The following is a 57,458-nucleotide window of genomic DNA, read 5'->3' as shown; positions in this document are numbered from 1 at the left end:
TTCAGCCCTTGCTTTTGTTACGTTTTGTGCACTGTAAATGAACTCATTCACATCACCGCCGCTGTCTGCTACTTGGATCCTCCTTCCCATCTCCACATGACTGCTGCCCCAGCCGTGACAGTAACATTTTTGCAAATAGGCTTTATATTCTCAGCTAAGAAAATATTAAAAATGGTCACTAGCTAGTAGGAGTGCCAATATGAAGAATTACATATGACATGAAATTATTAATTAAATGTGTCATTAATTAATTAAACTTGGAAATTATCAAATATATAAATAATTTATTGTGTTTTAAATGAAATGAACTGAAAGAAGAAACCAGCGGATGTTGCGCTAAACAACAGCAACACGTTTAAGCTTGATCCGCTGTTGTTAGAATTTATTTAATATTAATTTCTAGTATCAGCTGATGCTTGCTGGAGCCACAGCTGTAAAATCTGCTGGTCATGATATCGATTTGGATATGTTTTGAGAGGGAAACCTGAAGATGAAACCAGGAGATGTCCTTACTGAATCATCAGAGCTGAGCAGGTGATGGAGAAACAGATTTACCTTTTAGGTGACATGAATGAGTTGAAGGGAAGTTATGAACTGTTTCTGAGAGACAAATAACAGCAATATCATTTTCTAAGCAGCTGACAGCTGGTAACTGTGCAGGGGCGGGTCTAGCAAAGTTTTGACAGGGGGCCAGGTAGGGCATTAACAGGGAAAGGGGGGCACAAAGAAATACTTTTCTTTCTTATTGTCATTTAAAATGTCTCGCTTTTAATAAATAATTATCTGAATCTCACAACCAAAGTTTTTATCTGACATAAAATGTATAGAAATCATACATATAACAACAAGACAGTGTACATCACTGTCACAACAACGTTTGTTTTCATTAGAAGGTTTTATGGCTTTTCCTATAATACCTGGCGGGCCGGCCTCTAGTCAAAATGGCCGGGCTGATTTTTTTGCCCCATTCCAGACACGCAGTGAATTAATCTGAGAAAGTGCATTAAAAAATAAATGGCCAGCTACCAGATTCAACTTGTAATTGGCTAAAAATAACTTAACCTACTGGCGAGAGGGACGTTGCAAGCTGGTAGTTTTTTCAAGCGATGCTGAAATTTCCACATTCCAACACTTCAAATGCCTCAGAGAGCTGTCTGTTCAGCGCAGCATCAGCACCACGGAAATACACGGATACATCCGTAGACTCGAGACAGAATTCACAATGCATTTTTGGGACTTTCAGACGTATGGACCAATTTTTTATTTTCTGATCAAACCAGAAAGCTTTAATGAGCAGCTGGATTTGTCTCGCATTAACTGGATAACATTGAAATGCAGCTGATTGAACTGAAAAGCTCGACTCTGTGGGGGTTTAAGTTTTTAGAACTGCGAACGCAGCTGGAATCCACAGCTGTGCGTGTTCATGGAGCTTGCATTTTCACCTGCTGGACATCACTACTTGAGAAGTTTAACTGTCTTCAGAACATTGCAGAGGCCTTATTGACAGTATTGGATATTCAAGTATTGGAGGAGCTGTCAGCTGAATATGGTGACCTGCTACTACATACGGAAATCCGATGGCTCAGCAGGGGACGGATTTTGCTTCGTTTTTTGTCACTTTTGGGTGAAATCAAGGAGTTCATGCAATCCAAAGGGGAAGACACATCTCTGCTGGAGGACACTGAGTGGACACTTGACCTTGCGTTTTTAACAGACATTACTGGGAAACTGAACCATTTGAACTGTGAGCTGCAAGGCAAAAGTAAGACTGTTGCTGACATGATAAGTGCTTTAAATGGATTTAAAGCCCAGATGAACATTTTCTCTGTGCATTTACAGAGAAAAAAGGTGCTGCACTTTCCCTCTGTGCAGATGGTGCTGAAAGACAATGCTTCTGCATCTGAGACTTTTGACAAAGTTGCAGAAAAGTACACTCAAGTCATAAACCGACTTGGTCAAGAGTTTGAGAACAGGTTTTGTGACCTTGATCAGCTTGAGCCATGTGTCTCATTTGTTTCCAATCCTTTCATGAATGTGGACACAACATGCATTGTGACATGCTGAGCAACTAAGTTCAATGTTCAGCTTGGATGCTGGACAGGTGGAAATCGAAATTGTAACATTGCAAAATGACGTCCACCTCAAAGCCTATCTGGGTGCACCAAACTTTTGGTGCCTTGTTGACACAGAAAAGTACAGTGGTGTGTGCACAGCAGCTATGAAGGTTGCCAGCCTGTTTGGTTCAACCTATCTTTGTGAATCAGCCTTTTCTGACATGAACTTCATCAAGAACAAACACAGAACACGCCTCTCCGATGCACATCTGCAAGACTCACTCAGAGTTGCAGTGTCAAGTTATACCCCAGATTACAACACACTGGTGAACAGCATGCAATGCCAGGTTTCCCACTAACAGACAAAGAAAGCCATATTAGATGTTCTCAGTGGCAACATTACAGTGTCATGTCAAAGTTTAATTTAATTATTGAAAAACAAATGTGTTTGTTAAGTGTAACATGTGACAATTTGCTTTAAAATGCTGCCAATTTGGTGAAAAGTTCTGTAAAATTTGAAAGTTGATTTTTTGTATGTTACATACATACAAAAATAATGTATGTAACAGTGCATGATTTGTTAAAATTTGTTAGTGGTAAGTGAAAATGTTGTAGAAGTGATCACTTCAAAATGTAAATACTTGCAGAGATATATAGAAATAAAGCGTTGCATATTGATATTTATGTTTCCTACCTTGTTTCCTACTTGCATTCTTTATAATTATGGTGAAAAATAATTAACATAATTAGTGTCCGTACATAGATGAATATCATTAATTATTAATGATAACACATAATTAAGTTAAACTGAGGAAATTTGTTATTTGAGAAGTGTGTGTCAAACTGGTAGCCCTTCACATTAATCGGTACCCAAGAAGTAGCTCTCACTTTCAAAAAGGTTGGTGACCCCTGCTATAGGACATCATTCATTGTCTCATTAAAAGCATGCCCTGACATACAGTTATGCGTACGAGCCGATGGGGGCCATAAAAACAATTTGTAATGCTGCAATGAATGGACTATGTGTCAAAAACCTGCCAATTTTTTTGTTTTGCTTTTAATTTCTGAGTTTCATTTCCATGAAATGGTGTGGCAACATTTTATTCCTAACACATTTCCCAATCCACGACAGTATAGATATTCAGCATTTTTCTTCCTGTTGAGCTCTGGTGTGTGTATGTTCCAGTAAAGAACTACATTTCAGGAAATGAAAGAATTATGACTGGAGAAGAAAATGCTACTTTGGCAGGTTGTGGTTTGCAGCTCAGCTGCAGGACAGAGTGGAGCAGTGGGTTCCGGGTTTGGTGTCAGGGGAGGCTGACCCTGATCTGATGACTTAACTGTGTATGGCATGTAGCAGAGGCAGGCAGCTGAAAAGCTGCTGCAACTGTCAATAAAATATCAATAAAAAAAACAAACACTCAACATGCAGTGCTGTACTTTATTGTATACCAGGAACCTCAGCCCCATCAATAGCTATAACCAGTCAGTGCTCTGAGTCACAAACTAACATCTGGTGCTGTGGTTACAAATGGGGAAGCATAACCTGATCCTTACAGTTCATTGCAATGCAATGCAGTCCCACTTGACTTAATTCTTGAAATTTTATAGTCCAACTTCCACATCTGGGTGTATATTGTCTATTGCTAAATTTTACTAGAAAAACTTAAGCTAAGGGGGTTTAAAGTTGGGGATAATCTCTACGAAACAAAATTCAATGTAATGTCCTTTGAAGTGAATTAAAACACAAAAACATGGTGCATATTGACTTTCAGCTTACCTTTGGATTTCTCTGACCTCCTCTTCTTGCAGAGCCACCAGTAAGATGAATAAGATGGTGATCCTATCAACTGGAATCAGAACCAAATGAGGAGGCATCCCAGCTGGTGCTTAACAGAACAAATTTAAGTCCTCTATCCTAAAAGTTAACTCATATAACAGTAAAGTTGCACACAAATAATGCAATGTGCATGTGATGACTGAAAAATAAAAAATGCAATTAAATACAAAATGGTAATCACAAGTTAAAATCATTTAAATCATGTTAAAGTACTAGAATATAATCAGGGGTGCACATAAGTGGTCTGCAGGTGCGCATCCGCTGTCAAAATAAAAGACGCGCACCAGATAAGAAGTTGCAATGCGCGTTTGCGTACATAAGATTTTCTGGAGGAGGACAGACATTTGTTTAGAACTCTTAAAGATGTCGAAGAAGCAAGCTCCTTTAAGCAATTACTTTGGTGTTCCTCCACCATAAAATAAGTGGCTATTCCCGGAAAAGTGGTTGCTGTAGGTGAGCTGGCTTCAAACAAATGATGAACGCACAGAGATGTGGTGCAGTGCCGTGAAAATCCCACTCTAGTGGACAAAAACAGTGCCTTTTGTATGTACGCAAACACGCGTTGCAATTTCTTATCTGGTGCGCATCTTTTATTTTGACAGCGGATGCGCACCTGCGGACCACTTATTTGCACCCCTGAATATAATGTATGTTTTTCTGATAGGTCCCTGATAATTCAGTACTTCTATCTATTACTTACTATACTTTGACCTATTATGGATTTTACTTAAAAAAAAATATTCACATATGTAGTTCTAGACCCTTTCCCCCCTATTGTTCTCTAAAAAATAAAAATCCTTCTTCTTTTTTTTTTCTTTTTTTTTGCCTGTCCCATTTGGTTCTTTAGCCGTCAGAATTGTTGTCTGAAGACCAACAAGGATACCCAATGGATTTACTTTGCCAAATGGATCATCACGGCCTTGCCATATTGGTCCATTTGATCAACCTTTGTTGCTATTATTTATTTTATTTTCAGTTGTTACAGACGTGACTGAGGGATAGGAAAGGGAGAAAGAAAGATGAAGGAAAAGAAAAATAGAAGGGAAGAGAGACAGTGAGAAAGGGCACTTAAAAAGAGAAAGAAGAGGAAAAAAATCTCCTGGATCACCTGTTGAGAGAAAAAGAAGAGAAAACAAGCAAAAAAACAGAGCAACATACTAAACACAACACCATCCCGTTAATCTAGCTAAGTGTAAACAGCAATAAATACTAAATATTGAATGCTGTTGTGTAGCAAGCAGGACTGACAGCACAAAATGTGTTTGGAAATAGTAGCCAATAAAGGTGTAGTTTATGTCTATGAACAGTGAACACCTGTGTGCACACCTGTGTGGATCAGCGTGCTTGTATTCAAAAGGTTTCCCCATGTAATGGTCTGCTAGAGGATGTAGAGAGCCATAGCCCCGTCCCCCAGGGCATGAAGCAGGAATGGAGGAGATCCAGGCTCCAGACATCCAGAGGCCCCAGAGTGCGAGAGCCCAAGGAGGACCACCGGAGGGGCAACCGTGCCACCCTCCTGGATAGAGCTGAGGAAAGCCCCAGATGAGGGGTCACACAGTAGCCACGGAGCAGAAGCCAGAGGGGGCTGCAGTGGCGTGCCCGCCGGCTCTGCCGGCAGCCAGCTGTGCTAGAGTGAACCGAGCCGCAGGCCCAGGGGCCGGAGGCCCGAGGGCCCCCTTTGCCCCGGAGGAGGCCTGACCGAGCAACAAGCGCCAGGCCCTGCCAAGTAGTCACCAGGAGTGAGCTGGTACATAGCAGCAGGGAGGCCCCACATTCCAGACCCCAATTGGACGGCCAACTTCTCCTCCCAGCCCCCCTGCTCCAACAGGCTGCAGTGAACGGGGGTGTGAGAAGACTCCAAACCTCCCTCCGCCCGCTCATATGTAGTGTTGATGCATATGTCAGGGTTATTTCAGACAGGTGTATGTCTGCATGGGATTAATGAAGACTCAGTTTTTTTTAGAAAGTCCCACCATGCTGTCAGAGAAGAGCTGATGTTGATGCTTTTAAAGCATTCATGTCTTTTGATGTTTGAGCTGATAAATGGTAGGTCTGAAATCCTTAAATTATTGCATAGTGCCTGTTCAACATCTAGCCAGGGCTCATCTAAGAAGGTACGTTTTAATCATCCTGAGATGTACTGAAGCCTGTTGGCTAAGAAATATTGTTGAAAATTAGGCCAATCTAATCCTCCTTTATCCTTGGTTCTTTGAAGCGTTTCTAAGCTGATACGCGGGGGTTTATCTTTCCAAAGGAATTTAGAAATATACGAATCCAGAGATCTGAACCAATGTTGTGATGGTTTGTTCGGGATCATTAAAAATAAGTAATTTATTTTTGGCAAGGTCATCATTTTTATAGTGGCGACCCTTCCCATGAGTGATAGGTAGAGATTGCCATCTAGTCAGATCGCCTTCTACTTTCTTTAGAAGTGGGATGTGGTTTAACTTAGTTAAGTCTGAAAGCTTAGGAGAGACATTAATACCTAAATATTTAATATTTCCAGATTGTAGTGGCAGAAGAAGAATTATGGAAGGAGCAGTTAAGTGACTCATTTCCAACTGTGTTTAACCACAGAAACCCAGAACATATAAAAGACTGATAAAGAATAAGGAAACAATGAAACAGTTTATTAGTACAACTGCTCAACAAAAAACTCAAACTTAGTGATCAACTAGAAATAAAAAAGAAACCAAAAAAAACCCAATACTAAGAACAAGAAAAAAAAAGTGAGAATTTATTCACCAAGGAAGATGAAGGACACCAAAGCATGGCAGACTTTCATACCTATGGTTAATCTGACAGTTTAATGGTCTTCAGTTTTAACTTTCAAATCAGAAATTTGTCACTTCTCTTTTAAGATGAGGTCCTTTCTTCAAAGAAAGGAACCTCCCCCCCAACACACACATACAATTGTACACTTTTTGGAGTTCATTAATCACAATTGTTATTCATTTATTGCCTTTTGTGACAGTGTACATTACCACCTTCTCTAACTGTAATAACACCTAAACACTTATTTCCATTTCTACTGTCTAGAAAACTTGTTCTAACGCTAAGGACAATAAAATGATTGATGATGTTAAATGATGATCATCAATAAATGATGATAAAATGATTCTCTGAAGACAACCTTTATTTTGCTAAAAAGCAATAAAACAACATCCAGGTAATGTTGAAAATGTTTCTCTCTCTCCGATGTTGTCATAACTTTCATTTCATCTTTTTTTTTAATGTCACTCCCCTTTGGAGCAGGCGGGTGGGGCTGTGAGCCTTGGGTCTCCCTGACACACCCACACAAACCACTAACTGACTCTATTGGACTCCACATATCACTGCCTTTGTAAATACAGATGCTGCTCTATGGACAATCCTACTCTCAGGAATCCTACTCATGATGGTTACTCTATTTAACACTGTAATCTGTAAAGCTGCTACATGGGTAATTTAAACCACTTCAAAGTCACTTTAAATCTCAATTTTTAAATTGTAAATTTTACTGTTATTAACCCTTTTTACCTCAAAGTGTATATATATTTATTCTTACTTATTTGTTGTTGTTCTTTTGCACTGAATCGAACTGGAGCCTCATTGTCTCGTCTCTCTATACACTGTACTGTATATAGCAGAGATGACAATAAAGTTTACTTTGACTTTGACTTCACACACGTGGAGCATCAGGCAGCTATTTAAGGAGCAGCATTGCAGACGTCCGGTGTTGGAGTATTTTCTCAGCCAAAAGTCGTAACGAGTCAGTCGTTCTTTGTGTGTAAATTCTACAACAAAGTATTTATAGGATTCAATGCCAACTTGCTTCACAGTCAATCCAGCCGTCCACAGCCTAAAGACCTCTTCCATGCTCGCCATCTTCCCTTACCGTACTTCCTTCCTTGTCATTGACCCACACCACCCCAGCCTCAGCCACTAGCTCCACCCGTCCGAGTCCTCAGTAAATGTGTGACAAGTAAGCTGTCCAATTTTATTCTTTATAGGTCTTCCTCTCATCGTTGCCCATTTATTATAACCTCTTCTCACTCTCCCTGCCCATAGAATGATCCAGTGTCTCTGTCAGCAGGCTCCCGCATCCCCGTACTGAATTTGTATTATTTCTCACTGTAAAAAAATATATTTTACTACTACCAAGTAGTGAAATTTTGATCATTTGTACTCACATAAGCTGAACACTAAGACCTTTTACCGTTTTTTTAGCTACGATGTAGAGGCGGCGGGGGGGCAGCAATCTCTTCCTCAATCTTCCCTAGGTCACAAAACAATGTACTGAGTTTTGCTTCTTCCACAATAAATGCAGCGTATTTACAAAAGTATTCACTCATCCATCCAGATGATTGAATTCAGGTGTATAAAATCAAGCATCTAGGCTTTCACACTGTTTCTACAATCCTTTGTAAAAGAATATGAGAGAAATTTGCTCAACACTAAATATTCCAGTCAACTGTATAAAGTTATAAAGTAACACATTACTGTAATCACATTACATTTTTCAGTTACACAGTAATGTAATACATTACTATTGTAAAAACAGTTTTAATTACTTTACAGTTATAACTATTTTATTACTTTCATTTAAATATAATTTTCCATTATCAGACCAGGCAGATAGAAAGGAAAAAAACATCAAACAATTTGTTTTGTTTTCTTCTTGCACACTTATGAAGCAATCAGCTGATTTAAGTCCATGTTCTGAGAGATGGGAAATGGTGAAGCAGTTTACAATTTTCCAGGAGCAGAAATATGAACACACTATTTCTGTCTTTCGTTCTTTCATTTTTTTAATTGCACAAAAGGACAAGAACACGATGATGAAATGGAAACTGTGTGCAGGACAGAAACAACTGAATTATACTACTAACATACCTTTGACTTTGCAAGCATCTGCACTGACAGTTTGCTAACACAAAAGCCAGTGAAACCATTATCTTGGCCTCCTGTAACACTGTGAGGAATCATTGACAAGTAGGGAGTCATTTTTGACCAGGCGATGTCCTTCAGTGTGCATATTAAACAAATATGTTGGACTGTTGTTCTTGCATTTGTGCATTATAGCGATAATGCTAAAAAACAAGTTAATGCATTTATTATTTCTAGGCTGGATTATTTTCTATCACAGTAGATTTGTTTTCTTTGTGGACATGCTATAGTCAGCTGACCTGTGACCTGCTCTGTTCTGAGGTTTTACTGCTCTTTGTGGATTTAAGCCAATTAAAGTAATATAAAAAAGGGGGACACGGCTGGGACCCCAAAACACATAGATCTCGGCCAGAGGGGCAGAATAAATCCCCTGATCTATGCAACGGACCGAAGGGTAGTCGACCCCTGACGTTGAAGAAAGAAGAACAGCAGAGAATCACCCGACTGGAAGACACTGGTAGCTGCAGAAATAAAATAAAGGTCAAAAGCTCCTCGGACAGAGGTTCTAGTCTGAGTACATTTGAAGGCTTAAGGTAGCACCATGATGAGGGTGGGGGGAAACTAAAGCTGGGGGAGAACTGGCGAGTGATGGGAGTGTTATCTGTAACTACTGCTGTTGTTGTAACCATTATTTTTCTGGCATTTGAATTGCCCAAACACAGCGGTCATCCCACATATGGTCGTCCCGTTAAAGGGGGACAGATGGCCTCAGGGGCAAGAAGAAATGGACCTTGCAACGCTGGATTGTAAGATGTAAGTGATCTCTTTATAAAGAGATCAAAGGGGGAATTGTGAGATTATTATAATATCTTATGCCACCTTATGCTTCTAATCAAATAATAGTTGAATCATTATACGTCTATAGGCCACATTATGCCTTGGATTAAAGATTGTGAAATCATTACACTGTTTTATTATTCATTATACTGCTGAGTTATAAGAAATGCTGTTTGTGTAGAATCATGGCCTTCCTTTTCTGATTAGAAAGAACAAAACATATCAAACAGGAAACCAAGGTCGTAACTTAGGCTCACTGAGAGAGAGAAAGAATGTGGATGTTTAGGTTTTATGACTTTGGAGGGGGGCTGAAGCTATAAGAATGTGAGAGACGGTTAGACACTTCCAGATTTTGCCAGACACCCTCCTGTGAAAATCTCCCTTCCTGACGTAATGCTCAAAGTGTTGTATGGAATAAAGAGATTGTTGATTGAGCATGAAACACAGAGCTTTGTTCTTCCTTCAGCCCAGAGATCAAAGAATTGGGATATTTAACAACACAAATAAAAACATATCCTGAGAATCAAACAGTTTCACCTGCTTTTTTTTTTTTATTTCATTTTTATATTTTGTGTAATTTATTGTAGATAAAAATAAGAAAATGCAGTAAAGTCACATACGTATGTGCCAGTCACATTCAAAAACACATGTGCATCTAGACGGTATACACAATCAAAACAATGTCAGCATGACAAAAAAAAAAACAGACTCAAAGGACATTACATGGATAACATACAACTCTTGTTATATTCACTGTTTTTATTAAGCAAAGTAGTCAGATATTTGTGTTAGTTAAGCCACTTAGAACTCATCTATAAATTATTTAAGCATAAAAATGCTACTAAGTTAAGGGATGAACTGCTGTTGTGTCTCTACATAACGATTAACCTAGTGAAGAATCAATTTTAATATCATCTCTAGGCACTTTGTTACTAGCGGACAGTCACAAAACACATTTGTTCTCATTTATGTCTGTGAAGGTTCTCAGTAATCCAGGTCATTGTAGTCTAAGGAGCTTGGAAAGAAAAGTGTCTGAGAACAAAGAAAAGCATTTGTTCTCATTTAGTTTCAGACATGGACAAAATTGTTGGTACCCTTCAGTCAATGAAAGAAAAACTCACAATGGTAACAGAAATAACTTTAATCTGACAAAAGTAATAATAAATAAAAATTCTATAAATCTTACCCAGTGAAAGTCAGACAGTGCTTTTCAACCATGCTTCAACTGAATTATTTAAAAAATAAAATGCATGAAACAGGCCTGGACAAAAATGATGGTACCCACAACTTGTTGAGCATGGTACACACCATGTCACCAAACAACACAGTGACTACCTGGAGTCCTATATATAGGCCTACTGACTGATTACAAGATTGTAGACACCTGTGATGCTGATTAGTGGACACACCTTGGATTAACAAGTCTCTTTGGTCACATTATTTTCCTTCTTTTCTAGGGGTACCATCATTTTTGTCCAGGCCTGTTTCATGCATTTATTTTTTAAATAATTCAGTTGAAGCATGGTTGAAAAGCAATGTCTGACTTTCACTGAATTTTTATTTATTATTACTTTTGTCAGATTAAAGTTATTTCTGTGATCCTAAAAACCTATTAGCTGTAACATGCCACTTTTCTTAAAAAACTATGAAAAATTACATGTTTCAACAAAAAAAGGGGAGGCAGGGTGGAAGGATGGCTGTCGAGAAGCCATTCCTAAGGAAGGGAAACTACTTGGGAAGGCTTAGGTAGTTTACAGGTCAGGAAAGAGGTACAATAGTGAGTGCCTACAGCTATCTGTAAAACACAGTAGAGGTGGAGATTAAGCCTACTTAAAGAGAAAGCCTGGTTAAGAGGCTGTGCTGAAGAAATCTTCATTTGTATTGAGGGTGAAAAATCTTTTTTTAGGCTATAAGATATCATTGCTTTCAGCATGTCAGACTAATTTTCTTTTATGATATTATTGTATGATTAGCATTAAGCATTTACAAGAATAAAGTATAATCAGTAAGCTCTGTATTTTGTCTTTTTTTGGCAAATGAATTATACTCTCAATAAGAATGAAGGGTGATAGAGAGAGTCTACCACTGACCTTTCTTATGTTGTGTGTTGAGGAGCAGGTATGCCATATACAGTATAAATCTGTGCTAAAATCCAAAAAGCCTACACAGAACTGTGCTGCAGTGGACTCAGGACGGTGGAGGGATTTTAATGGGTTGTTTCGTATGCACATACTAGCGTTTATTCTAAAAGAAAGAAGAAGAAAAAACAACTGAACAATTTATTATTATTTTTCCAAAAATATGCTCTGCAGACTAAACTCAATTAATGAGAAGAGAGCCGTAACCTTAAATTCAGTAGTCCCGGTGTCATTAAAAACTGATGATGTGGATGGGGAACTAATACGATTCAATGAAAAGTGAGCAAGTGAGCAGGAAGTAACCTGAAATGAGCAAATCTCAGCTGAGATGTAAACTTCATCTCAAGATTAATTTATGTAAACAGCAACAGTAAAAGCAGCAGGTACAGAAGGGCTGTGAAAGAAAAACTATTTAATGCAATAACACTTGTAGGTAAAACTGTAACATAGTATTTCCATGTTGGTAAGATAAATTCTCCAGCTGCTAAAATTTACCTATACATATGACACCGGCGTCTTCTTTGTGGCTGCAGTCGTGAGATCCAAACCCTGGGTGGCGACACTCAAACAGGTTGGATTCCCAGCCTGTGCATGACACATCATCCATCCAGATGGGCCCTGTGCCTGCACCAAATCGTGCAAAAGTTGATGCTGAGAGGACCCTACCACAGCCCAGCTGCCTACATACCACCTGAGCATCCCTCAGGCCCCAAGAATCATCACACACTGTCCCCCACTGGCCTCTGTGGAAGATCTCCACCCTGCCAGAGCAGGAGCGATGAATGCTATTTACCAGGCGAACCTCCCCCTCAACTCCTGTGTTGTTATCCACTGCTGTTGAATCAGTGACATCTACCGGGGTGGATGGAGAGGTCTGTGGTAGTGAAGCAGGGGTGGAATAAAGAGATCCAGATTCTGTTTATAATTGAAGAAGAAATACAAATCAATTATGCATTCCCTTTAGTTTCTGTGATAAAAGGGACTACATACAAAAAATAAAGAAATGCAAGAATACAATGATAATTTTAGAATGAGCCCCTATGAACTGCAGATTAACATTGCAAATTACCCAATTTAAACTCCACATTCCTTCAACTTTAAATGTTTAACAAAATTGAAGCATTCAATGTCAAAGAGACTGTAGGTAAAATATTTTAGTATAAAGTGAATATAAATGTGTAATAGTTGGTCACTGAAAATCTCTCAGTTAAAATTTTATCAGGGACAAACAGTCAAACAGGTACAAACTTGAGTCCATCCACCGTCTCAAATTTACCTTCACAGATGACACCAGCGTCTTCATTGTGGCCGCAGTTGTGAGATCCAAACCTTGACTGGCGACACTCGAATAGGTTGGATTCCCTGCCTGTGCATGACACCTCATCCATCCAGATGGGCCCTGTGCCTGCACCAAATCGTGCATTAGTTGATGCTGAGAGGACCCTACCACAGCCCAGCTGCCTACATACCACCTGAGCATCTTCCTGGCCCCAAGAATCATCACACACTGTCCCCCACTGGCCTCTGTGGAAGATCTCCACCCTGCCAGAGCAGGAGCCATAAATGCTATTTACCAGGCGAACCTCCCCCTCAACTCCTGTGTTGTTATCCACTGCTGTTGAACCAGTGACATCTACCGGGGTGGATGGAGAGGTCTGTGGTAGTGAAGCAGGTGTGGAATAAGGAGATCCAGATTCTGTTTATAATTGAAGAAGAAATACAAATCAATTATAATAGTGCGCTGATGCTGAAGGAATTTTGTCAAAAACAGTTTGAGAACAAGATTTAAAAATTAACCTGTTAGCGTGTACTCATATTTAAAATGTATCAATTCAGAGACAAATTTGAGATTACACATTTGAATTTTAACAGTTGAGTTTTAACAGTTTTATGTTCTATTGTGAATTAAAGACATTTGTCGTACTGCCACAGAGAAACCCTCCAAACACAAACTCAAAAAGTCTTTAGATGAAACGAATGAAAGATTATCTTGATCTTATTAAATATTCACCATGAATTTGTTAATGAAAGAGGCAATAATGGAAACATCAGTATAATATAAACTTAAATAAAACAGAAGTTTTACTTGTTGGCACAGCCTCTATCTTAACCAAATCCCACACTTTTTCCATTAACATTGAAAATTCTCCCACCCTTCCCTCCCCTTGGGTTCAGAGTTTGGGTGTCATAATTGATAATACTCTTTCATTCCAGTCTCACATTAATTACATAACCCGGTCTGCATGCTTCCACTTAGGTAATATTAACCGACTCCGTCCCTTCCTTACTCCCCATGCTGCCTCCATCCTCGTCCATAGTCTTATTATGTCACGTATTGATTACTGCAATTCCCTCTTATTTGGTCTCCCTAAAAGGTCCCTTCATAAACTCCAACTTCTTCAAAACTCTACAGCTCGGGTCATAACTCGTACTCCGTCAAGAGCTCATATTACCCCAGTTCTTCAGCAGCTTCACTGGTTGCCCATAGAAACCAGGATAAACGATAAAATCTTACTTCTCACATACAAGTGTATCCATAAATCTGCTCCATCCTATTTGTGTGACCTGCTTCATATCACCACTGTTTCCCGCACTCTCAGATCCTCATCTGCTGTTCATCTTACTGTTCCATCTGCACATCTTATCGCTATGGGGAACAGAGCCTTCAGTCGCTCTGCTCCTCGGCTCGGGAACTCTCTTCTTCCAGCCATAAGAAATGTAGACTGTCTTCCCGTATTCAAGTCACAGCTCAAAACAAATCTGTTCAAACTGGCTTATTCACTTTAGTGTTGATTTTATCTGTTGTCAAGTTCTGTTTTGCAATTTTAACTTATTTTATGTATTTTATCACTATTGCTCCTTTTATTAATTTTGTTCTTTTGTAAGGTGACCTTGGGTTTTTGAAAGGCGCCCTCAAATAAAATGTAAAATGTAGTAGTTAAATTAATAATAGTGGACAGCCTGCTGGGCCTAGGTTATTGCCCAAAGAAGCATTTTTTTGTTTTTCATTAATAACTGATGGCTCCAAATTTCATGACTGTAACTAAAATGCAGTGATTGGGTTGTTTCACTGAAATATTGCATGAGGGCCATCAAAACTCATGGATGATTCAACCAAGTTTTATGAATAGTCAAGTTTTCCTTCTCCCTTAACAATAACTTCGTATTTCGTGGTGAACTGTCTGCCACCAGAGGACATCATTATATAACCACACGCATAGTTTTTGCATTTGGGGGAAATCAACGTCATTTTTCTGACCACATTTGAGATGGATGTAGTCAGCTTCTGAGGAGGAGTGTGGCAAAGTATATAACATGGCCTTACATCTAGGTGGCGCTCTTACATCGAGGTGGCGCTCTAACGATTGATAAATTTTGATGTTTAATGACAAAATATTTGATATAACAAAACCTGTGGCTAGCAGACTTTAATGTCAATCAAACATACAAGATTTCTATTATTGTATAATAAACCTTGAACCACGGACACAGATTAAAAAAGTGTAACCTCAGTGATGCCAACTTCTGGAATTTACCTTCACATATGACACCGGCGTCTTCACTGTGGCCGCAGTTGTGAGATCCAAACCCTGAGTGGTAACACTCAAACAGGTTGGATTCCCAGCCTGTGCATGACACATCATCCATCCAGATGGGCCCTGTGCCTGCACCAAATCGTGCATTAGTTGATGCTGAGAGGACCCTACCACAGCCCAGCTGCCTACATACCACCCGAGCATCCTCCAGGCCCCAAGAATCATCACACACTGTCCCCCACTGGCCTCTGTGGAAGATCTCCACCCTGCCAGAGCAGGAGCCATAAATGCTATTTACAAGGCGGACCGCCCCCTCAACTCCTGTGTTGTTATCCACTGCTGTTGAACCAGTGACATCTACCGGGGTGGATGGAGAGGTCTGTGGTAGTGAAGCAGGTGTGGAATAAAGAGATCCAGATTCTGTTTATAATTGAAGAAGAAATACAAATCAATTATAATAGTGCGCTGATGCTGAAGGAATTTTGTCAAAAACAGTTTGAGAACAAGATTTAAAAATTAACCCGTTAGCGTGTACTCATATTTAAAATGTATCAATTCAGAGACAAATTTGAGATTACACATTTGAATTTTAACAGTTGAGTTTTAACAGTTTTATGTTCTATTGTGAATTAAAGACATTTGTCGTACTGCCACAGAGAAACCCTCCAAACACAAACTCAAAAAGTCTTTAGATGAAACGAATGAAAGATTATCTTGATCTTATTAAATATTCACCATGAATTTGTTAATGGAAGAGGCAATAATGGAAACATCAGTATAATATAAACTTAAATTAATAATGGTGGACGTCCTCCTGGGTCTAGGTTATTGCCCAAAGAAGCATTTTTTTGTTTTTCAATAATAACTAATGCTCCAAATTTCATGACTGTAAGTAAATTGCAGTGATTGGGTTGTTTCAATGAAATATTTCATGAGGGCCAACAGTTATGAATATTATGCATATTCAAGTTTTCCTTCTCCCATAAAAATAGCTTCATATTTCGTGGTGAATTGTCTGCCACAGGAGGACATCATTATATGAATACCCATAATTTTTGCATTCAGGGAAAATCAAGGTCTTTTTCTGACCACATTTGAGTGAGGAGGAGTGTGGCAAAGTATATAACATGATATGTTATTATTGTTGTTATGTTATTGTATAATAATCTTTGCAGCATGGACACAAAGGAAACAGTGGGACCTCAGTGTGTCCACCTTCTGGAATTTACCTTCACATATGACACCGACATCTTCACTGTGGCTGCAGTCGTGAGATCCAAATCCTGAGTGGTAACACTCAAACAGGTTGGATTCCCAGCCTGTGCATGACACTTCATCCATCCAGATGGGCCCTGTGCCTGCACCAAATCGTGCAAAAGTTGATGCTGAGAGGACCCTACCACAGCCCAGCTGCCTACATATCACCTGAGCATCCTCCAGGCCCCAAGAATCATCACACACTGTCCCCCACTGGCCTCTGTGGAAGATCTCCACCCTGCCAGAGCAGGAGCCATAAATGCCATTTACCAGGCGAACCGCCCCCTTTACTCCTGTGTTGTTATCCACTGCTGTTGAACCAGTGACATCTACCGGGGTGGATGGAGAGGTCTGTGGTATTGAAGCAGGTGTGGAATAAGGAGATCCAGATTCTGTTTATAATTGAAGAAGAAATACAAATCAATTATAATAGTGCGCTGATGCTGAAGGAATTTTGTCAAAAACAGTTTGAGAACAAGATTTAAAAATTAACCTGTTAGCGTGTACTCATATTTAAAATGTATCAATTCAGAGACAAATTTGAGATTACACATTTGAATTTTAACAGTTGAGTTTTAACAGTTTTATGTTCTATTGTGAATTAAAGACATTTGGCGTACTGCCACAGAGAAACCCTCCAAACACAAACTCAAAAAGTCTTTAGATGAAACGAATGAAAGATTATCTTGATCTTATTAAATATTCACCATGAATTTGTTAATGAAAGAGGCAATAATGGAAACATCAGTATAATATAAACTTAAATAAAACAGAAGTTTTACTTGTTGGCACAGCCTCTATCTTAACCAAATCCCACACTTTTTCCATTAACATTGAAAATTCTCCCACCCTTCCCTCCCCTTGGGTTCAGAGTTTGGGTGTCATAATTGATAATACTCTTTCATTCCAGTCTCACATTAATTACATAACCCGGTCTGCATGCTTCCACTTAGGTAATATTAACCGACTCCGTCCCTTCCTTACTCCCCATGCTGCCTCCATCCTCGTCCATAGTCTTATTACGTCACGTATTGATTACTGCAATTCCCTCTTATTTGGTCTCCCTAAAAGGTCCCTTCATAAACTCCAACTTCTTCAAAACTCTACAGCTCGGGTCATAACTCGTACTCCGTCAAGAGCTCATATTACCCCAGTTCTTCAGCAGCTTCACTAGTTGCCCATAGAAACCAGGATAAACGATAAAATCTTACTTCTCACATACAAGTGTATCCATAAATCTGCTCCATCCTATTTGTGTGACCTGCTTCATATCACCACTGTTTCCCGCACTCTCAGATCCTCATCTGCTGTTCATCTTACTGTTCCATCTGCACATCTTATCGCTATGGGGAACAGAGCCTTCAGTCGCTCTGCTCCTCGGCTCGGGAACTCTCTTCTTCCAGCCATAAGAAATGTAGACTGTCTTCCCGTATTCAAGTCACAGCTCAAAACAAATCTGTTCAAACTGGCTTATTCACTTTAGTGTTGATTTTATCTGTTGTCAAGTTCTGTTTTGCAATTTTAACTTATTTTATGTATTTTATCACTATTGCTCCTTTTATTAATTTTGTTCTTTTGTAAGGTGACCTTGGGTTTTTGAAAGGCGCCCTCAAATAAAATGTAAAATGTAGTAGTTAAATTAATAATAGTGGACAGCCTGCTGGGCCTAGGTTATTGCCCAAAGAAGCATTTTTTTGTTTTTCATTAATAACTGATGGCTCCAAATTTCATGACTGTAACTAAAATGCAGTGATTGGGTTGTTTCACTGAAATATTGCATGAGGGCCATCAAAACTCATGGATGATTCAACCAAGTTTTATGAATAGTCAAGTTTTCCTTCTCCCTTAACAATAACTTCGTATTTCGTGGTGAACTGTCTGCCACCAGAGGACATCATTATATAACCACACGCATAGTTTTTGCATTTGGGGGAAATCAACGTCATTTTTCTGACCACATTTGAGATGGATGTAGTCAGCTTCTGAGGAGGAGTGTGGCAAAGTATATAACATGGCCTTACATCTAGGTGGCGCTCTTACATCGAGGTGGCGCTCTAACGATTGATAAATTTTGATGTTTAATGACAAAATATTTGATATAACAAAACCTGTGGCTAGCAGACTTTAATGTCAATCAAACATACAAGATTTCTATTATTGTATAATAAACCTTGAACCACGGACACAGATTAAAAAAGTGTAACCTCAGTGATGCCAACTTCTGGAATTTACCTTCACATATGACACCGGCGTCTTCACTGTGGCCGCAGTTGTGAGATCCAAACCCTGAGTGGTAACACTCAAACAGGTTGGATTCCCAGCCTGTGCATGACACATCATCCATCCAGATGGGCCCTGTGCCTGCACCAAATCGTGCATTAGTTGATGCTGAGAGGACCCTACCACAGCCCAGCTGCCTACATACCACCCGAGCATCCTCCAGGCCCCAAGAATCATCACACACTGTCCCCCACTGGCCTCTGTGGAAGATCTCCACCCTGCCAGAGCAGGAGCCATAAATGCTATTTACAAGGCGGACCGCCCCCTCAACTCCTGTGTTGTTATCCACTGCTGTTGAACCAGTGACATCTACCGGGGTGGATGGAGAGGTCTGTGGTAGTGAAGCAGGTGTGGAATAAAGAGATCCAGATTCTGTTTATAATTGAAGAAGAAATACAAATCAATTATAATAGTGCGCTGATGCTGAAGGAATTTTGTCAAAAACAGTTTGAGAACAAGATTTAAAAATTAACCCGTTAGCGTGTACTCATATTTAAAATGTATCAATTCAGAGACAAATTTGAGATTACACATTTGAATTTTAACAGTTGAGTTTTAACAGTTTTATGTTCTATTGTGAATTAAAGACATTTGTCGTACTGCCACAGAGAAACCCTCCAAACACAAACTCAAAAAGTCTTTAGATGAAACGAATGAAAGATTATCTTGATCTTATTAAATATTCACCATGAATTTGTTAATGGAAGAGGCAATAATGGAAACATCAGTATAATATAAACTTAAATTAATAATGGTGGACGTCCTCCTGGGTCTAGGTTATTGCCCAAAGAAGCATTTTTTTGTTTTTCAATAATAACTAATGCTCCAAATTTCATGACTGTAAGTAAATTGCAGTGATTGGGTTGTTTCAATGAAATATTTCATGAGGGCCAACAGTTATGAATATTATGCATATTCAAGTTTTCCTTCTCCCATAAAAATAGCTTCATATTTCGTGGTGAATTGTCTGCCACAGGAGGACATCATTATATGAATACCCATAATTTTTGCATTCAGGGAAAATCAAGGTCTTTTTCTGACCACATTTGAGTGAGGAGGAGTGTGGCAAAGTATATAACATGATATGTTATTATTGTTGTTATGTTATTGTATAATAATCTTTGCAGCATGGACACAAAGGAAACAGTGGGACCTCAGTGTGTCCACCTTCTGGAATTTACCTTCACATATGACACCGACATCTTCACTGTGGCTGCAGTCGTGAGATCCAAATCCTGAGTGGTAACACTCAAACAGGTTGGATTCCCAGCCTGTGCATGACACTTCATCCATCCAGATGGGCCCTGTGCCTGCACCAAATCGTGCAAAAGTTGATGCTGAGAGGACCCTACCACAGCCCAGCTGCCTACATATCACCTGAGCATCCTCCAGGCCCCAAGAATCATCACACACTGTCCCCCACTGGCCTCTGTGGAAGATCTCCACCCTGCCAGAGCAGGAGCCATAAATGCCATTTACCAGGCGAACCGCCCCCTTTACTCCTGTGTTGTTATCCACTGCTGTTGAACCAGTGACATCTACCGGGGTGGATGGAGAGGTCTGTGGTATTGAAGCAGGTGTGGAATAAGGAGATCCAGATTCTGTTTATAATTGAAGAAGAAATACAAATCAATTATAATAGTGCGCTGATGCTGAAGGAATTTTGTCAAAAACAGTTTGAGAACAAGATTTAAAAATTAACCTGTTAGCGTGTACTCATATTTAAAATGTATCAATTCAGAGACAAATTTGAGATTACACATTTGAATTTTAACAGTTGAGTTTTAACAGTTTTATGTTCTATTGTGAATTAAAGACATTTGGCGTACTGCCACAGAGAAACCCTCCAAACACAAACTCAAAAAGTCTTTAGATGAAACGAATGAAAGATTATCTTGATCTTATTAAATATTCACCATGAATTTGTTAATGAAAGAGGCAATAATGGAAACATCAGTATAATATAAACTTAAATAAAACAGAAGTTTTACTTGTTGGCACAGCCTCTATCTTAACCAAATCCCACACTTTTTCCATTAACATTGAAAATTCTCCCACCCTTCCCTCCCCTTGGGTTCAGAGTTTGGGTGTCATAATTGATAATACTCTTTCATTCCAGTCTCACATTAATTACATAACCCGGTCTGCATGCTTCCACTTAGGTAATATTAACCGACTCCGTCCCTTCCTTACTCCCCATGCTGCCTCCATCCTCGTCCATAGTCTTATTATGTCACGTATTGATTACTGCAATTCCCTCTTATTTGGTCTCCCTAAAAGGTCCCTTCATAAACTCCAACTTCTTCAAAACTCTACAGCTCGGGTCATAACTCGTACTCCGTCAAGAGCTCATATTACCCCAGTTCTTCAGCAGCTTCACTAGTTGCCCATAGAAACCAGGATAAACGATAAAATCTTACTTCTCACATACAAGTGTATCCATAAATCTGCTCCATCCTATTTGTGTGACCTGCTTCATATCACCACTGTTTCCCGCACTCTCAGATCCTCATCTGCTGTTCATCTTACTGTTCCATCTGCACATCTTATCGCTATGGGGAACAGAGCCTTCAGTCGCTCTGCTCCTCGGCTCGGGAACTCTCTTCTTCCAGCCATAAGAAATGTAGACTGTCTTCCCGTATTCAAGTCACAGCTCAAAACAAATCTGTTCAAACTGGCTTATTCACTTTAGTGTTGATTTTATCTGTTGTCAAGTTCTGTTTTGCAATTTTAACTTATTTTATGTATTTTATCACTATTGCTCCTTTTATTAATTTTGTTCTTTTGTAAGGTGACCTTGGGTTTTTGAAAGGCGCCCTCAAATAAAAGGTAAAATGTAGTAGTTAAATTAATAATAGTGGACAGCCTGCTGGGCCTAGGTTATTGCCCAAAGAAGCATTTTTTTGTTTTTCATTAATAACTGATGGCTCCAAATTTCATGACTGTAACTAAAATGCAGTGATTGGGTTGTTTCACTGAAATATTTCATGAGGGCCATCAAAACTCATGGATGATTCAACCAAGTTTTATGAATAGTCAAGTTTTCCTTCTCCCTTAACAATAACTTTGTATTTCGTGGTGAACTGTCTGCCACCAGAGGACATCATTATATAACCACACGCATAGTTTTTGCATTTGGGGGAAATCAACGTCATTTTTCTGACCACATTTGAGATGGATGTAGTCAGCTTCTGAGGAGGAGTGTGGCAAAGTATATAACATGGCCTTACATCTAGGTGGCGCTCTAACGATTGATAAATTTTGATGTTTAATGACAAAATATTTGATATAACAAAACCTGTGGCTAGCAGACTTTAATGTCAATCAAACATACAAGATTTCTATTATTGTATAATAAACCTTGAACCACGGACACAGATTAAAAAAATGTAACCTCAGTGATGCCAACTTTTGGAATTTACCTTCACATATGACACCGGCGTCTTCACTGTGGCTGCAGTTGTGAGATCCAAACCCTGAGTGGTAACACTCAAACAGGTTGGATTCCCAGCCTGTGCATGACACATCATCCATCCAGATGGGCCCTGTGCCTGCACCAAATCGTGCATTAGTTGATGCTGAGAGGACCCTACCACAGCCCAGCTGCCTACATACCACCTGAGCATCCCTCAGGCCCCAAGAATCATCACACACTGTCCCCCACTGGCCTCTGTGGAAGATCTCCACCCTGCCAGAGCAGGAGCCATGAATGCTATTTACCAGGCGAACCGCCCCCTTTACTCCTGTGTTGTTATCCACTGCTGTTGAACCAGTGACATCTACCGGGGTGGATGGAGAGGTCTGTGGTAGTGAAGCAGGTGTGGAATAAAGAGATCCAGATTCTGTTTATAATTGAAGAAGAAATACAAATCAATTATGCATTCCCTTTAGTTTCTGTGATAAAAGGGACTACATACAAAAAATAAAGAAATGCAAGAATACAACGATAATTTTAGAATGAGCCCCTATGAACTGCAGATTAACATTGCAAATTACCCAATTTAAACTCCACATTCCTTCAACTTTAAATGTTTAACAAAATTGAAGCATTCAATGTCAAAGAGACTGTAGGTAAAATATTTTAGTATAAAGTGAATATAAATGTGTAATAGTTGGTCACTGAAAACCTCTCAGTTAAAATTTTATCAGGGACAAACAGTCAAACAGGTACAAACTTGAGTCCATCCACCGTCTCAAATTTACCTTGACAGATGACACCAGCGTCTTCATTGTGGCCGCAGTTGTGAGATCCAAACCTTGACTGGCGACACTCGAATAGGTTGGATTCCCTGCCTGTGCATGACACATCATCCATCCAGATGGGCCCTGTGCCTTGTCCAAATCGTGCATTAGTTGATGCTGAGAGGACCCTACCACAGCCCAGCTGCCTACATATCACCTGAGCATCCTCCAGGCCCCAAGAATCATCACACACTGTCCCCCACTGGCCTCTGTGGAAGATCTCCACCCTGCCAGAGCAGGAGCCATAAATGCCATTTACCAGGCGAACCGCCCCCTTTACTCCTGTGTTGTTATCCACTGCTGTTGAACCAGTGACATCTACCGGGGTGGATGGAGAGGTCTGTGGTAGTGAAGCAGGTGTGGAATAAGGAGATCCAGATTCTGTTTATAATTGAAGAAGAAATACAAATCAATTATAATAGTGCGCTGATGCTGAAGGAATTTTGTCAAAAACAGTTTGAGAACAAGATTTAAAAATTAACCCGTTAGCGTGTACTCATATTTAAAATGTATCAATTCAGAGACAAATTTGAGATTACACATTTGAATTTTAACAGTTGAGTTTTAACAGTTTTATGTTCTATTGTGAATTAAAGACATTTGGCGTACTGCCACAGAGAAACCCTCCAAACACAAACTCAAAAAGTCTTTAGATGAAACGAATGAAAGATTATCTTGATCTTATTAAATATTCACCATGAATTTGTTAATGAAAGAGGCAATAATGGAAACATCAGTATAATATAAACTTAAATTAATAATGGTGGACGTCCTCCTGGGTCTAGGTTATTGCCCAAAGACACATTTTTTTGTTTTTCATTAATAACTGATGCTCCAAATTTCATGACTGTAAGTAAATTCCAGTAATTGGGTTGTTTCAATGAAATATTTCATGAGGGCCAACAGTTATGAATATTATGAATATTCAAGTTTTCCTTCTCCCTTAAAAATAGCTTCATATTTTGTGGTGAATTGTCTGCCACAGGAGGACATCATTATATGAATACCCATAATTTTTGCATTCAGGGAAAATCAAGGTCTTTTTCTGACAACATTTGAGATGTATGTAGTCAGCTTCTGAGGAGGAGTGTGGCAAAGTATATAACATGATATGTTATTATTGTTGTTATGTTATTGTATAATAATCTTTGCAGCATGGACACAAAGGAAACAGTGGGACCTCAGTGTGTCCACCTTCTGGAATTTACCTTCACATATGACACCGACATCTTCACTGTGGCTGCAGTCGTGAGATCCAAACCCTGGGTGGCGACACTCAAACAGGTTGGATTCCCAGCCTGTGCATGACACATCATCCATCCAGATGGGCCCTGTGCCTGCACCAAATCGTGCATTAGTTGATGCTGAGAGGACCCTACCACAGCCCAGCTGCCTACATACCACCCGAGCATCCCTCAGGCCCCAAGAATCATCACACACTGTCCCCCACTGGCCTCTGTGGAAGATCTCCACCCTGCCAGAGCAGGAGCCGTAACCCCTATTTACCAGGCGAACCGCCGCCTTTACTCCTGTGTTGTTATCCACTGCTGTTGAACCAGTGACATCTACCGGGGTGGATGGAGAGGTCTGTGGTAGTGAAGCAGGTGTGGAATAAGGAGATCCAGATTCTGTTTATAATTGAAGAAGAAATACAAATCAATTATAATAGTGCGCTGATGCTGAAGGAATTTTGTCAAAAACAGTTTGAGAACAAGATTTAAAAATTAACCCGTTAGCGTGTATTCATATTTAAAATGTATCAATTCAGAGACAAATTTGAGATTACACATTTGAATTTTAACAGTTGAGTTTTAACAGTTTTATGTTCTATTGTGAATTAAAGACATTTGTCGTACTGCCACAGAGAAACCCTCCCAACAAAAACTCATCTAGTCTTATTACGTCACGTATTGATTACTGCAGTTCCCTCTTATTTGGTCTCCCTAAAAGGTCCCTTTATAAGCTCCAACTTCTTCAAAACTCTACAGCTCGGGTCATAACTCGTACTCCGTCAAGAGCTCATATTACCCCAGTTCTTCAGCAGCTTCACTGGTTGCCCATAGAAACCAGGATAAACGATAAAATCTTACTTCTCACATACAAGTGTATCCATAAATCTGCTCCATCCTATTTGTGTGACCTGCTTCATATCACCACTGTTTCCCGCACTCTCAGATCCTCATCTGCTGTTCATCTTACTGTTCCATCTGCACATCTTATCGCTATGGGGAACAGAGCCTTCAGTCGCTCTGCTCCTCGGCTCGGGAACTCTCTTCCTCCAGCCATAAGAAATGTAGACTGTCTTCCCGTATTCAAGTCACAGCTCAAAACAAATCTGTTCAAACTGGCTTATTCACTTTAGTGTTGATTTTATCTGTTGTCAAGTTCTGTTTTGCAATTTTAACTTATTTTATGTATTTTATCACTATTGCTCCTTTTATTAATTTTGTTCTTTTGTAAGGTGACCTTGGGTTTTTGAAAGGCGCCCTCAAATAAAATGTAAAATGTAGTAGTTAAATTAATAATAGTGGACAGCCTGCTGGGCCTAGGTTATTGCCCAAAGAAGCATTTTTTTGTTTTTCAATAATAACTGATGGCTCCAAATTTCATGACTGTAACTAAAATGCAGTGATTGGGTTGTTTCACTGAAATATTTCATGAGGTCCAACAAAATCATGGAAGATTCAACCAAGTTTTATGAATAGTCAAGTTTTCCTTCTCCCTTAACAATAACTTCGTATTTCGTGGTGAACTGTCTGCCACCAGAGGACATCATTATATAACCACACGCATAGTTTTTGCATTTGGGGGAAATCAACGTCATTTTTCTGACCACATTTGAGATGGATGTAGTCAGCTTCTGAGGAGGAGTGTGGCAAAGTATATAACATGGCCTTACATCTAGGTGGCGCTCTAACGATTGATAAATTTTGATGTTTAATGACAAAATATTTGATATAACAATACCTGTGGCTAGCAGACTTTAATGTCAATCAAACATACAAGATTTCTATTATTGTATAATAAACCTTGAACCACGGACACAGATTACAAAAATAGGACCTCAGTGTGTCCACCTTCTGGAATTTACCTTCACATATGACACCGGCGTCTTCACTGTGGCTGCAGTCGTGAGATCCAAACCCTGGTTGGCGACACTCAAACAGGTTGGATTCCCAGCCTGTGCATGACACATCATCCATCCAGATGGGCCCTGTGCCTGCACCAAATCGTGCATTAGTTGATGCTGAGAGGACCCTACCACAGCCCAGCTGCCTACATATCACCTGAGCATCCCTCAGGCCCCAAGAATCATCACACACTGTCCCCCACTGGCCTCTGTGGAAGATCTCCACCCTGCCAGAGCAGGAGCCATAAATGCCATTTACCAGGCGAACCGCCCCCTTTACTCCTGTGTTGTTATCCACTGCTGTTGAACCAGTGACATCTACCGGGGTGGATGGAGAGGTCTTTGGTATTGAAGCAGGTGTGGAATAAGGAGATCCAGATTCTGTTTATAATTGAAGAAGAAATACAAATCAATTATAATAGTGCGCTGATGCTGAAGGAATTTTGTCAAAAACAGTTTGAGAACAAGATTTAAAAATTAACCCGTTAGCGTGTACTCATATTTAAAATGTATCAATTCAGAGACAAATTTGAGATTACACATTTGAATTTTAACAGTTGAGTTTTAACAGTTTTATGTTCTATTGTGAATTAAAGACATTTGGCGTACTGCCACAGAGAAACCCTCCAAACACAAACTCAAAAAGTCTTTAGATGAAACGAATGAAAGATTATCTTGATCTTATTAAATATTCACTTTAGTGTTGATTTTATCTGTTGTCAAGTTCTGTTTTGCAATTTTAACTTATTTTATGTATTTTAATCACTATTGCTCCTTTTATTAATTGGCATAGTCCATTAACCATCACATTGGTAGACATCCAAGAAAGGTTCTGCAGCATAAAGAACTGGACATCACTAGGCCCCAACATGATTCACACCTACTGGCTGAAGAATCTGACTGCACTTCATGAGTGTCTGGAATGGCTAACTGAAGACTAGACAGTCTTGATCCCAAGGATCTGCCAGAACCTGCCTCAGAACCACATGGAAGCTCTGTTCAGGCATCATAGCGGCTAAGATGAACAGGTACATTGCTCAAAAAGACCTTGTGTTTCTGCTTCCTACCTGAGGCAGCAGAAACACAAGAACGAAGAGGCACAAGGAGAAGAACCATCATGAAAGGACAGACCCCTGCATGGTATGGAACACCAGCAGATAGAAGAAGTCAAAGCAGCTTAAACTGATTAATATACCCCGCTGCTGCTTAACTAACCAGATTAATAAGCCAGAGGTTTAATTAACTTGATGCTATACTCTAATTAAAAGTTTTTTAAGCAGTGTAGATTATTCTGAGTTTATCTTTTTAAACTGGAGGAAAAACAACAGCGATCTGAAAAATAATTTCTAAAACAGGGATGAAATGAACACACCATAACTAGCACATAGCAGTTGTGAAACTCATTTCTGACAGGTTTATATTAATTTATATTATGTTGTCTTGTACTTTTAATGTACTGTATGCTCATTGGAAGTGGTGTATGCTGTGGTTCACTGTTGACCTATTTTCAACTTTGAACAAATAAAATGAAAAAAGACTTAAGCAGTTAGTGGTTAAAAATGAACAAAGCTTAAGGATTAATTCCTAAGAAAAGAAAGACAAGTAACACTGAATATTAGAGATGAGAATTTACTCACTTAGGAGGATGAAGCAGATCAAAATGTGATAGCCTTTCATCTTGAGCCACTGATGGGTTAATGTTGCTTCTTTTCTTTTTTTACTTGTAAACCAGGAACTTTTCACTTCTCGTTCTTATGTCCCCTCCTCCTGACTCCTCCCTCTCCTTAGGGTTTTACCAACTGCACAGTCAAAGAATAACTATGTAGAATTCATGGTTTTCTGTTCAAGTTAGTTATCAAAATTTAAATATTCTTTGGTTTTCTTCATTTAGTCTCTACTGAAAACAGGCTGTTTGGGTTTTTATTACATTACAAAATATTAATTTATCACCTGGCAGTACTGTAGATTCAACTTATCAAACAGTGAAAACACTTCTTGTACATTTTCTGGCCAAAACAGCAGTGATTAATAGATATAACAAGCTGTAGACAGGTACAAAAAGAAATATGAAAATGAAAATGATATGAAAAGTGGCAGGTTAGCCTTCTTAGACTGTGAGATTTCCATCAGTAATAGAGGATATCTAAAAGCTGATGTGTACCGTAAACCTACGCATACAGATCAGTATTTAAGGTTTGACTCTCATCAACCACTGAAGCATAAACTGAGTGTCATCAGGACGCTACAACATAGAGCGAACACCATCCCCACAGACACAGCAGCCAGGGAAGCAGAAGAAAATCACATTGAGAAGGCCCTGAGTAAATGTGGTTATCCCAGCTGGGCTTTTGTCAAAGCTGGGAAGGCCCCAAAAGAAAGCTCCAGCCGATCCAGGAGAGAAGGACAACCGCTGCCCAAGCGAAAACCTGTAGTGATCCCATATGTGTCAGGAGTATTGGAAAAGTTGAGACACACTTTTTTTTTTTCGAAACGCTGTGTCTCTGTGGCTTTTAAACCCCAAAACACGCTGCGCCAAAAATTGGTCCACCCCAATGATCGGGTCCCCCAACACAGACAGAGTAACATAGTGTACACTGTTACGTGCCAGGAGGGTTGCCAGGATTTATACATCGGGGAAACCAAACAACCTCTGGCAAAGTGGATGGCACAACACAGAAGAGCTACCTCGTCAGGCCAGGACTCTGCAGTCTAGTTACACCTAAAGGCCAGTGGACACTCTTTCAATGATAGACAGGGAGGAACGCTGGTTTGAGCGCGGAGTCAAGGAGGCCATGGAGGTCAGAGAAAGACCATCTCTGAATCGAGGAGGGGGCCTAAGGGTACATCTGTCACCATCTTACAGTGCTGTGATTGCAGCCATTCCCCAACTCTCTGTGAATGGTACTCATGGCCATTGATCAGTGGCGTTTGATCAATGAGCCTTGAACAGTGTTTGTTGATCATTGGTGATGAGAATTTGCATATTAATGATCAAGAAACTGACCTCCCAGTCCATTGTTCCTTCAGTAGTGCTAGTTTTAGTCATTATGGAAATTAACTGTTTATAAGATTGGGGAAACCTGCAGTCAGCTGAGACTGATGAAGTCACTTGGATAAATGACGAAATGTTTTTCCCACTGAAAACGCTACATCCAGATGAACAGAATCAACAGAATCATGAGTACCAACAGGGAGTTGGGGAATGGCTGCAATCACAGCATTGTAAGATGGTGCAAGACTTATTGCAGTTTACTTTTGTTTGTTTAATTGTTTACTAAATGTTTGAGGTGTGAAATAAACTGCAATGGAGTTTGAAAACAAACATAGGTGTATGTGGTTGGAGGATGTGTTTGTGCCGGGGGGTTAGGTGGTGTTGGGCGCAAAGATTTTCTTGTAAAACAAACGGGGGCCTAGCAAAAAAAAAGTTTGGGAACCACTGCTGTAAATGTCGAATTGAAAGATGGTAAGCTGAGGCCAGAAAGGGATGTACAGGGTCAGGAAGAGCTCTCAGGCCGCAGCATTAAAACCTTGACTTATTAGTTATCAAATACCTAAAGTGTGCCAAGAAAACAAGCTGCAGCCACCTACTGACTTCAAATTATGAGTCTTAGAGACTGCTTACGAACTACTGATCTTTTATGAACACTTCAGAACAGAGGTTTAGCTGGGATTTGGTATTTGGGATATCTAAGTTTGTAACAGTGAATTAGTGAAACATGGAAAAAATGACTCAAGTCAATAAATCTGCTTTGAATCTCTTGTCTCCGTGTTTGGCATGTCCTCCCTCTCTTCCCGGTCTGTCATAACTCCATGTCTGTTTCCCTGCAGTCTCAGAGTCAAGCCCTGATGTCTTAATCTGAGTCTCAGTCTGTTACTTCCTGTTTTATTTTGATAGTCTTTCTTCCTGTGATCACTGTTTTCAGTTATGCTTCCTCTGTTTCTTTAGTGAGTAGTTAGTTAGGGTGACCAACTGTCCTCTTTTTTTACCCTTGTTGACTTGTAAAAGCCTGTATGACATTTTTTTTTTATTTCACCATTCATTAACCACACAGAGAAGGCATCGTTTAAATATGTTCAAGTTTTCTTTAAGCAAACTGTTTTATTAAAGTTCTTCATGACTGGGCCAAGTGTCCTCTTTTTTGCAAATCAAAATATGGTCACCCTAAGTTAGCTCCAACTGTGTTTCCACCTGTTGTCCTTCGTCTTATTATCCTGTGTGTATTCATATCATAATAAAACAGAAAATAACATAATGGGAAGGTTGAATATGAGACAAAGTCTAGAAAAAGAGACCCTAAGAGAAGTGGAAAACTATAATTAATAAAAACCTAAAGACTAAACTTAGCGCATCAAATCATCGCCTGTAACTGGGAAATAAATAGAAAGGAAATACATCAAGGTTAACACTAAACAGTACATAAACTAAGAATCAAATGGAATACAATTAAAGATAAAGAAAAACACAAAATGCTGGGTCAAAGACCCAGGGCCATGACACATGTTATGTTAAAAATTTTAAATACTACATAATTTTTTAATGAATACAAGCTACTATAATCCCTATCGCAAGCAACTCTCACTTAAGTATTTTGAGTGAACAGCCCTATACTGGTCTAACCCATTCAGAGTGCTTAAGGACCTCGGTCAGAATGCTCTTCATAGACTATAGCTCTGCTTTCAATACAATCTTTCCTGACATCTGTAGGATGGCTGTCTTAGACTTCTACCCCTGGCACTTTTGCCCGGATAAAAGATTTAATTTCAAAATCTCCACAGACTTTGAAAATTGGTAACACCACTTATCTTCACACTCATGATCTTCTTCACTCTCATCTGCTTTCCATCTGGACAGACTGACTGCACCCCCACCAACTCAATCATAACATCTGCCAACGATACAACTTTTGTGGGTTTCAGACTTGACAAGATGAGAACCTAGAAGGCTGAGGTGCAAGAGTGGAGTGTAAGGAACAACTTGTTCCTCAACACAAAGAAAATCATGGAGGTCATCACAGACTTCAAGAGAAACAAAATTGCCGCCAATCATATTGAACTGCACATGATTATTTGAAGCTAGCAGGTTGTTAATGCTATCCATCAAGTCTAAAAACAGCATGTTAAGACGTGGAGATCCTGAAGGCTACTCCAAAAATGATCAAATTGTCAGAAAATTCTCATTATCAGTTCTCTTCCAAACCCCAGCTGTCTATTGTAAGTTTTGATTTTGAAGTTTTTATTTACTAAAATAAAAATAAAAGCGTTCTAATATCTCACTTGTTGTGATCACATTGTAGAATGATCACACTGCATTCTCGGGAAGTCCAGACTCCCGTGTGAACTTACGAAGACCGGACTAGCGACAACGCTAGTATGGACTCGCGTACTTGAGTATTTAGAAACGGCCTATCAGTCTGCAGTCTATGATCTATCCTCAGCTAAAGCCAGCTAACAATGTTAGCTTGGTGGCGAGTAGCCTACATTAATAGTAATAAAAATCACACATCAATAGGTACATCGAAGATAGTGAAGTTTCGCCCACCCCATTCTTCTTATGAAGTGGTGTTGGAATTTCCAAGTAAGAAATGCATTCCTGCGCATGCACTACTGGCTCTGTTGTGCTGGCTCTGGGTCTATTGTGTAAATGACACCACCAACATTAACAGGACAATTATATTAGAGCCTCATATTGCGTGTTCTGTTTGGGTTTCCAGCAATCAGAATCAGAGAAACTGTATTAATCCCATTTGAAAAAAACAAGGCCACAGGTCAGACTCAAACCCAGCCCAGCCACTCTCAGCCAGCGCAATATGCTGGGAGAGACATACCCTGTATTTGGCTCCATCCATCTTCCCATCAACTCTGACCAGCTTCCCTGTCCCTGCTGAAGAGAAGCACCCCCAGAGCTTGATGCTGCCACCACCATATTTGACAGTGGGGATGGTGTGTTCAGAGTGATGTGCAGTGTTATTTTTTCGCCACACATGGCGTTTTGCTTTGTGGCCAAAAAGTTCCATTTTGGTCTCATCTGACCAGAGCAGCTTCTTCCACATGTTTGCTGTGTCCCCACATGGCTTGTGGCAAACTGCAAACTGGACTTCTTATGGTTTTCTGTTAACAATGGCTTTCTTCTTGCCACTCTTCCATAAAGGTCAACTTTGTTCAGTGCACGACTAATAGTTGTCCTATGTCACCATGGGCCTCTTGGCTGCATTTCTCATCAGCGCTCTCCTTGTTCAGCCTGTGAGTTTAGGTGGACGGCCTTGTCTTGGTAGGTTTACAGTTGTGCCATACTCCTTCCATTTCTGAATGATGGCTTGAACAGTGCTCCGTGGGATGTTCAAGGCTTGCGAAATCTTTTTGTAGCCTAAGCCTGCTTTTAATTTCTCAATAACTTTATCCCTGACCTGTCTGGTGTGTTCTTTGGACTTCATGGTGTTGTTGCTCCCAATTTTCTCTTAGACAACCTCTGAGGCCGTCACAGAGCAGCTGTATTTGTACTGACAGTAGATTACACACAGGTGCACTCTATTTAGTCATTAGCACTCATCAGGCAATGTCTATGGGCAACTGACTGCACTCAGACCAAAGGGGGCTGAATAATTACGCACACCCCACTTTGCAGTTATTTATTTGTAAAAAATGTTTGGAATCATGTATGATTTTCGTTCCACTTCTCACGTGTACACCGTACCTGGCAGTCATGAAAAAGATCATCTTCTCTGTCCCCGAGGTAGCTAATGAGGCAGCAGATAACGACATCCCTTTTGAAAAAAGTCAAATAACATACGTTATTCAATGTGTCCAGAAGAGGTCTCATCTTGGAACCAGCAGCTCCTCTTTTGGCACGCATTAGCTACAAAAGACCTGGTGTGTATTCATCTTTTCTTTTTCTTTTTTCTTTTTTTTTGCCGCTTGTCCCGTTTGGTTCTTGAACCATCAGAATTATTGTCTGAAGGCAAAGAGAGAAGCCCAACGGAATTACTTTACCAAGTGGACCATCCCTGCCTTGCCGCATTGGTCCATTTGATTGACCTTTGTTGTTATTATTTATTTATTTAATTTTATTTTCAGTTGTTACAGACAGGACAGACATGACCGGGGGAGGGAGGGCAACAAAGACAGCGGGGAAGAGGAATAGTGATGAATGGCAAAGAAAGGGGAAAAGAAAAGTGGGGGGGCAAAAAAAATACATATTTTCATATATATCACTTGGATCACCTGTTGAGAGAGGAAAAAAAGAGATAACAAGCAAACAAAAACAGCAATATAATAAACACAACACCATCGCGATACTCTATGTGTATATAGCAGTAAATATTAAATATTGAGCATGTAACATTTACAGTGCACAGTGTTCTTTGAGGTAGGAGTCAAAAAGGGTGTAGTTTGTGCTTGTGAGCACCCGTGTGTACACCTGTGAGCATGGACGCGCTTGTATTTAAAAGGTTCCTTCATGTAATGATCTGCTAGAGAGTGTGGGGAGCCATAGCCCCGTCCTCCAGGGCATGAAGCAGGTATGGGGGAGATCCAGGCTCCAGACATCCAGAGGCCCCCAGAGCACAAGAGACCAAGGAAGACCAACTGTGCCACTATCCCGGAAAGAGCTGAGGAGAGCCCCAGATGAGGGGTCACTCAGGAGCCAAATAGCAGAAGCCAGAGGGGGTTGCAATGACGTGCCCGTGAGCTCCGCCGGCAGCCAGCTGTGCCAGAGTGACCGAGCCCCAGGCCGAGAGGCCGGGGGCACCTGTTGGGATTTAAATATATATTCTTAGTGCTTATTGTCTGATTATATTGTTTTATGTATGCCAGATCCAGACGAGAACTATGTTAAGGGTGACAGGTTGCCCTGGCAACAGACTTTAGAAAGAGGGAGTGCAAAGCTGCACCGGAAATTTGACACAAAGAAAAGAGGAACTTGTACCATAAAAGGAGTTGTTTGTATTGAAACTGGGTGTGACGTGCTGCAAAAAATATAGCGAGACCAGCTGCTGATGCCCCAGACTTGAGCTGGCGTTTCTGTGCTAGGTCTCCATTTTCCGGAAAATGTAAAATTAAAGATAATTTTTTGAGTTAAAACACTTTGAGCCGTGTCTTTCTTGGCCGTTAAAGAATACAAAGAACTGGATTTAATACACACCACCCCCCGAAGGGGCCCGAGCAAGCCCCAGGCTCCAGGCCCTGACAAGCAGCCACCAAGGAGTGAGCCGGTGTGTACCTGGACGCCCATCCCCAGACACAAAGAACCAACACACCGATGTCTGGGGGTGTCTGCCACTGGCAGGGGGAGTGGTGGGGGGAGATAGTCCTCCATAACTTGGAGGGCCTGAGATGTCCCTAGAGAGGTGGCGTCTGATACCCGACCTGACATATAGACACAGACAAACAGGCACACACAGATATAAACATCCATTCCCACCCTCATGCTCTCATATGCAATTACTCAGCACTCACCCAACGTGGAGACAGACATAAAGAGACGCTGTACACACGATCACACTCCCCAAGCGTACTCTATACCCCAGTTCTAGGTACCCTTGCCCCTGGAGGGGGAAACTGCACCCAGACCCAGGTAGTGTTACCCTCTTCCCTGAGGTGGAGAGAAGCAGACTGCCCCAACTCTGCAGCAGCAGGGAGGCCCCACACTCCAGACCCCGATCGGACGGCGGAGAAAGAGCAGACTCTGCAGCAGAGCTCCTTGCAGGTAAACAGTGTGGTTTATTTACAAAGTGGTGAAAACAGTGAACAGCTGATCCAGGTACAATGAAAGGTGAGTGGGTGGTTTTCTCCTCTTCTTTTCATCCGTGCCCCAGTAGAGAATAAACACCCCGTGTTCTCCAATAACCCTTGTCCCAGGTGGTGATTAGCCCTCGAAATTCCTCTCCTCTCTCCTCGCGGTCCCTGGTGACAAACAAACAGAGCACAATGATGACGAGGCAGTTCCTGAAGGAGAGGCTTAATTCACACATCAGCAGCTACACTACCGAGCTTTGCTAATACTCCAGCGCTGACTGAAGGTCGATTGCTCTGTTAAATAGTCCAACTAAGATGGCGGATGATTAGCAGCAGGTGCGAAGGCTTCAGCACGGGGACGCTCCCAGGAGCGTGCACTCCCAACGGACGCAAACAAACACAGAGAGATGGGAGAGGAAGCAAGAACACAACATCACGGGCAGGCCGACCAGTGAGGACCGTCGGACCTTGACAGCTTCAGCCACTGAGAGGATCTGCTGATTGGTTGGGTAAGCAGTGTACGAAAAAAAATTGCTTTTGCAAGGTCTTGCATTATTGCTGATTTAACACTGGCATCCATGAAAGGTCTTCCAGTGTCGTGATATGAGTTGTTTGCCTCAGCGAGGATTAGTTATATGTTTCGGGAATACTTCGGTACTTGAAATGGCAGTGGCCATGCAGCAGGGCAACATGAATCAGGGAGAATGTACAGCCATGTTTTCTCAAAGTGTTCAGAATTATCTCTTTAATGACGGGACCAGATGCAGATGCTGTAAAGAAATGAAGTACTCTACTCTACTAGTTTGTCAATGCATGAAATGGAGACATTGAAAATGCTCTCCATTTTCAGGAGGAGTAGCCCCACTTTCTTAGTAATAATTTTGTTTAAGTCCTCATCCTCCTCAAGGACTAAGCCACATTCGTTTTCATCGTCAACAATATCACATTCTTCGTCCGGGTTCTTTTGGTATTGATGAAGAACATTAGTCTTGAAATCTTCCATGGAATGTGGGTTGTCTTTTGTTGGAATGTTGTATATTTGTTAACCTTATAATTACAATCCTCAAAAACACATGGCACAGTTTCAAACTTTTTTAGATGGCTACCAAGATGTTCAAAAAATGGCCTTTCATTGTCAAAAGAGCATGAATTACAGACAATGCATGTGAACGAAAGGCTGGGATGACTGTGAATGATGTCTTGACAAATGCAAGTGCAAGGGCAATCTGCATGAAGGCAGGGTATGGAGTGGACTCGACCAAAATGCCCATGTATTATCCTGATGTATTATCCTGATGTGTTTCAGCAGGTCTAATCTTTTTGTGGTTGTGAAGTTGCACAACTTGCATTTCCAGTTCATTTTCCCATGAGGAAAAAAACTGAGGACTTTGGTTAAGATTAACCACATTTTTAAGGTCAATGTGATTTATTTCATTTGGAAACATGCATACCTGTAAAGGATACGCCGGGGATGGGGACATGGGTGGGTGTGTCAGCCCTAGAACTGGTAACAGAGTCATCTATCAGTGAGTCTCTGCTTGTAAAGGACACACGTGAGGACCTGAAAAAGAGGGCAAATAGTGAGTGTCCACATACACAGATTCTTCCTGCAACAAAAATAAGAAAAGACATTACACAAAAGAAATTATCAGACATGTACCTGGGAAAACAAATATATAAGGGTTAATGTCTAGTTTAGAGGTTGTTATCTTCATGTTAACCTCATGAACAACCTCATAAACAAGAGTTATGCTTTACAGGGCTCAGACTCGCGGTGCCACAGACACAAGAGCTGTGACACCGGGTCCAAGGTTCTGATCATGCAGGTTTAGTTTTAAACCCTGCTGTGGAATCGAGCCTCCACTCCCCCTGTGAGAACTAACAAGTTACAAGTTATTTATCTAACCTCAAAATTTCTCTGTTCTCTCTTTAATGAAGGTAGAAATTAAACATAAGGTGAATATTCTTATGCAGTTTTTCTTTGCTCCTCTTATCTGAGCAGTCTGTCTGTCTGTTATACTTAACAAGGGTCTGTTATGCAGAAATAACAGATTGTGTACTTACCTCACTAAAATAAAGGCATTGCAATTGCACAGATTGTCAGGGTCCTGGGACTGAGTGACCCAGGGTCCCTGAGCAGTTATGTATTATATTATTATTATTATTATGTATATTTGGTGTTGCTGTCTTTCTCCCTGTTTGCGTGTGTGTGTGTGTATGTGTTTCGGCGGGCGCCTTCAGGCCTGGTGGGTGTGGCCCTGCTGACGGTCTGGCCACACCCGAAGCCACACACCTGCTGCCGATCAGGCCTCGTCGGGGGAGCTATTTAGGAGAGTCTTGGAGCTCCCACCGACGCGGGATCATTCTGTCAGGGTCTGGCTGGCAGACCGTGGGGATGTGTGGGGAAGGAGGACCCAGGCGCGGTACTCTGTGTATAAACAGTGCGTTTATTTACAGTGATGGAAACAATAACAGTAAATCCCCGTGCTCTCCTGTGACTCCCGTGTCGTGTCTTCCCAAAAAGTCCGTGCTCCGTGTTCTCTACTGCCGTGTGTCCACACACACCCCGTGCCTGCTGCCCTCCGATGTTCCACGCTCCTCCTGAGGGGAAAATGACAGAGGCAGCCGTCAAGACACTTAATTCCAGTAGGCATACACTCAGACTTTAACTAAGCAGAAGACTAACGTGGAGTCTCATGGAATGATCCCGCGTCGGTGGGAGCTCCAAGACTCTCCTAAATAGCTCCCCCGACGAGGCCTGATCGGCAGCAGGTGTGTGGCTTCGGGTGTGGCCAGACCGTCAGCAGGGCCACACCCACCAGGCCTGAAGGCGCCCGCCGAAACACATACACACACACGCAAACAGGGAGAAAGACAGCAACACCAAATATACATAATAATAATAATAATATAATACATAACTGCTCAGGGACCCTGGGTCGCTCAGTCCCAGGACCCTGACACAGATTAATATTCATGGTTCATTGAATTAGCTTCATAGATCATATTCATAGATGTAATATGCTTCATAGAACATGCCGTATTTCCCCAAATTATATCCCAGGCATATAATATGCAAAATTAATTTGGACCCCAGGTGTTTAAAAGAACCAGGTGGCTATATGTGGCCTGCCGAATAATTGGGGAAGTTTGATTATGAAAGCAATTATTAAGCACTGACGTTCTAACACTATCCAACATAATATAAAATCAATTCAAAAATCTTTTTACTTGATCCCACAATTCCAAAAAAAAAAACTTAGGTGCAGCAGCAGTGGGTGTTTTCACACATACTAGTGGGATACAGTAGTACTCTGTTTTATTTTTTAACATCTGCCATTTCAATATTTTAGAAAAAGTTAGCATTGACTAGTTTTTAAACTTAAAACAAGCAGCCCCAAAGAACCATTTCTTGATGGGGTGCCTGCTGCGTGAGGACTACCTGCTGCCTGTAAGCGTTTTTGCATGGGCAAGCTGCCCACGGCAGCACCCCCTGCTTGTTGACAGTAAGAGCGATACGTGCTTTCACGCAACAAAGTCGTCATAAGTCTCCAATAACACCAGAAAAAGTCGCCAGATTTGTCGCTAGTCGCTTTTTGGGGAAAAAAGTCGCTAACGGGGTCTGAAAACTTGCTAAATATAGCGACGAAGTTGCTAAGACGGCAACACTGGTTCCCTGGATTAATCTGATGGGAGTTGCATGTTTCACAAGGTACTGAGTTAAGTTATTTTTTGCTCTTTGAGTGAAGAACTTCCAGTTTGGAGATCTTATTGGATTTTACGTTTCTCGAGCATCAATACAGGCCTGCAACGTAGGGTGTATTTCTGCCGGCTTAAGGTTTAGTTTTGGACAGTAATTCTTTCGGTAACTAATGGTTTACACTGTATGTGGAAATTCCTGGTATTGCTGGTAAATTGCTGTGTGTTTTGTTTGGGTTTGCCTGAATGTTTGAAACCGGCCATTTTATTATTTTAGTGTTTTAATTTTTTGGGTAAATTAAAGAAGGGTTACCATGGTCTACTTTACATTGTGTATGGCATGATTTACTGCACTGTTAGACACTGATGTTCATTTTAGCGTAAAGTGCTACTTTTAAGAGGTAAGCTTCATTGATTCCAAATGATAGAAATTAATTTAAGAATATAGTACGAAAGTACACTGTGAAAAGAACCCAGAGTCAACTTATTTAAGAGTATTGTGTAAATAAGGGCTACATGAAGTTAAATTTTTCACTGTAGAAAGACATTTTCTTCCCACGCAGAGCGTACAGCGGACGCTCATGTTTTTGTCACTCTTTACGGACTGAAAATTAAAGTCATGTGATTACGTACTCGCTTTAAACGCTGCATGGTCATACGCTCTCCCGCACTCCATATTATCAACACACGTCTGTTGCTGCCACGGGTATTGCACGTGCTCACGTCATTGTCATGAGACACTCTCACAAACAAAATCAGGATGGTTTAATAAAGGAATAATGCAGCGTGCTTACGGGAAAGTAACAGTAATCTTATTACTTTTTTGCAATAGTAATCCCTTACATCTCTCGTTGCTTGAAAAAAGTAATCAGATTACAGTAATGCGTTACTTGTAACGCTTTACTGCCCACCTCTGGTCATCAGGCTACTCAATACCCACAATACACTCTAAGTAGTCACATGCTGAACCTTGGTCCTTGTGCAATATATACCTTAAATGTAGATTAGATCATGGTCTCTGTGGCATTTAAATCAATCCTACATTTAAAGAGACTAAAGAGTTGTCATACAGGATTATCTGGGAAAACAAACTACCAGTGAGATGTTGTAAAAAGCTGATGACACAGTTGTCAGTAACAGAAGTTGAGTTTTGAAGTGATCGAAGTATATAGAGAGCATATATGCGTAAAAGGGAACTGTTTGGTTTTACAAGTATCTAGAGACATTTTGTTTGCCATTTCTCATAAGAAATTTGTCACATTTGAGCCCACTGATCACACTATAGAGGACACATACTGATACGGGTACTATCAGTATGTGTGCCTTGAGGCGACTTTTGTTGTGATTTGGCGCCATATAAATAAAAGTGAATTGAATTGAATTATTTCTGGCAATAATAATGATTAACATGAGGGGGGATCCCACTGGTGATGCAGAAGACTGAAAAACACACAAAAACACACGTATCAAATATAATACACTAGGCCGGGGGTGTCCAGCCCCAGGCCTCAAGGGCCGGCGTTCTGTAGGTTTTACATGTGTATTTGATCCAACACAGCTGATTTAAATGGTTAAATGACCTCCTCAACATGTCTTGAACTTCTCCAGAGGCCTGGTAATGAACTAATCATTTGATTCGGATGTGTTGACCCAGGGTGAGATCTAAAACCTGCAGGACACTGTCCCTTGAGGCCTGGAGTTGGACACCCCTGCACTAGGCATTAAGGCATTAAACTCTCCTCTTCTTTTACGCACCAGTGAAAAAAGTATTTTATATGAGATGAAATCGTCACTACTGGATTTCAAGCTGACCACAGCAGCCAGGTTCAGAGAAGCGCTGATTTACACAGAAACAGACAAACAATATCATCATTAATGCATTTCTTGTTCCTTTTTTTGTTTTTGCTTTCAGTTTAAACAACTACAGACAAGTATCTGGCTCTTTGACTACTCAGTACTTTACTTTGAAATGTGTGGTGTGCTCTTTTATTATGATTTTATTTATTTATTTGTTATAACTGAAAACAATGTTGATGAAAGCATTGTGAGGGGGAATATTTAAAAAAACAAATGGAAATCTTAAAGGCACTAAAGCCTGCAAGGAACTTAAAGGGACAAAAAAAAACAGAAGATAATTCTTGTAATGATAATGTGATGATAGTTATTATTACAAGTGTTTCAGGAGAGGAAACATTGCCCACTCTGTTGGACAAGAGGAAATGAATAACCTGAATAGACAAACACCAAATGCTAACAAAGTGGAGTTGTGAAAGAATCAAAACTCAAAATAATTTGTAATCTGAGCTCCCATAGATTTCCTTTGTGTACAAAGTTTTCAACAACTGAATTCAACAAAATGTCAGCAGATGTTTTCACAGGTATCTCAGAGTTCCATTTCCTACACTAACAGTATAATATGTATTGTCTTTATACTAGGGAATACAATAAAGATTGAATTCAGTGAATGAATCTAGGCATCATCCGCTCAAATACAAATTCATCTCTGCTACACTTGATGTAACAAAACAGTGACCATGAGCAGCACAGCCACTGTGCACCAGTCCAATACAATCCTCTTTTACTGTGAATTCACCACAGTACTGTAAGCTGCCCTCTTTACCCTGCACAAAATTAGCATTTTCATGCAACGCCTTAACAACACAACATTAGTATACTTGGTTTGTTTTCACAATGCAATGTTTCAAAACATGAAAATACATAATTTATCAAAACATATCATATACAGATCCAATATGTGATTAACAGTGATGATTTTACATGTAACTAAATGTGCAATTGATCAAATCTCACTGAGCAGCACATATGTTTAAATATAACCTCTCTTCTTCCTCTCCTGCCTTTCTTGCATCTTTATCTCTGACTAAAGTTATCTGGTAATCAATTATCTCCCCTGTGAAATACAGTAGCTATACCTCTCTCACACTGTGCAACAACTGCACACAAACAGTTTATGTGTTTGCTGATGTTTGTTGAGCTATGATGTATTTGAAAATATCCGACAGTTAAAAAAAAGATTACTTCCTTTATGCTCACTATTCTTCTGTAGCTGCATACAGAACTACAGCTGCTACAAGTTATGGAGATCTGCACTTGTTGCAGTGTTGTGCCAAGCCTTCCCACTTTAACCCCCTTAGTATAAAAGCTATTAATGATACCATTTAAGCTAAAGTAACAAGTCTGTTTGAAAATGTAAGGAATAGAAAGTACAGAGTTTTCTTAAATATGTAAAGAGTAAAAGGAAAATAAATACTTCACAAAAGATACCTGTTACTGTGGGAACTGATGAAGTTCCCACAGTAACAGAAGTATGTACTTTGTTACTTCCTGCATGCATTCCTTTTTTATCATCGTGTCATATTTTCCCATGGGATCCAGCAGTAGTCAAAGTCATTCTAGAAGCAAGTATTGCAACTTGGCCGCTGCAGGTGCATGAAAAAGAAAAACAGTTTAGACTTTTGAGAAGGTCTGAGTTTGTTCTTACGTTGGATTCCTCTTTTTAAAAGCAGAATTATTATTCATTGAGGTATTGGGTCAGGTATAATTTCTACATGCTAAAAAATATGTACTTTCAGGAAACGGGGATCAGTTTCTAGAATCAGGTACTTCACATGTGTCAGGTGAAGGCTCAGATCCTTCTGAACCATCTATGGAGCCAACATAAGGCACTAAAAGATCTTTCACAGGTTTTAGTCAGGCAACCTGAATGATACTTTTCAGTTAAAGGAACATTAGAGTCCAGTAGGTTGTACATACTGAACGTGTCTTGAACAACACCAGACTCTCCCAGACAGTTCAGTTTCCACCAATCATCACTTAGTCTTCCTCTTTAAAGTCAGTGTGGTAATGCAGTGTTGACAAATATGGCTCAGACAAGACGTGGCCTGATGCTTGACTGCGTGTCTGAATTCCATTAACCAGTTCCTTTTTCACCAGAAAAACAACACTAAAGTTCATAGAAAATCCTCTGATTTAGAAGAACTACAAACCTCACTAGTTATAGTTGAAGTTGACTAAGTAAAAAATTTGTCCATCCAATTCCTCAGTCTCATAAAACTGATCCAGTTTTGGATCATTTGACAATGATCCAAAACACACGGCCAAGGCAACAAAGACTGGCCCAAGGATTGGATCAAGAACAAGATCTTGGAGTAGCCTAGTCAGTCTCTAGACCTTAATCCCATAGAAAATCTGTGGAGGGAGCTGCAGGTTTGAGTCGCCAAACATCAGCCCCAAAACATTAATGACTTGGAGAGGATCTGCAAAGAGGAGTGGGACAAAATCCCCCCTGAGATGTGTGCAAAAAGTGTGGCCAACTACAACACGTTTTGTAGTAATATAGTGTGCTTGTGAAGGTATGGAAATGCCTAGGAGAGAGGGCAATGGACTTGTTGACCAGACTGTCACTCTTCAGCATTTTTTAAACAGAGTGCCAGATGAGTGGTGGATTTTCTAAACAGAGTTCCGGAGGAATGGTGTCCTAACAAATGGAACCAGTTGTCACCATTGCTGATGATGTCCAAAGCTGTATGAGTTGTAGCATGAAGCTGATGTGGTAAAAGTCTTGACATCCAGCCTTGCCAAAAAGGTGTTGAAAATGATCAGTGCAAAAACATAGCTTTTTCCTATTTGCTAGAAAGCAGATCATCTTTACTTTTGTGTAATAAAGACAAGATGCAAAAACACCCACAAAAAACTTAACCAGTAATAGCTTAGTTCTCCAGATATTCTTGACATGTTGGCTTTAATATTGTGCTCTTAGAAGTGAATACTTGAGACACAGCATGCACAAAATGGAAGCAGAGCATTAGCATTAACGATGAACTAGTTAGCTCATTGTTTAGTTACAGGATACAACACCATTATCAAAAATGTCCTTGGTTGTTCGAAGTGAACTCACCACCAATGGGATAAGTACGATTACAGATGTTTAACCTCACAAAAAGATGGTTCACAAAATTCTCCAACAACAGGGCCAAGTCTAGGCCACAGATTTCTTCGTCTGTCTGTGCTGTCTTTCTTTTTTGAAGCAAGTTGATGAATGTTCAGACACTAATCCAAACATTAATGCAGAGAGCTGAAAGACATTAAAGGCTAAGTGGACTAAACAAAAGTACATAAAAAGCATTCTTTACTAATATACAACAGATTAGTGCAGATTTGAGAGAACAGGCATTGGGTGTTTGCGGCGGTGTGGGGTTGGTACGTGCCATGGGTCACATTTCAGTGTTTAATACTGAAGTGAAATATCGTTTTATTCTGTTCCATTAGATGTGCTAAAATCTGCATTTACAAACTTAAATTAATTGCTCACAGGTTTATAATTTCAGCGTTAATTTGCATTCTTAATGTTTATTAACAATGTATTAATGTATTTTTTGTATTGTATTGTTATCAAACTGCATGCTTGAGGGAATATTTCAAACTGAACGCAAGCACAAAACATCAAATCCATTAAACAAGTACCAAAGGGTAATGATTAGTATAGTAAAAAAAAATCCAATAACACTGAGAACTGAGAAATTGACAGAATTAAACAATTATTTATTCACTGAAGAAGATGATGAAGCACAAGGTGTGACAGATTTTCAAAGCGAGGCTCTGATGGGATAATGCTTTTGCGCTTCTTCACTTGCAAGCCAGAAACTTCTCACTTCTCTTAATGATGAGGTCCTCCCTTCATTACACGTTTACACGGCTCCCCTCTGCTTTAAGCTTTGTTTCCACTAACATACTGTACTGTAATTTTTATTGTCAGGCTTTTTGTTTAAATTTTGTCTAATAACGTACATTTTGGTTGTCAAAGCTGGACATTTAAGGTTTATTAAAACAAAATTCTTAATATATTGACTGGCAGTACTGCAGTTTTTTCAGTTCAAATAGAACATTACCATCTCTTTTTCTGCCTGTCCCATTTGGTTTTTTAGCCGTCAGAATTGATGTCTGAAAGCCAACAAAGATACTCTACGGATTTACTTTGCCAAGTGGCAAACGGCCTTGCCATTTTGTTCCATTTGATTGACCTTTGTTGTTATTATTTATTTTATTTTATATTCAGTTGTTACAGATGGGACAGACATGGCTGGGGGATAGGAAAAGGAGAAAGAAAGATGAAGTAACAGAAAAACAGAGGGGAAGGGAGACAGTGAGAAAGGACACATAAAAAGAAATCCCCCGGATCACCTGTTGAGAAAAAAAAAAAGAACAACAAAGTGAGAACAAGCAAAAAAGGAGAGCAACATAATAAACACAGCACCATCACATTAATGTAGCTAACAGTAAATGACAGTAAATACTAAATATTGAAGGTTGTTGTGCAGCACGCAGGACCGACAGTGCATTGAAGTAGCAGCCAAGAAATGGCCTGTAAATGGCCTGTATTTATATAGCGCTTTACATATCCAGTCATCCACCCATTCACACACACATTCACACACTGGTGAGGGCAAGCTACATTGTAGCCACAGCCACCCTGGGGCGCACTGACAGAGGTGTAAGCTGTGTCCCAAAACGTAGGCTGCATCCTTCGGAGGGGGCATTTGAAGGTCAATTACGTCACAGCCACGCGACGAAGGCTGTCCCAATTCGTCGACTCCTTAAAATGCGGCCAAGAAATGCATTCTTCCTTTCCCCGAATTTGAAGGCTGGGCCAGGTGTGTCCTTCGTGGCACACCATATCCCAGAATTTATAGCGCAGCCCAGCCAATTCCAGTTTCCAAGAACGGCGGCTGCTGCCAAGTTTTAATATCACTCTTATTAATCTTTCTGGGTCACAAAATAAACTTTTAATATATTTTCAAGCGAGAAAGTAGCTGTGTAAACTTCAAATATCTGCTTGATTTATCAAGACATCACATATTTGCAAAAGTGCTCCGACGTTTTTGGAGATGTCATTTACCCACCCGCTCGCTCGATAGCCAGCCGGGGTGTTCAATGGTCACTCGAGCCAGCGAGAGCAGCGGACTCCCGGCTTCATCGTTTTCAGACCCCCGCTGTCTTTTGCTACTCAGGTTAAACATGATATATAAATCACTCGGATATCTTAAAAATGTAATTGTTTGGCTTTTTTCTGTGTTTTATTTGTTCCGGAGTAAATTGGTTTGGCTGAGATCAAAGTTATTAGATTAGATTAGATTTTTTTTTAAAAAGTTCCATTTATTGTTTGTCTTTTGCACTGAATGGAACTGGAACCTCATTGTCTCGTCTTTCTATATACTGTTCTGTATATAGACAATTGTTCTAATAGAATATTATGGTGAACAGTTTCGAAAAGCTGCACTTAAGATCTAGCAGGACATGCACAGAGATGAGTCCACTGTCAGAGGCCACAGAAAGACCTTCACTAAAGCTGTTTGTGTACTGTGATGAGCTTTGAAATCTGACTGAAACTCTTCAAATAAGCCATTCCTCTGCAGATGATCTGTTAGCTGTTTGACTAATACAATTCTCTGAGCTCGACAGGGCCATAGAAGTTCCTTAACCCATCCTGCTGATGGAGGAACAGGATGAGCAATGTCAGAGCCTTAAAAAATTAACTCCAACAGCCACTGGTGTGAATGTCTCTAATTAAACAATCAGAAATGGACTTCACAAGGGTGGCCTGAGGGTTCAAGGTCCTCTCGTGGGCCCTGTGTTCTGTGGAACCTGATTAGCATTTACAGTACTTGGAACGTCCATTAGTAACCTCCTGTGCTTTCTAACTATGAGAGCAGGTTCACCCTGGTCACATGTGACAAATGTAAAAGGATCTGAAGAAGGAATGGACATGTACCTGTAACATCATTCGAAATGACCTGTTTGGTGGTGGGTCAGTGATGGTCTGAGGAGGCCTATCCATGGAGGAAAGCACATAACACCACCCTTTCTGCCATTAGATATCAGGATGCTTTGGTCCACATCTGGGAGGACATTCTATAGGACAGCGGTCTCCAACCTTTTTTGCGCCATGGACCGGTTTATGCCGAAAATATTTTCATGGACCGGCCTTTAAGGTGTCGCGGATAAATACAACAAAATAAAACTAGTACCGGTACCGAAAAAAAGAAAATTTATTCATAACACAAGTGAAACGACCCAGGAAAACCGAGTAAACGATAAAAACGATAACAAAATAACGATAAAAACCCTGAAAACTATACATTTCACACCTGAGCCTCAACTCTCGCGGCCCTGTACCAAACGACTCACGGACCGGTACCGGTCCGAGGCCCGGGGGTTGGGGACCGCTGCTATAGGACATCATTCATTGTCTCATTAAAAGCATGCCCTGACATACAGTTATGCGTACGAGCCGATTTCTTGGTTTCATTTCCATGAAAAGGTGTGGCAACATTTTATTCCTAACACATTACCCAATTCACAACAGTATAGATATTCAGCATTTTTTTTTTCCCGTTGAGATCGGGTGTGTGTATGTTCCAGTAAAGAACTACATTTCAGGAAATGAAAGAATTATGACTGGAGAAGAAAATGCTACTTTGGCAGGTTGTGGTTTGCAGCTCAGCTGCAGGACAGAGGTGGAGCAGTGGGTTCCGGGTTTGGTGTCAGGGGAGGCTGACCCTGATCTGATGACTTAACTGTGTACGGCATGTAGCAGAGGCAGGCAGCTGAAAAGCTGCTGCAACTGTCAATAAAAATCAATTTTAAAAAAACAAACATTATAAAAAATACAATTAAATACAAAATGATAATCATAAGTTACAATCATTTAAATCACATATTTACTAGATTAAATCATGTTAAAGTCCTAGAATATAATGTATGTTTTTCTGATAGGTCCCTGATAATTCAGTACTTCTATTACTTACTATACTTTGACCTATTATGGATTTTACTTAAAAAGACATATTCATATATGTAGTTCTAGACCTTTCTTTCCCCTTATTCTTCTCTAAAAAATAAAAATCCTTCTTCAACAGATGTGCCATTCATGCCATTCATTCTGTGTTGTTGTTGTTGGTGGTAGTGATGTTGGTGTTGTTTATATTGTTGCTGGCGTTGCTGTTGTTGCTGGTGGTGTTGTCATGGTCATTTTTGTTGTGGAGGCCGATGAGAAAAATGTAAAAGCTGGCAAAGGTCGCACGGTGGATTTCAGTTTTGAACTCACTGAAGCTGCGAAGAATGACAGTCAGAGTCATAACACTACTACCAATAGTCATAACAATACTGTTCAAATCTGCATGTGACAAACAATTTGAGGTTTTGTGGTGTTTTGCTAAGAATGAAAGTTGTTTTTTTTTTTTGTCTAAACCTAACAGGTAGTCTACTTAAAAGATTGTCAGTGAGAAGCAAAGATTTCTTCACAGATTTATAGACATGAATACAATTCTTAACCTTTTAGAGTTTTGCTCAACCAATTGGTAGAGTACATTTTCAGGCCCTATACAGTATGTAACTGAGGCTTTCACTGAAATTGTTTTAATGACTTACTGTCCAGTGTAATCATTTACCGTCATTCCTTACTGTGAAGCACTTTGGGGTACCCCCTGGTTTTAAACGTGCTGTATAAATTGTATTGTATCTACAACCATTTATTTGGTTACAAAAATCTACCACAAATTCCAATTCAGAATTCTTTCAGTGCCACGTCTTCCTTTTATAATGTCTCTTTCTGCTATCAGGACCTAACATGGCAGTGATTGTGGATATCGCAGTCTGTCATTCACCAGTACAACATAGCCCGCCTCTGCAAACCAGCCCAACTAGCACATATTGCATAATAAACTCTGAACATCATGACATTATTATCTTTTAATTTGTTTTCAAAGACATTTCTCAGTTTGAAAGAAACCTTAATATAAAGCATGTGTGGTCAAGTTGAAAAGAATCTAAATTAATTCAGAACAATACATTAAATTTCCAGAGCATCAAATGTCACTTGCTGAGCTTTTGTTACCTTTGACGATCTCTCATCTTCCCACCTGTGTGTCTTTTTTCTGATATATTTTGCCTTTAAGAGTAAAGTTATTACTTTTTTTGGACCTTTAGCTAGCACAAAGATGGTCTATGGTCCAAACCACACAGAAAGAAATTGTGTGTGGTGTTTGTTAACCTACTGGAAACATTGCATTTGAAATCACCTGGCATATCAAAGAAAAGTTAGTGAGCACCCTCTTGTGGTGCCATGCACACAAATAAATCATTATGACATTTGTTTCTTACTAAGTTTCTTCTGCCGGGAAGCATCTGGGTGCCTGCAGCTCAGGATGTAGAGCAATAATCAAATATCTAATAATTGGGAGTTTGGTGGTTCAATTCCCAGCTTCTTCAGTCATGCTGACTACATGCTGAAGTATCTTTGGGCAAGGTACTGAGCCTTAAGTTGCTCCTGATGCAGTCAGTGGAGTGTGAATGTTACATAGAGCACTAAGATGCAGACAAATGTGTTTTTAGTTACTTTTAGAATAAAACAAATTTTATTTCCTTTGTTGTTGACTTGTTTTAGTTACATATTTTTTATTTGGTCCTTCCTATATGTCCATAGATAAATTATAAGTTTATAATACAAGTTTATAAGTTCATTTCCTTTCCTTTGATTTTTTTGAACATCATAGTCTCAAATAATAATTATATTACTATACTTTACATTAGCTGGTTCATTCGTGAGTAGTTATCACAACAACTTAACCATTTTAACTCATATGTTTCCTTTTAGCTTTATTCCTTAGTATATCTTTCCTATCCATCTCATTCATCATGTCATTAGAGTTGTTTTAAAGCATGCATGAGCTGGCACACACAGACAATATGTAATTTAGATTTGATATCTCTGTGAGTGTAGCGTAGGTTTCGTTCCGGTCCCTGGATTGATGCTGTGGTACGTCAAATCTTCATTTGTGAACACGGCAGAGCACTTCGCTTAGAGAGCACCTAAGAAAAGAATACATATTTACGAAGAAATGGCAGAATACATGAAACGCAGATCAGTAATGATAAGGTGAAGCAAAAGATGATGACATGGATCAGTCATTACACAACTGGATTCATTTCATTCCACTGGCTCATCAACAATTGCAAAAACAGTCCAATTACTGCTCTGATCAAAAGATAGCATTTATGAAAAAAAATAGTTATGATTAGCTGTACCTAATAAACTGGATCCAGAGTGTGTGTACATTACCAGCAAATCTGAGTATCATAATTACCTGGGTGACAGAGATCCATCAGAAAAGCATAGCAACTAACAGAAAAGGGAAGGTTAAGTTGGTATCACTCTACTGTGTTTATATAGAAAGGTTTGAATAGCTTGATTCTTTTTATATATATATTAGTATCAACATATATGCTTAGTCCTGAACCGTCCAACATATTATTGACATAAAATCTGAACAATCTTTGAAATCCTTAATCCCATAAATTAAAAATAGTTTTTTTTAATATAAATTTGAATCCAAATTTATTGTAAAATACAAATTTAAAAGACTTTTCCCTCTCCAATACACTTTTCTCCTCAACAGGCAGCTCCACAATTCTTTCATAGGGGCAGCCATATGGGGGCCACCAAATAAAGAATTTCCAGTTGTATTATGCTGTTGTCAAATACAGGTTACTTGAAAAATATGGCAAAAATGAGTGAAAGAAAAGAATTATATAATAATAATGGATTGCATTTATATAGCGCTTTTCGGGACCCCTCAAAGCGCTTTACAATACCACTATTCATTCACTCTCACATTCATACACTGGTGGAGGCAGCCACAGTTGTAGCCACAGCTGCCCTGAGGCAGACTGACAGAGGCGAGGCTGCCATATCACGCCATCGGCCCCTCTGGCCATCACCAGCAGGCGGTAGGTGAAGTGTCTTGCCCAAGGACACAATGACCGAGACTGTCTGAGCCGGGGCTCAAACCGGCAACCTTCCAATTACAAGACGAACTGCCAACTCTTGAGCAACGATCGCTGTCAACTTAATTTCCTGCTATTAAAGTCGATATCACTGAAAATGGGTAAATATGAAAATCAAATAAGATTTTGAAATCTATAATAATTTGCTTTAAATAACGATTTAATGTTTCAACTCATTGTAGGGTGTTTTTGTCTCTCCTGTGCTCAAGTTTATTTAACTTATTACCATCACAGGACAGTTTTGGCAGGAAGGCCTGCAAATTTTGAGGTGGTGGCCGGTGCCACCTTGGTGCACCCTGTTTACAGTTAAAGAAGAAACGTTCATATCTTTAACCGTCAACAGTTTATTGGGAAAAATTATTTCACAACTTTCATCTTTGTGTCTGAGAACTGAAAAATGACTATTCCTATTTTTACCTGATTCACTATAAAGAACTGAACTGAAAGATCACGCCACTTACACCGTTTTAAGTTCTAAGTGGCGATGCTTTAGTCATCTGAGCTTTCAACTCCATCTGGCTGGGGGCGTGTGGCAGTGGTGTAAACTGTAGACATTTCCACAGGAGGTGGAAATGTCTCCTCTCTGATCTCTTCATACAGCTGGTTGTCCTGAAGGAGGAGAAGAAACCACCTGACTGATACAAACTTAGCAATAATGAAAGTCATGTCTCATACTTCCTAAAACTTACATCTATGATGCTGGAGTACACATTTTCTACTGGAGGTCCTGAAAACATAAAGTTCAGAAAATAAACATCTTGCATGAGGAAACCTTGCAATACGTAGAACCTGAGGAAGCAAACTCTGTAAAATATGAGGAACTAAATCTGAAGAACTAAAATAAGTTCAGGTCAGTGACATAAATATCTAAATGACTAGTAACTATTAACTAAATAGTAACTACAAGTAATTACTGCTGTAACCAGTCACTGTTCTTAGTTATAAATGAACATCTGGTGCTTTGGTTACATACAGGGAAGAGAGAGTGTGTGTGTGTGTGCGTGCGTGCGTGCGTGCGTGCGTGCGTGCGTGCGTGCGTGCGTGCGTGCGTGCGTGTGTGCGTGTGTGCGTGTGTGTGTGTGTGCTATGGAAGACAAGTTTGACTTCTGTGTACACAATTTAAAAGAAAATTATAGCTTCATAGATGAATAGTATTTTTTAAAAAGTGTTCTTTAAAGTCTTACACTAAACACTTGGTACATACAAATCTGTCCCACTGAAAGTTATTTTTGCAAATAGTCTCCATAAAGTATATTTCTAGATCTTACTGCAAAAACTAGGTTGGGGATAGTCTCCAAAACAGGATAATGCATCAATAAAGTCCTTTAAAAATATTACAAAATGCTTTAAAATTCATTTTTTGTACGCTCACTTATGGGTTTAGTGGCTCTCCTCTTGCAGAAAATCAGCAAAGCTGCTGATAAGAAGGCGATCAGGACAATCACAAACAGACCCGTGTATAGCAGCAGATCTACAGGAGTTGAACAGAACAGACTTAGTTTATTTAGTTTAAATACAGCATGTGGCCGTGGGCCAGTTCATTTAGCCACAGTGTTATGTGAATTCATGTGCTTGCATGTTCACAGTAAGCAGGTATTTTCCTTATCCATTCAGCACCAACACATACAACAGCTCATTAGGTAGAGAGAAGTGTTCACTTAATATTACTTAAAGCATAGTTGCTCCTACATGTCCACCTTAAGATGAAAACTATAAAGAGAAGTTTTTTTTGGTTTTAGGCATGATTATCTACTGCTGTGCTTCCTCATTTTAATTAAAGTATTCATTAATACCTACAGTTCAAATGAGGCTTTTTGTGTGCTATAACTGCTGTACTCACAATTGTAAAAATAGAAAGATTAGAAGATTAGAAGTACTGCACTTTTTCTACTTGTATGTTATTTCAATTTAATGTATTCTTACTTCTAACACAATTATTCCTTTGTGGGTATGTGACACATTCTAATAAACTCATGCATAATTTAAATAGACCCATCTACATACATGCAAATATAAATGTACCTGAACTTGCAGGTTGGGTGGGAAAGTGTTGGAAAGCTTCAGTGGAGGATGATGTAGCATTGGAGATTGAACTCTCTGGTGTCATCTTCATTGTTGGTGTGGAGGCTGATGTGACAAATGTTTATGTTGAAAAAGGTTTCAGAATTAAATTTAGCATTGAAACACTTGAAGCTATCAATAATGAATAATGCAGCTAGTTAACTGACAGGTTAACTGGAGGTTCATTAATATTCTTTTAGTGAAACACGTACAAGAAAGTAATAGTTTGGGCTTCACAGCAGAACTGATAAAACTGCATTTTTACAGTTGATATAATATACAAAGGTTATTTGAATAAGGTGTCAGTAAGTATTTGGACAGGTATGAACAAACATTTTCATGACATTCAGCAGAAACTCACCTTCTTTGACAGAGATCTGAAATTCATAGTTTGAATCAAAAAAATCTACACCCATTCTCCCCAAAGAGCACCTGTACACTCCCGAGTCAGACACTTCCAGCTTTGTGATGCTCGCATACATAATTGTCTTAGTTCCTAGAAAGCTTCCTTCTTTATATTCAATGCTGTATCTGCCTCGTTGAGCTGTGTCCTCTGTTGTTTCAATGAGAATTTTTCCTTGTTCACATTTTTCCTTACAGAAGAGCCTCAAGCTTCCAGACAAAGAAAATGAACAGCCAACTGTGATGTTTCCTCCCTCCCTTTCTGCATGGATGTGAATTTCAGCAGTAGCAAGATCAGCGTTTCCATCCTGAAGTGCTTCTGAAAATGCAAACAATCAGTAATTACGACATGCCCAAAATAATTTAAAACACCTTTATAAATTAAATTGAAGACCAAAAATTATTTAAGCAGATCGAACATTTTCAGTTTCAGTTAAATTCACTACATTTTTATTGATTTTGAATTTGCAAACACAGCTCCATGATTCTTCCTGACATCAACACAAACCATCGGCTGATGAAAACTCAGAACCTTATTTTAAAAAAGCTTGAAAGCTGGACTTTTTGTGTTTCTGATTAAATCTTCTTTTGCTTTCTTTGAATGTGAAATGGAGGTTGTGGATTTGTTGTTTAACATCTGAAGATTTCCGTTAACACGTTCATGTTGTGCTTTTTAAAACTGTCATGGTTCTGGGTCCGTTGGACCTAGTGTTTTGAGTTTATTATGTTTTGGTTTATTTTTGCATTATGGATTGTTTTCTGCTGTTCTGGTGCTTTGTTTATTATTATCATTATAGACCTGTTTCTGTTATTCTTGGTGAGGGATCAGTTCTTAGGTTTTGGGTTCTCATGTGTGTTGCAGTTTCTGTTCAGTGTCTAGTCTGTCTCTCAGTGTCATGTCTGCATCTGGTTTAGTAATTCTTGTTTCCTGTCTTATTGTGAAAGTCTTTGTCTTATGTTAGTGTGTGCAGCTTAGCTCCCCCGTCGCGTTAGCCCTGATCTCCCCCAGCTGTGTCTCCCTTCTGTTGCCCATTCCCTCATTACTACCCTGTGTATTTAAGCCCTGTGTTTTCCCATGCTCGGTGTCGTGTCCTACCGTCAGATCCTGCCTGTGTTTTCTAGTTAGTGTTTTCATGTTTGGTTTCTGTTTTGTTGGTGCCAGCAATAAAGCTGTGGTTTTCAGTTATCTTTCCATCTCAGAGTCCTGCACTTGGATCCACATCTCCACCTCCCCGCACACAGAGCGCTGACAAAAACAATGGAAACGACTCTCTAAGATTATTTTTTTTAATATCCTGCGTATTTGCTAAAGCAGTAAGTCTGACGCAACACCAGTCTGCACTTCTAACTCTTTATACCAGAAAAGGCAACGAAAAATTGATCTTTTAAAAAAAGAAAAACATTTGGGTAATTCAACAAAGATGAAACTATGATTAGAAGGCCAATGTCTAACGAGAGATCTATTGTGAAACTAAAAATATATCTATAAAAAAATATTTTTGTGCTAAGAACTTATTTTCTCCATACATTTATATTTTTAAGCAGTTAAATTGTGTTGTTGGTGAGCTATGTGTGGAAGTGACCTTTTCCCAACTCTTAACCACGTGTTTAACCACAGAAACCAATAACTTGTAAGCGAGAGGTGACAATAATGAGCAAAACAGAATAAACCATTTAAACTGTTCAGCAAGTTGCAAAATGAATTCGTTAACACCACATAGAAATAAAATAATAATAAAAGTGATAAAACAAGTTAAATAAGAAAATTTACTCACGAATGAAGATGAAACAGACCAAACTGTGACACAGTTTCATATCGAGGCTGTGATGAGTAACTGCTTCCTCTCTTCCTTCTTTACTTAGAAAAAAGGAACATTCGACTTCCTGTTTTGCAAGAATGATTTAGTCCAATTTTATGAAAAGGTTTCATTAACTACAGACAAAAATTAAATCCTTTGTTTTGAATGTAAAACAAACCAGAACTAGTGTAAGTAAAAGTGCATTTCAGTGCATGCTTCAGCTGTTGCAATGTTTGTTCATTGCCCCTCATTGGTTTTGTTTCAGTCCTGATTTTAGCTGATATTTGTGCAAAATTGTGAGGTTAACCACAAACAGTGATATTGTCTTTTGTAACAAAACCATGATAATTTACTACTCACACAGGGTTTTTACCGCTCAGAAATTTGACACCGGAAGAAACCTTAAGTTGAATCTAAAGGTTAACCATGTTGGCACATTAGAAAAAGTATGTGTAGGTTTGGTGGCAGAGAAAGTCAACGAGGTTACACACAGATGAACAAGGAAGGAGAGGTGGCAGTTTAAACTGTCACATGAGAGATGACCTACAATACTGAGACACAGAGACTAGAAGGATTTCAGAGTCTGCCAAGTTGTCCAGGTGAAGTTTAAGATGAGCATGTGCAGTTTCTAATGTCTCTAAACTAGGAACCATCTTAACAACTTCCCCAAACACTATTCAGCTGAATTACAGTCAAAATCTTGTCTTGTGTGTTCTTTTGCAAGAACATGAGATTGTACGCTGTGCTTAACACTCGCAGGTAAGTACTCATGACTGCATGTGCCTTTGTTCTGCAAGGAGATCTTACCTGTCATGAGCAAACCAGTCTTCCATACTTGCCTGGTTTTTTTTTTTAGCATGCTTTTCTTTTTGTACTTTCACTTTGTGTTGGACCATGTCCCGTGTTCCTGCACACTGCACAAAAACATATATTAGTGTCACACATTGTGAATACCCACAGTGGCATTGAAGTCAAGCACTTGTGGTTGCAACATGCCTTAGGTTGTCCCAAGGTTGTGCAGGTGGATCTTACCTGTGATGGTTTCACCAGCTTCCATATTTGCCTCTGAAAATGTAATAAGTGATTTATTCAGCTCTTTTGGTCTCAACTGTGCCAAACATGTTGCGTAGCAGGTTATGTTCCAGATTAGAAATCCACAGATATTAAATCGTCACGAACTGACTGATTGGATCATTGGAAAAAGCATCTCCATTCCTGGAAGATCCCTCAGGCCTCTGTGTGTGTACAGCAGGAGGGTGTAAAGTTTTCCGGTGGGAAAATATGGTTAGGAGTAAGGTGGACATCATAGACATTAATGTCTAATCAGGGAAATGTGCTGGACAATAGATGCTAGTAGACAATTGTGTCTATTTTCTACCACTTTCCCATGATTATCAGTAAGAAATATATAGTCTTCGAGGAAACTTTATTTTTTCCTGTTGGTTCCAAATATTTTGTTTGTTCTCTAAGCACAAATACATGACACTAAAACAGAGTACTTGTTTGTACTTGCTAAACTTACATCCAGTTTGCATGTAGACTAATTTTTAATTTTGTTATTTATTCTTTACTTACTCTCAAACTATTAAACACCACCGAGGATTCAGATGAGAGAATAAAGTAGTGCTACATTTATATCTAGTCTACATCTAGTAGATCTTCAGAGAGTACTTCAAGTAATCTTGGTAACCATGCAGTAGCTTGGTTTCAAGCTTCACCGTGATCCCATCTTGCAGGTCAGTTCCTCTCACACTCAAAGCTCCTTCTTCCATCACTCTTGGGGCTTGTTACCCGATTTTGGGTGGGGGTGGTTATATTGTTAATGGACTGATTCATATATAGCACTTTTTTACTCTCCTGGAGCGCTCAAAGCTCTTTATGCAACATGCCACATTCACCCATTCACACTCAGTCACACATGCACTTTTTTAAGTGCTCACTAACTGTTCTTCTAAAAAATGTAGCTTGATCTCTGATCCTTTAAAGAAAGTTCAATTCACCTTCATTATTAGCTTCAAGGGTCTCTAGACCCAAATACAATATTGTATTTTATATTTGATTTCAGTTAAATTTTAATGGTGTTTTAAAACTTTGAAGTCCTTAAACTTACTACTATGCAGTTTATTATGTTGCCAGAGTCGCTGAAGACCAGTGTTGGGCAAGTTACTTTGAAAAAGTAATTAATTATAGTTACTAGTTACTTCTTCAAAAAAGTAACTGAGTTAGTAACTGAGTTACAATATTCTAAAAGTAATTAATTACTTGAAAAGTAACTATTGCGTTACTTTAAAAAAATGTTTAAAATGTTTAAGCCTCTGGGGTCCAGGGGCCATTTTTAACTACTTTTGATTTTCCCTCCACATTTCACCTTTAAAAACAGTTTATTTGCCTTGTTTGGTATCATCCTTTTCAGCGCAACCTTGTGTGTCTGAATAAAGAGTTGTGTTTTCATTTTGACATACTGTATTAACACAACTGATCTAAAATCAGACAAAAAAAACATAAAATCAGAGTAGAAAAAGTTATATTTTTTATCGTAACAACCACAAACATGTTTATTGAATCATATTTCATAACTTTAAATGCAAATACAAATTGTCAATTTTAAAATCATATGCACAAGTTTTGCAAACAACAAAGTTATTCATTTACCTTTTACCCTTTTTTTAAATAACCATTTCAAACTATTTACAGAACAATCAGCTGTTCTGCATTCAATAAG

At 39.6% G+C, this 57,458-nt stretch overlaps 3 protein-coding genes across 3 annotated transcripts; all 3 read right to left on the bottom strand.

Annotated features, from left to right (window-relative positions):
* Window positions 1-11,214: 11,214 nt before the first annotated feature.
* Window positions 11,215-21,032, bottom strand: LOC308407335 (scavenger receptor cysteine-rich domain-containing protein DMBT1-like; the record flags this gene model as incomplete). Its single annotated transcript, XM_080898900.1, has 7 exons — window positions 11,215-12,653; window positions 13,015-13,434; window positions 15,275-15,694; window positions 16,504-16,923; window positions 18,764-19,183; window positions 19,993-20,412; window positions 21,005-21,032. The coding sequence occupies 7 exons, from the start codon at window positions 21,030-21,032 to the stop codon at window positions 12,223-12,225; spliced, it is 2,559 nt and encodes an 852-aa protein (XP_080755026.1). The 3' UTR covers window positions 11,215-12,222.
* Window positions 21,033-21,152: 120 nt separating this feature from the next.
* LOC308407334 (scavenger receptor cysteine-rich domain-containing protein DMBT1-like) lies at window positions 21,153-27,862 on the bottom strand (the record flags this gene model as incomplete). Its single annotated transcript, XM_080898899.1, has 7 exons — window positions 27,821-27,862; window positions 26,443-26,564; window positions 26,145-26,273; window positions 24,262-24,681; window positions 23,015-23,434; window positions 22,234-22,653; window positions 21,153-21,190 (listed from the first exon to the last, which is right to left on the bottom strand). Exons 3-7 carry the CDS (start codon window positions 26,254-26,256, stop codon window positions 21,153-21,155), a joined length of 1,410 nt encoding a protein of 469 aa, XP_080755025.1. The 5' UTR covers window positions 26,257-26,273; window positions 26,443-26,564; window positions 27,821-27,862.
* Window positions 27,863-49,065: 21,203 nt separating this feature from the next.
* On the bottom strand, window positions 49,066-54,753 carry LOC308407443 (uncharacterized protein). Its single transcript, XM_080899076.1, has 7 exons — window positions 54,713-54,753; window positions 52,897-53,256; window positions 52,497-52,601; window positions 51,847-51,945; window positions 51,164-51,201; window positions 50,936-51,083; window positions 49,066-49,499 (listed from the first exon to the last, which is right to left on the bottom strand). The coding sequence occupies exons 1-6, from the start codon at window positions 54,750-54,752 to the stop codon at window positions 50,964-50,966; spliced, it is 762 nt and encodes a 253-aa protein (XP_080755202.1). The 5' UTR covers window position 54,753; the 3' UTR covers window positions 49,066-49,499; window positions 50,936-50,963.
* Window positions 54,754-57,458: the final 2,705 nt, after the last annotated feature.

This window comes from Rhamphochromis sp. 'chilingali' (genome assembly GCF_963969265.1).
Source record: "Rhamphochromis sp. 'chilingali' genome assembly, chromosome: 12".
NCBI lineage: Eukaryota > Metazoa > Chordata > Actinopteri > Cichliformes > Cichlidae > Rhamphochromis > Rhamphochromis sp. 'chilingali'.
This window is presented reverse-complemented; position numbering and strand designations above follow the sequence as displayed.

Excerpts from the sequence above, each read along its gene's own strand:
- LOC308407443 (XM_080899076.1), bottom strand. The coding sequence starts at position 54,752 with ATGAAACTGTGTCACAGTTTGGTCTGTTTCATCTTCATTC. Across the intron at positions 53,257-54,712 it reads GGTCTGTTTCATCTTCATTC|AAGCACTTCAGGATGGAAAC; the intron begins GTGAGTAAATTT and ends TTGCATTTTCAG. Across the intron at positions 51,946-52,496 it reads CACCCAACCTGCAAGTTCAG|ATCTGCTGCTATACACGGGT; the intron begins GTACATTTATAT and ends CAACTCCTGTAG.